Source organism: Carex rostrata, chromosome 18 (genome assembly GCF_964058835.1).
Source record: "Carex rostrata chromosome 18, lpCarRost1.2, whole genome shotgun sequence".
Taxonomy (NCBI): Eukaryota; Viridiplantae; Streptophyta; class Magnoliopsida; order Poales; family Cyperaceae; genus Carex; species Carex rostrata.
The window spans coordinates 3296432-3368520 of record NC_135935.1 but is presented as its reverse complement, the minus strand read 5'-3'; the positions used below and the strand labels follow the sequence as shown (position 1 = coordinate 3368520).

The window sequence follows — 72089 nt, the reverse complement described above, 5'->3', positions numbered from 1 at the left end:
CCTTGTTTCCAAATCATAGTTGGAATGCAGACCGAGCGAGTAGAGCTACATCACGGGAATGATTCTCCTCGGAGCACCAAACGTATGGTGCCTCTATAGGTTATCCACCAGGACTAACCAGAGAGCAGTTTATTTCTTTTGCCAGAAATACTATAAACCTCGGAATTATGCAAAAACACTATTCACGGAGAAAAATATGAAAACCCGTAAACACGAATTTTCGATTACTCAGTTTCACAAATAAGCAAAACTGACATACCGTGAAATTTGGGAAAACACTATTCATCGATCCCGTAAATATACTTCACAAGAACCCGCAAGATTATACGTCAACTACGTATAACTTTCTTTTCTCAACCGAAACACTATTTGGGAGAGAAACCGAGAAAGAGAGAAAATACTGATTCGTTTCGACACGAAACGATACGAGTGAATTAGTATTTTATTCTCTCCATGCACCCCTCTATTTATAACCTCTAAAATGGTGTGAAAAGACCAAAATACCCCTATGACAAGGCATGCCACCTAGGGGGTGAGGTGTTATGTGGATAGGATTGATGACGTGTCATCTGGATAGGATTGATGACATGTCATGCGGATAAGGACGAATCTGAAAAGACCCGAATGCCCTTGGCCCGAATACAATTAATATCCGTATAATTATTCTGAACAATTATATTTCTTGCGGTTATTGTTTCGGTAACTTTTATACAACGTAACGCGTACGTTTATAAATTAACCGTTGTTTCTGCTTGTCATTTTTATATGACATTTATAATTTAATTATATCACGTATAATTAATTATAACCATCTTACTATTGATCATAACCAATTTATAATCAATCACAATAAGATTCTCCGATTAACTCCTATATGGTGTGACCCAATAGGATCTGTGTTATGTTGGTAAATAGAATTAAAACTGTTTTAACTTCTATAATCATGAAAGGCATCTGGCAAAATGCATCATGACCATCCAATTACACAGATGATGCTGTACAGTACAATATCACGATCCAGTAAACAATTTACTTGTGTCAGTTCTTTTGTCACATAGATATCAGATCAGTTTCAAGGTAGGTGTGTGTCATCCTTGCTAACTTAATCTTTTCTTGATCTTGAGCAGATTATCAAATATAATCACTCTTGTAATTATACCACATGCAGATAATCTAACTCTACCAAGGGGCCCAGTGATGCTATAGCTCGTACAAAATACGAGGGACAATAATACTTTTGGTAAACCATCACTACCTCAGCTAAGCCATGTATACCGAAGAGCTACCGTTATAACTGCATTTTACCGACAATGTTTGATAACAATCACACATATACATTTCTTAGTAGGAAAGATGAATACCTCATACTTTAGAACTTAACACTGAATGAAAACATTAATGACACGAACACAGTTCTATTTAATGTTTCATTCGGGGTCTGTCAAATACCATGTTCCTAGAACATGTATCTATGTGATTAAAATGACATCTCGTGTCAGGTGGTTTGTAAAACTTAACCATCTTTTAATCCACATACTAATCTTATCGCGGTAATTAGTGTTCCTGCTAATTACCTTGGTCAGTGACTTTTTAAGAGTATATATCATCTATATTATAGAGTTTCACAATTTCAGTCATGAACTCGAAATGATCCATAAATTCAATAATACTCAAGGCAACAAAATGATATTATCATCCAATTCATGAACAAAGCTTTATGATAAATTATCGTATTATTGACTTCTAGATTATTACACTAACAGATGCAACCTTAATACAACATTCCAATTGAAGGTCTTTACAGCACTCTAGTAGTCTCTCCAGAGAAGAGGTTAGTTGCAACCCTATTACAACACTCCAATTGAAGGCCTTTGCATCACTCTAGTAGTGTCTCCAGATGGCAAGAGAAGAGGGTAGATGCAACCCTAATACTACACATGAATAGAAGGTCTTTGTAGCACTCTAGTAGTGTCTCCCTATGGAAACAAAAGAAGGCAGTTGTAACCCTTATACAATACTCCAATTGAAGATAATTGCAGCAAACTAGCAATGTCCCCAGATGGCAAAAAAAAAGGTGGTTACAACCTTAATACAACACTACAATTGAAGGACTTTGCAGCACTCTATTAGTCTCTCTAAATGGAAATGGAAGAGGGTAGTTTCAAACCCTGTTATAACACTCCAATTGAAGGTTCTTGCAGCACTATAGTAGTGTCTCCAGATGTTTAGGGAAGAGAGTAGTGGCAAACCTAATACAACACTTCGATTGAAGGTCTTTGTAGCACACTGGTAGTGTATTCCCAGTTGGGAAGAGAAGAGGGTGGTTGCAACCCTAATACAACACTCCAATTGAAAGTCTTTGTAGTGTTTCCAGATGGTAACAAAAGAGGGTAGTTGCAACCCTAATACAACACTCCAATTGAAGGTTTTTGTAGCACTCTAGTAATGTCTCTCGATGACAAAAGAAGAGGGTAGTTGCAACCCTAATACAACACACCAATTGAAGGTCTTTGTAGTACTTTAGTAGTGTCTCCATATGGTAATAGAAGAGGGTCGTTGTAACCCCAATACAACACTGCAATAGAAGGTCTTCGCAGCACACTAGTAGTGTCTCCGGTAGCAAGAGAAGAGGATGGTCGTAACCCTAATACAACACTCCAATTGAAGGTATTTGCAGCACTCTAGTAGTGTCTCTATACGTAAGAGAAGAGAGTAGTTGCAACCCTAATAAAACACTCCAATTGAAGGTCTTTGAAGCATTCTACTAACATCTCCAAATGGCAATGGAAGAGAGGGTAGTTGCGACCCTAATACAACACTCCAAATGAAGGTTTTTGCAGCACTCTACTAGTATCTCCAGATGACAAAGGAATAAGCTAGTTGCAACCATAATACAACACTCAAATTGAAGGTCTTTCCAGCACACTAGTAGTGTGTTCCCTGATAGCAAGAGAAGAGGTTGGTTGAAACCCCAATACAACACTCTAATTGAAGGTCTTTGCAGCACACTAGTAGTGTCTCCAGATGGATAGAGAATAAGGTCATTACAACCCTATTACAACACTCCAATTGAAGGTTCTTTGCAGCACAATAGTAGTGTCTTCAGTTGGAAAGAGAAGAGGGTAGTTGTGACCCTATACAACACTCCAATTGAAGGTCATTACAGCACACTAGTAGTGTCTCCAGATAGCAAGAGAAGAGGGTGGTTGCAACCCTTATATAACACGCCAATTGAAGGTCTTTGTAACACTCAAGTAGTATCTCAAGATATCAAGAGAAGAGGGTGGTTGCAACCATAATGCAACACTCGGATTGAAAGTCTTTGCAGCACACTACTAACGTCTCCAGATAGCAAGAGAAGAGGGTGGTTGAAACTCGTATACAACACTCCAATTGAAGGCCTTCCCAGTACACTAGTAGTGTCTTCATATGGCAAAAGAAGATGGTAGTTGTAAACCTAATACAACACTCAAGGTCTTTGAAGCACACTAATAGAGTCTCTAGATTGCAAGAAAAGAAGGTGGTTGCAACATACAACACTCTAATTGAAGGTAATTGTAGCACTCTACTAGTGTCTTTGGATGGCAAGAGAAGTTCGTAGTTGCAATCCTATTACAACATTTCAATTGAAGGTCTTTGTAGCACTATAATAGTCTCCAGTAGCAAGAGAAGAGGGTTGTTCCAACCATAATACAATACTCTAATTGAAGGTCTTTGCAGCACTAGTAGTGTCTCATGATAGCAAAAGAAGAGGGTGGTTACAACCTTCATACAACACTCCAATTGAAGGCCTTTGCATCACACCATTAATGTCTCCAGATGACAAGAGAAGAGGGTAGTTGTAAACCTAATACAACACTCCAATCGAAGGTCTTTAAAGCACACTAGTAGTGTCCCCTTATAGCAAGGAAAGTGGGTGTTGGCAACTCTAATACAACACTCAAATTAAAGGTCTTTGCAGCACACTACTAGTGTCTCCAAATAACAAGAGAAGACGGTGGTTGCAATCCCAATATAACACTCCAATTGAAATTTTTTGCACCACTCTAGTAGAGTCTCCAGATGACAACAGAAGAGGGTAGTTGCAACTTTAATACAACACCCAATTTGAAGGTCCTTGGAGCACACTTATAGTGTCATCATATAGTTAGAAAAGATGGTGGTTGCAACCCTAATACAACAGTCCAATTGAAGGTCTTTGTAGCACTCTAGTAGTGCCTCCATATGGTAAGAGAAGATAGTAGTTACAACTCCAATGCAACACTCCAATTGAAGGTCTATGCAGCACTCTAACAGTGTCTCCAGATGACAACATAAGAGGGTAGTTGTAACCCTAATACAACACTCCAATTGAAGTTCTTTGCAGCACACTATATTGTCACCATATGGCAAGAAAAGAGGGTGGTTGTTAACTTAATACAACACTACAATTGAAGGCATTTGCAACACATGAGTAGTTTCTCCTGATGGCAAATGAAGTGGGTAGTTGCAACCCTATTACAACACTCCGATTGAAGGTCTTTGCAGCACTCTAGTAGGGTCTCCAGATGGAAAGAGAACAGGGTAGTTGTAACTCTTATACAACATTCCAATCGAAGGTCTTTGTAGTAATCTAATAGTGTCTCTAGATGGCAACAGAAGAGGGTAGTTGTAATCCTAATACAACACTCCAATTTTTCGCAGCACACTATAGTATCCCCATATAGCAAGAAAAGAGGATGGTTGCAAGCCTAATGCAACATTACAATTCAAGGTCATTGTTGCATTCTAGTACTGTCTCCAAATGACAAGAGATGAGGATAGTTGCAACCCCAATACAACACTCCAATTAAAGGTCTTAGCAGCACTCTAGTTGTGTCTCTAGATTGCAAGAGAAGAGGGTAGTTGTAACCTTAATACAACACTCCAATCGAAGGTCTTTTCAGCACACTAGTAGTGTCCCCATGTGTCAAGAAAAGAGGATGGTTGCAACCCTATTGCAACATTCCAATTCAAGGTCATTGTTTTATTCTAGTACTGTCTCCATATGGCAAGAAAAGATGGTGGTTGCAACCCTAATACAACACTCCAATTGAGGACCTTTGCGGCACTCTACTAGTGTCTCGTGATGGCAAGAGAAGTTGGTAGTTGCAACCGTATTACAACACTCCAATTGTCTTTACAGCACTCTAGTAGTGTCTCTAGAAGCAAGGGAAGAGGATGATTGCAACCCTAATACAACATTCCAATGGAAGGTCTTAGCAGCACACTAGTAGTACACAAGTAAAGAAGAGGGTGGTTACAAACCTTATACAACACTCCAATTGAAGGTCTTTGCAGCACACTAGTGGTGTCTCTAGTTGATAAGAGAAGAGAGTACTTGCAAACCTAATACAATACTCCATTTGAAGGTCTTTGAGGCACAATTATAGTGTCTTCGGATAGCAAAAGAAGAGGGTGGTTGCTACCCCAATATAACACTCTAATTGAAGGTCTTCGTAGGACACTAGTAGTGTCTACAGTAGCAAGAGAAAGAAGGTGGTTGCAACCCTAAGACAATACTCCAATTGAAGGTATTTGCAACACTCTAGTAGTGTCCCCATATGGTATGTCAAGAGGGTAGTTGCAACCCTAATACAACACGCAAATTGAAGGTCTTTGATGCACTCTCCAAGTGTTTCCAAATGGCAAGGGAAGAGGGTAGTTGCAACCCTAATACAACACTCCAATTGAAGGTTTTTGCAGCACTCTAGTAGTGTCTCTATATGGCAAGATAATAGGGCATTTACAACCGTAATACAACACTCCAATTGATAGTGTTTGGAGCACTCTAGTTGTGTCTCCAGATTGCAAGATAATAGGGCATTTACAACCCAAATACAACACTCCAATTGAAGGTGTTTGGAGAACTCTAGTAGTGTTTAGGGTTTAGGGTTACAACCCAAATACAACACTCCAATTGAAGGTGTTTGGAGCACTCTAGTAACGTCTCCAGTTGGTAAGATAATAGGGCTAATACGACAGTCCAATTGAAGGTATTTGGAGCAATCTAGCAGTGTCTCAATATGGCAAGATAACAAAGCATTTACAACACAACACTCAAATTGAAGGTGTTTGGAGCACTCTAGAAGTATCTCTTTATGGCAAGATAATAAGGTATTTACAACTCTAATACAACACTCCAATTGAAAGTGTTTGAAACACTCTAGTAGTGTTATGGCAAGATAATAGGGTATTTACAACCCTAATACAACACTCCAACTGAAACTGTTTGGACCACTCTAGTAGTTACTCTATATAGCAAGATAATATGTTATTTACAACCCAAATACAACACTCCAATTGAAGGTGTTTTGAGAACTCTAGTAGTGTCTTCAGATAGCAAGATAATAGGGTATTTACAACCCTAATACAACACTCCAATTGAAGGTGTTTGGAGCACTCTAGTTGTGTCTCCAGATTGCAAGATAATAAGGCATTTACAACCCAAATACAACACTCCAATTGAAGGTGCTTGGAGAACCCTAGTAGTGTCTCCAGATATCAAGATAATAAAGCATTTACAACCCTAATACAACACTCCAATTGATGGTATTTGAAGCACTCTAGTAATGTCTCTAGATGGTAAGATAATAGGGCATTTAGAAGTCTAATACGACACTCCAATTGAAGGTATTTGGAGCAATCCAGCAGTGTCTCAATATGGCAAGATAACAAAGCATTTACAACTCTAACACAACACTCAAATTGAAGGTGTTTGGGGCACTCTAGTAGTATCACTTTATGGCAATATAATAGGGTATTTACAACCCTAATACAACACTCCAATTGAAGGTGTCTGAAACACTCTAGTAGTGTCTCTATATGACAAGAAAATAGGGCATTTGCAACCCTAATACAACACTCCAATTGAAGGTGTTTGGAGCACTATAGTAGTTACTCTATATAACAAGATAATATGGCATGTACAACCCAAATACAACACTCCAATTGAAGGTGTTTTGAGAACTCTAGTAGTGTCTCTAGATAGCAAGATAATAGGGCATTTACAACCCAAATACAACACTCCAATTAAAGGTGTTTGGAGCACTCTAGTAGTGTCTCGAGATGGCAAGATAATAGGGCATTTATAACTCTAATACAACACTCCAATTGAAGTTATTTGGAGCACTCTAGTAGTGTCTCAATATGGCAAGTTAATAGGGCATTTACAACCTTCCAATTAAAGGTGCTTGGAGCACTCTAGTAATGTCTCCAGTTGGCAAGAAAAGAAGGCAGTTGCAACCTTAATACAGCACTCCAATTGAAGGTATTTAGAGCACTCTAGTAGTGTCTCCAAATGACGAGATAATAGAGCATTTACAACCCTAATTCAACACTCCAACTGAAAGTGTTTGGAGCACTCCAGTAGTGTCTCTATATGGCAAGATAACAAGGCATTTACAACCCTAATAAAACACTCAAACTGAAGGTGTTTGGAGCAGTCAAGTAGTGACTCTATATGGCAAGATTATAGGTCATTTACAACCCTAATTAAACACTCCAATTGATGGTGTTTGGAGCACTCTAGTAGTCTCTCTTTATGGCAAGATAATAGAGCATTTACGACTCTAATACAACACTCCAATTGAAGGTGTTTGAGCACTCCAGTAGTGTCTCTATATGGCAAGATAACAAGGCATTTAGAACCATAATACAACACTCAAATTAATGATGCTTGGAGCACTCTAGTAGTGACTCTATATGGCAAGATAATAGGTCATTTACAACCCTAATAAAACACTCCAATTGATGGTGTTTGGAGCACTCTAATAGTGTCTCTTTATGGCAAAGATAATAGGGCATTTACAACCCTAATACAACACTCCAATTGAAGGTGTTTGAAGCACTCTAGTAGTGTTTTTATATGGCAAGAAAATAGGCATTTACAACCCTAATACAACCTTCCAATTGAAAGTGTTTGGAGCACTCTCGTAGTGTGTCATGTTGGCAAGGGAATAGAGCATTTACAACCCTAATACAACACTCTAATTGAAGGTGTTTGGAACACTCTAGTAGTGTCTCTATATGACAAGATAATAGGGTATTTACAACCCTAATACAACACTCCAATGGATGGTGTTTGGAGTGCGCTAGTAGTGTCTCCATTTGACTAGATAATATGGCATTTACAACCATAATGCAACTCTCCAATTGAAGGTGTTTGGAGCACTCTAGTAGTGTCTCGAGATGGAAAGATAATAAGGCATTTACAACCCTAATACAACACTCCAATTGAAGGTGTTTGGAGCACTCTAGTAGTGTCCCAATTTGGCAAGATAATAGGGCATTTACAACCATAATACAACACTCCAATAGAAGGTGTTTGGAGCACTCTAGTAATGTCTCCAGATGACAAGAGGAGGGTAGTTGCAACCCTAATACAACACTCCAGTTGACGGTGTTTGGAGCACTCTAGTAGTGTATCAATATGACAAGATAATAGGGCATTTACAACCCAAATACAACACTCCAATTAAGTGTACGGAGCTCTTGAGTAGTGTCTATATATGGCAAGATAATAGGGCATTTACAAGCCTAATACAAGACTCCAATGGAAGGTGTTTGGAGCACTTTGTTAGTGTCTACAACGGACAAGATAATAGGGCATTTACAATCCTAATACAACACTCCAATTGGAGGTGTTTGGAGTACTCTAATAGTGACTCTATATAGCAACATAATAGGGCATTTACAACCATAATACAACACTCCAATTGAAGGTGTTTGAAGCACTCTAGTAATGTCTCTATATGACAAGATAATAGGGCATTTACTACCTTAATACAACACTCTGATTGAAGGAGTTTGGTGCACTCAAGTTGTGAATCTATATAAAAATATAATTGGGCATTAACAACCCTAATAAAACACTCCAATTGAAGGTGTTTGTCGCACTCGAGCAGTGACTCTATATAGCAAGATAATAAGACATTTACAACCCTAATACAAAACTCCAATTGAAGGTGTTTGGAGCACTCTAGTAGTGTCCCCAGTTGGCAAGACAATAGGGCATTTGCAACCATAACACAACACTCCAATTGAAGGTGTTTGGAGCACTCTAGTAATGTCTCCGGATGGCAAGAGAAGAGGGCAATTGCAACCCTAATACAACACTCCAGTTGAAGGTGTTTGGAGCACTCTAGTAGTGTATACATATGACAAGATAATAGGGCATTTACAACCCAAATACAACACTCCAATTAAAAGTGTTTGGAGCACTCTAGTAGTATCTCCAACTGGCAAGATAATAGGACATTTACAATCCTAATACAACACTCAAACTGAAGGTGTTTGGAGCACTCTCGTAATGTCTCCAGTTGGCAAGAGAAGATGGCAGTTCCAACCCTATTACAACACTCCAACTGAAGGTACTTAGAGCACTCTAGTTGTGTCTCCAAGTGACAAGATAATAGAGCATGTACAACCCTCATACAACACTCCAACTGAAGGTGTTTGGAGCACTCCAGCACTCAAAATTGAAGGTGTTTGGAGCACTATAGTAGTGACTCTATATGGCAAGATAATAGGTCATTTACAACCCTAATAGACACTCCAATTGAATGTATTTAGAGCACTCTAGTAGTATCTCGGTATGGCAAGATAACAAGGCATTTACAACCCTAATACAACACTCCAATTGAAGGTGTTTGAAGCACTCTAGTAGTGTCTCTATACGACAAGATAATAGTGCATTTACAACCCTAATACAACACTCCAATTGAACATGTTTGGAGTACTCTATAGCCAGATAATAGGGCATTTACAACCCAAATACAACACTCCAATTGAAGGTGTTTGGAGCACTCTAGTAGTGTCTCTATATGACAAGATAATAGGGTATTTACAACCCTAATACAACACTCCAATGGATGGTGTTTGGAGTGCGCTAGTAGTGTCTCCATTTGACTAGATAATATGGCATTTACAACGCCAATAAAACCTTTCAATTGAAGGCGTTTGTAGCACTCTAGTAATGTCTCCAGTTGGCAAGAGAAGAGGGCAGTTACAACCCTAATACAACACTCCAATTGAAGGTATTTAGACCCTAATACAACACTCCAACACTCTAGTAGTGTATCAAAATGACAAGATAACAGAACATTTACACCCCTAATACAACACTCCAATTGAAGGTGTTTGGAGCACTCCAGTAGTGTCTCTAAATGGTATGATAACAAAGCATTTACAACCCAAATACAACACTCAAATTGAAGGTGTTTGTAGCACTCAAGTAGTGACTCTATGTGGCAAGATAATAGGTCATTTACAACCCTAATAAAACACTCCAATTGATGGTGTTTGGAGCCCGTTAGTAGTGTCTCTTTATGGCAAGATAATAGAGCATTTACGACCCTAATACAACACTCTAATTGAAGGTGTTTGGAGCACTCCAGTAGTGTCTCTAAATGTCAAGATAAAAACGCATTTACAACCCCAATACAACACTCAAATTGAAGGTGTTTCGAGCACTCTAGTAGTGTCTCTATATGGCAAGATAATAGGGCGTTTACAACCCTAATACAACACTCCAATTGAAGATAATTGGAGCACTCTAGTAGTGTCTCTATATGGCAAGATAACAAGGCATTTACAACCCTAATACAACACTCAAATTGAAGGTGTTTGGTGCACTCTTGTAGTGACTCGATATCGCAAGATAATAGGTCATTTACAACCCTAATAAAACACTCCAATTGATGGTGTTTGGAGAACTCTAATAGAGTCCCTTTATGGCAAGATAATAGGGCATTTACAACCCGAATACAACACTCCAATTGAAGGTGTTTGAAGCAATCTACTAGTGTCTCTATATGGCAAGATAATAGGACATTTACAAGCCAAATACAACACTCCAATTTAAGGGGTTTGGAGCATTCTAGTAATGTCTCCAGTTGGCAAGCTAATAGGGCATTTACAACCCTAATACAACACTCCAATTAGCATTGTTTGGAGTACTCTAATAGTGCAAGATAATAGGGCATTTACAACCCTAATTCAACACTCCAATTGAAGGTGTTTTGAGCACTCGAATCGTGTCTTTATATGGAAAGATATTAGGGCATTTACTACCTTAATACAACCCTCCGTTTGTAGGAGTTTCGTGCACTCTAGTAGTGACTATATGGCAAGATAATAGGTCCATTTACAACCCTAATAAAACACTCCAATTGATGGTGTTAGGAGCATTCTAATAGAGTCTCTATATAGGAAGATAATAGGGAATTTACAACCCTAATACAACACTCCAATTGAAGGTGTTTGAAGTACTCTAATATTGACTCTATATAGCAAGAAGGGCATTTACAACCCTAATACAACACTCCAATTGAAGTTATTTGGAGCACTCTAGCAGTGTCTCAATATGGCAAGATAATAGAGCATTTACAACCCTAATACAACACTCCAATTGAAGGTATTTGGAACACTCTAGTAGTGTCTTTATATGGCAAGATAATAGGGCATTCACATCCTAATACAACACTCGAATTGAAGGTGTTTGGAGCACTCTAGTAGTGTCTCCATATGTCAAGATAATATGGCATTTACTACCCTAATACAATATTAGAATTGAAGATGTTTGGAGCACTCGAGTAGTGGCGTTATATAGAAAGTTAATAGGGCATTTACAACGCTAATACAACACTCCAATTGAAGTTATTTGGAGCACTCTAGCAGTGTCTCAATATGGCAAGATAATAGGGCATTTACAACCCTAATACAACATTCAAATTGAAGGTGTATGTAGCACTCTAGTTGTGTCTTTATATGGCAAGATAATAGGGCATTCACATCCTAATACAACACTCCAATTGAAGGTGTTTGGAGCACTCTAGTAGTGTCTCCATATGACAAGATAATATGGCATTTACTACCCTAATACAATATTAGAATTGAAGATGTTTGGAGCACTCGAGTAGTGGCGTTATATAGAAAGTTAATAGGGCATTTACAACGCTAATACAACACTCCAATTAAAGGTGTTTGGAGCACTCTAGTAGTGTCTCTATATGTCAAGATAATAGGGCGTTTACAACCCAAATACAACACTCCAATTGATGGTGTTTGGAGTATTCTAGTTTTGTCTCCAGATTGCAAGATAATAGCGCATTTACAACCCTAATACAGCACTCCAATTGAAGGTGTTTGGAGCACTCTTGTAGTGTCTATATATGGCAAGACAACAAGGCAATTTCAAGCCTAATACAACACTCAAATTAAATGTGTTTGGAGCACTCTAGTAGTAGTGTCTCTATATGGCAAGATAATATGGCACTTACGAGCCAAATACAACACTCCCATTGAAGGTGTTTCGAGTACTCTAATAGTGACTCTATATAGCAAGATAATAGGGCATTTACAACCCTAATACAACACTCCAATTGAAATTGTTTGGCGCACTCTAGTCATGTCTCTATATCACAAGATAATAGGGAATTTACTACCTTAAAACAAAACTAAAATTGAAAGAGTTTGGAGCACTATAGTAGTGATTCTATATAGTAAGATAATAGGGCATTTACAACCCTAATACAACACTCCAATTGAAGGTGCTTGGAGCACTCGAGGAATGACTCTATATAGCAAGATAATAGGGCATTTACAACCCAAATACAACACTCCAATTGAAGGTGTTTGGAGCACTCTAGTAGTGTCTCCAGTTGGCAAGATAATAGGGCATTTACAACCCTAATACAACACTCCAATTGGAGTTGTTTGGAGTACTCTAATAGTGACTCTATATAGCAAGATAATAGAGCATTTACAACCCTAATACAACACTCCAATTAGAGTTGTTTGGAGTACTCTAATAGTGACTCTATATAGCAACATAATAGGGCGTTTACAACCCTAATACAACACTCCAATTGAAGATAATTGGAGCACTCTAGTAGTGTCTCTATATGGCAAGATAACAAGGCATTTACAACCCTAATACAACACTCAAATTGAAGGTGTTTGGTGCACTCTTGTAGTGACTCGATATCGCAAGATAATAGGTCATTTACAACCCTAATAAAACACTCCAATTGATGGTGTTTGGAGAACTCTAATAGAGTCCCTTTATGGCAAGATAATAGGGCATTTACAACCCGAATACAACACTCCAATTGAAGGTGTTTGAAGCAATCTACTAGTGTCTCTATATGGCAAGATAATAGGACATTTACAAGCCAAATACAACACTCCAATTTAAGGGGTTTGGAGCATTCTAGTAATGTCTCCAGTTGGCAAGCTAATAGGGCATTTACAACCCTAATACAACACTCCAATTAGCATTGTTTGGAGTACTCTAATAGTGCAAGATAATAGGGCATTTACAACCCTAATTCAACACTCCAATTGAAGGTGTTTTGAGCACTCGAATCGTGTCTTTATATGGAAATATATTAGGGCATTTACTACCTTAATACAACCCTCCGTTTGTAGGAGTTTGGTGCACTCTAGTAGTGACTATATGGCAAGATAATAGGTCCATTTACAACCCTAATAAAACACTCCAATTGATGGTGTTAGGAGCATTCTAATAGAGTCTCTATATAGGAAGATAATAGGGAATTTACAACCCTAATACAACACTCCAATTGAAGGTGTTTGAAGTACTCTAATATTGACTCTATATAGCAAGAAGGGCATTTACAACCCTAATACAACACTCCAATTGAAGTTATTTGGAGCACTCTAGCAGTGTCTCAATATGGCAAGATAATAGAGCATTTACAACCCTAATACAACACTCCAATTGAAGGTATTTGGAACACTCTAGTAGTGTCTTTATATGGCAAGATAATAGGGCATTCACATCCTAATACAACAGTCCAATTGAAGGTGTTTGGAGCACTCTAGTAGTGTCTCCATATGTCAAGATAATATGGCATTTACTACCCTAATACAATATTAGAATTGAAGATGTTTGGAGCACTCGAGTAGTGGCGTTATATAGAAAGTTAATAGGGCATTTACAACGCTAATACAACACTCCAATTGAAGTTATTTGGAGCACTCTAGCAGTGTCTCAATATGGCAAGATAATAGGGCATTTACAACCCTAATACAACATTCAAATTGAAGGTGTGTGGAGCACTCTAGTTGTGTTTTTATATGGCAAGATAATAGGGCATTCACATCCTAATACAACACTCCAATTGAAGGTGTTTGGAGCACTCTAGTAGTGTCTCCATATGACAAGATAATATGGCATTTACTACCCTAATACAATATTAGAATTGAAGATGTTTGGAGCACTCGAGTAGTGGCGTTATATAGAAAGTTAATAGGGCATTTACAACGCTAATACAACACTCCAATTAAAGGTGTTTGGAGCACTCTAGTAGTGTCTCTATATGTCAAGATAATAGGGCGTTTACAACCCAAATACAACACTCCAATTGATGGTGTTTGGAGTATTCTAGTTTTGTCTCCAGATTGCAAGATAATAGCGCATTTACAACCCTAATACAGCACTCTAATTGAAGGTGTTTGGAGCACTCTTGTAGTGTCTATATATGGCAAGACAACAAGGCAATTTCAAGCCTAATACAACACTCAAATTAAATGTGTTTGGAGAACTCTAGTAGTAGTGTCTCTATATGGCAAGATAATATGGCACTTACGAGCCAAATACAACACTCCCATTGAAGGTGTTTCGAGTACTCTAATAGTGACTCTATATAGCAAGATAATAGGGCATTTACAACCCTAATACAACACTCCAATTGAAATTGTTTGGCGCACTCTAGTCATGTCTCTATATCACAAGATAATAGGGAATTTACTACCTTAAAACAAAACTAAAATTGAAAGAGTTTGGAGCACTATAGTAGTGATTCTATATAGTAAGATAATAGGGCATTTACAACCCTAATACAACACTCCAATTGAAGGTGCTTGGAGCACTCGAGGAATGACTCTATATAGCAAGATAATAGGGCATTTACAACCCAAATACAACACTCCAATTGAAGGTGTTTGGAGCACTCTAGTAGTGTCTCCAGTTGGCAAGATAATAGGGCATTTACAACCCTAATACAACACTCCAATTGGAGTTGTTTGGAGTACTCTAATAGTGACTCTATATAGCAAGATAATAGAGCATTTACAACCCTAATACAACACTCCAATTAGAGTTGTTTGGAGTACTCTAATAGTGACTCTCTATATAGCAACATAATAGGGCATTTACAACTCTAATACAACACTCAAGTTGAAGGTGTTTGGTGCACTCTAGTCGTGTCTTTATATCGCAAGATAATAGGGCATTTACAACCCTAATACAACATTCGAATTGATGGTGTTTAGAGCACTCAAGTAGTGACTCTATATGGCAAGATAATAGGTCATTTACAACCCTAATAAAACAATCCAATTGATGGTGTTTGGAGCACTCTAATAGAGTCTCTATATAGGAAGATAATAGGGAATTTACAACCATAATACAACACTCCAATTGAAGGTGTTTGAAGCAATTTAGTAGCGACTCTATATAGCAAGATAATAGGCCATTTACAACCCAAATACAACACTCCAATTGAAGGTGTTTGGAGAACCCTAGTTGTGTCTGCAGATAGCAAGATAATATGGCATTTACAACCCTAATAAAACACTCCAATTGATGGCGTTTGGAGCAATCTAATAGAGTCTCCTTATGGCAAGATAATAGGGCATTTACAACCCTAATACAACACTCCAATTGAAGGTGAATGGAGCACTCTAGTAGTGTTTCCATATAACAAGATAATATGACATTTACTACCCAAATACAACACTCCAATTGATGGTGTTTGGAGTATTCTAGTTGCGTCTCCAGATTGCAAGATAATAGCGCATTTACAACCCTAATACAGCACTCCAATTGAAGGTGTTTGGAGCACTCTTGTAGTGTCTATATATGGCAAGATTACAAGGCAATTTCAAGCCTAATACAACACTCAAATTAAATGTGTTTGGAGCACTCTAGTAGTAGTGTCTCTATATGGCAAGATAATATGGCACATACGAGCCAAATACAACACTCCCATTGAAGGTGTTTCGAGTACTCTAATAGTGACTCTATATAGCAAGATAATAGGGCATTTACAACCCTAATACAACACTCTAATTGAAATTGTTTAGCGCACTCTAGTCGTGTCTCTATATCACAAGATAATAGGGAATTTACTACCTTAAAACAAAACTAAAATTGAAAGAGTTTGGAGCACTATAGTAGTGATTCTATATAGTAAGATAATATGGCATTTACATCCCTAATACAACACTCCAATTGAAGGTGCTTGGAGCACTCGAGGACTGACTCTATATAGCAAGATAATAGGGCATTTACAACCCAAATACAACACTCCAATTGAAGGTGTTTGGAGAACTCTAGTTGTGTCTCCAGATAGCAAGATAATAGGGCTTACATCCCTAACACAACACTCCAATTGAAGGTGTTTGGAGCACTGTACTAGTGTCTCCGGATGGCAAGATAATAGGGCATTTACAACTCTAATACAACACTCCAATTGAAGATATTTAGAGCAGTCTAGCAGTGTCTCAATATGGCAAGATAATAGAGCATTTACAACCCTAATACAACACTGAAATTGAAGGTATTTGGAGCACTCTAGTAGTGTCTATGTATGGAAAGATAATAAGACATTTACAACTCTAATACAACACTCCAATGGAAGGTGTTTGGAGCACTCTAGTAGTGTCTCCAGATGGCAAGATAATAGGACATTAACAACCCTCATACAACACTCTAATTGATGGTGTTTGGAGCACTCTAGTAGTGTCACCAGATAGCAAGATAATAGGACATTTACAACCCTAATACAACACTCCTATTGAATGTGTTTGGAGCACCCTAGTAGTGTCTCCATATGACAAGATCATATGATATTTACTACCCTAATACAATATTCGACTTGAAGGTGTTTGGAGCACTCGAGCAGTGGCTTTATATAGCAAGTTAATAGGACATTTACAACGCTAATACAACACTTCAATTGAAGGTGTTTGGAGCACTCTAGTAGTGTCTCTATATGGCAAGATAATACTGCGTTTACAACCCTAATACAACACTCCAATTGAATGTATTTGGAACACTCTACTAGTGTCTCTATATGGCAAGATAACAAGACATTTACAACCCTAATACCGCATTCAAATTGAAGGTGTTTGGAGCACTCTAGTAGTGACTCTATATGACAAGATAATAGATCATTTACAACCCTAATAAAAAACTCCAATTGATGGTGTTTGGATCACTCTAATAGAGTCTCTTTATGGCAAGATAATAGGTCATTTACAATCCTAATACAACACTCCAATTGAAGGTGTTTCAAGCAGTCTAGAAGTGTCTCTATATGGCAAGATAATATGGCATTTACAAGCCAAATACAACACTCCAATTGAAGGTGTTTGGAGCACTCTAGTAGTGTCTCTAGTTGGCAAGATAATATGGCATTTACAACCCTAATACAACACTCTAATTAGAGTTGTTTGTAGTACTCTTAGTGACTCTATATAGCAAGATAATAGGGCATTTACAACCCCAATACAACAATCCAATTCAATGTGTTTTGAGAACTCTAGTAGTGTCTCGATATGGCAAGATAATAGGACATTTACTACCCTAATACAACACTCCAATTAAAGGTATTTGGAGCACTCTAGTAGTGTCTCCATATGGCAAGATAATAAGGCATTTACAACCCTAATACAATACTCCAATGGAATGTGTTTGGTGCACTCTAGTAGTGTCTCCAGATGGCAAGATAATAGGGCATTAACAACCCTCATACAACGCTCTAATTGATGGTGTTTGGAGCACTCTAGTAGTGTCACCAGATGGCAAGATAATAGGGCATAGAGTGCTCCAATTGAAGGTGTTTGGAGAACTCTAGTCGTGTCTCTATATGGCAAGATAACAAGGCATTTACAACCCTAATACAACACTCGAATTGAAGGTGTTTGGAGCACTCGAGTAGTAGCTTTATATAGCAAGTTAATATGGCATTTACAATGCTAATACAACACTCTAATTGAAGGTGTTTGGACTACTCTAGTAGTGTATCTATATGGCAAAATAATAGGGCGTCTACAACCCTAATACAACACTCCAATTGAAGGTATTTGGAGCACTCTAGTAGTGTCTCTATATGGCAAGATAACAAGGCATTTACAGCCCTAATACAACACTCGAATTGAAGGTGTTTGGAGTACTACAGTAGTGACTCTATATGGCAAGATAATAGGTCATTTACAACCCTAATAAAACACTCCAATTGATGGTGTTTGGAGCACTCTAATAGAGTCTCTTTATAGCAATATAATAGAGCATTTACAACCCAAATACAACACTCCAATTGAAGGTGTTTGGAGAACTCTAGTTGTGTCTCCAGATATCAAGATAATAGGGCATTTACAACCCTAATACAATACTCTAATTAGAGTTGTTTGGAGTACTCTAATAGTGACTCTATTTAGCAAGATAATAGGGCATTTACAACCCTAATACAACACTCCAATTGAAGGTGTTTGGAGCCCACGAGTAGTAACTTTTCACTTGTTTGTGGATTATTGGGTCCGGTTCGGATACGGGGCGGTTCTGAATCCAGAGCGGGTATAGGTCACAACTCCAAAGCATTTGAGAAATTATTTACATTTAAATATAATTATAATTTCTTAAACATCTCATATAATAAATCATTACAATATAAATTAAAAACTGCTGCAAATTAAAAATTACACTATTGATCTTGTTCATAAATAATAAAATATATCATGCTACATAGCAAAATAAAAATAATAACTCTAAATTATTAGTTATCTATCTAAATTAAAAAAATACTATCCTATTGATTCGACATTTGCAAGTACATTATCTCAATTACTATTTTACCAATCGCTGTAACAAATGAGAGCTTCAATTGTTGATGCCTCCAAACTTCCTCGTTTGTCATCAATTACTCTGTTACCTGTGCTAAAAGCAGATTCTAAAGCTCATGTGTGTATAAACATAACAAATTGAATTGGAAGTATCATATATTATATTAGTCATATGAGCAGAATTTTTTTATTAGTAAAATAGCACAGAAGAACCGAGCTTGTTAAGATCGTAATTAAAAAGCTAGTGTAAAACAGCAGCATAAACCTGGTTAAGTTTTAACAAGCTATAGCACAACGGAAATATATTATCTAACACAAAAACTTGATGCAGATTTATTAATATATATTTTATCGGGTATTTATACGGGTATTGGGTCGGGTTCGGTTATGGGTCGGATAACTAAATGATACCCATATCCTACCCATTACAGTATCGGTTCCGGTTTGGATCCGGGTCGGATATTAAATTATTAATTTTGTAATTGTACCCATTATTTAACCGGTTATATTTTTTAAACCATACCCTATCCAAATTAATCGGCTAAAAGTAGCACCTCTAGTAACTCTATATAGCAAGATAATAGGGCATTTACAACCCAAATACAACACTCCAATTGACGGTATTTGGAGCACTCTAGCAGTATCTTAATATGGAAAGATAATAGGGCTTTTACAACCCTAACACAACACTCCAATTAAAGGTATTTGGAGTACTCTAGTAGTGTCTCTATATGGCAAGATAATAGGGCATTTATGACCTAATATAACACTCCAATTGAAGGTATTTGGAGCACTCTAGTCGTGTCTCTATATGGTAAGATAATAGGGCATTTACAACCCAAATACAACATTCCAACTGAAAGTGTTTGGAGAATTCTAGCAGTGTCTCTATATGGCAAGATAATAAGGCATTTACAACCCAAATACAACACTCCAATTGAAGGTGTTTGGAGCACTCTAGTAGTGTCTCCAGATGGCAAGATAATAGGGCATTTACAACTCTAATACAACACTCCAATTAAAGGTATTTAGAGCACTCTAGTAGTGTGTCCAAATGACAAAATAATAGAGCATTTACAACCCTAATACAACACTCCAATTGACGGTGTTTGGAGCAATCCAGTATTGTCTCTATATGACAAGATAACCAGGCACTTACAACCCTAATACAACACTCAAATTGAATGTGTTTGGAGCACTCTAGTATTGACTCTATATGGCAAGATAATAGGTCATTTACAAACCTAATATAACACTCCAATTGATGGTCACTCTAGTAGTGACTCTTTATTGCAAAATAATAGGGCATTTACAACCCTAATACAACACTCCAATTGAAGGTGCTTGAAGCACTCTAGTAGTGTCTCTATATGGCAAGATAATAGGGCATTTACAACCCTAACACAACACTCCAATGGAAGGTGTTTGGAGCACTCTAGTAGTGTCTCTATATGACAAGATAATAGGGCATTTACAACTCTAATAAACATTCCAATTGAAGGTGTTTGGAGAACTCGAGTAGTGGCTTTATATAGCAAGTTAATAGGGCATTTACAACACTAATACAACACTCCAATTGAAGGTGTTTGGAGCACTCAGGTCGTGTCTATTTATGTTATGATAATAGGGCATATACAACTCTAATACAACACTCAAATTGAAGATTTTTGGAGCACTCGAGTAGTGTCCCCATATGACAAGATAGTAGGGCATTTACAACCCTAATACAACACTCCAATTAGAGGTGTTTGGAGCACTAAAGTAGTGGCTTTATATAGCAAGATAATAGCTCATTTACAATCCTAATACAACACTCCAATTGAAGGTGTTTGGAGCACTCTAGTACTGTCTCCAGTTGGCAAGATAATAGGTCGTTTACAACCCTAATACAACACTCGAATTGAAGGTTTTTAGAGCACTCTAGTAGTGTCTCTATATGGCAAGATAATAAGGCATTTACAACGCTAATACAAAACTCCAATTGAAGGTGTTTGGAGCACTCAAGTAGTGTTTCCATATGACAAGATAATAGGGCATTTACAACCCTAATACAACACTCCAATTGAAGATATTTGGAGCAATCTAGTAGTGTCTCTATATGGCAAGATAATAGGACATTTACAACGCTAGTACAACACTCCAATTGAAGGTGTTTGGAGCACTATAGTAATGTCTCCAGTTGACAAGTGAAGAGGGCAGTTGCAACCCTAATACAACACTCCAATTGAAGGTGTTTGAAGCACTCTTGTAGCACTCTAGTAGTATCTCCAATTGATTTACTCAAATATGAGTTTGTATGACCAAACGGTGGCCAAAATATGAAAGGTGCGCAGGCTGGCGGAATGCAACCGTTGCAACGGTCCAGGTAGAGTTGCAACGGTCCAGGCTCTGGAATGATTAGCGTTCTGTGACAGTAAATCCAATTTGATGCATCACAGACTTTATTTTTACCGTTATAACGGTCCCTGGACCGTTATAATGGTAATCAACTGTTCTGGAACTTCAGCACTCTTCAAACAGGTCTATCTTGGTGCTCGAGTGTCTGATTTTGGCATATGACCGCTTTTCAAAAAGCTTGTGAAGAGTAGATCTTGATTCTGAAGTCTTAGCCTTCATTGTTGCATTTCTACATCTTGTGAACCTGCACATATCTCAACTCAAGGAAATTATTAAATGCAATTTATGTATGTTTTGCAAATCTTTGGAGCACTTTAGTAATGTCCCTGTTAGAAAGAGAAGAGGGTGGTTGCAACCCTAATACAACACTCCAATTGAAGGTCTTTGCAACACACTTGTAGCGTGTCCAGGTAGCAAGAGAAGAGGGTGGTTGCAATCCTTATACAACACTCCAATTAAAGGCCTTTGCAGCACATTAGTAGTGTCTCTAGATGGCAAGAGAAGAGAGTAGTTATAAACTTAATACAACACTACAATTGAAGGTCTTTGAAGCACACTAATAGTATCTCTAGATAGTAAGAGAAGATGATGGTTGCAACTCCAATACAACACTACAATTGAAGGTCTTTGCAGCACTCTACTTTGTCTCCAAATGGCAAGAGAAGGTGGTAGTTGCAACCCTATTACAACACTTCAATTGAAGGTCTTTGTATCACACTATAAGTATCCCCACATGGCAAGAAAAGAGGGTGGATATAACTCAAATATAACACTCTAATTGAAGGTCTTAGCATTACGCAAGTAATCTCTCCAGAAGGCAAGCAAAGAGAGTCATTGCAACCCTATTACAACACTCTAATTAAAGGTCTTTGCAGCACACTCGAAGTGTCTTTAGATAGCAACATAAGAGGTTAGTTGCACTCCAATTGAAGGTATTTACAGCACACTAGTAGTGTCTCCAGATGGAAAGAGAAGAGCGTAGTTGCAACCCTATTACAACACTCCAAGTGAAGGTCTTTGCAGTACTCTAGTAGTGTCTCCAGATGGCAAGAGAAGAGGGTAGTTGCAACCCTAATACAACACTCCAATTGAAGGTATTTGCAGCACACTAGTCGTGTCTCAAGATATCAAAAGAAGAGAGTGGTTGCAACCTTAATACAATACTTCAAGTGAAGGCTTTTGCGTCACACTAGTAGTGTCTCCAGATAATAAAAGAAGAGGGTGGTTGTGACCCTTATACAACACTCTAATTGATGACCATTATAGCACACTAGTAGTGTCTTCAGATGGCAAGAGAAGATGATAGTTGTAACCCTATTACAACACTCCAATTGAGGGCATTTGTAGCACACTAATAGTATCACCAGATGGCAAGAGAAGGGGGTAGTTGTAAACCTAATACAACACTAATAGTGTCTCTATATAGCAAGAGAAGAGGGTGGTTGCAACCCAATACAATACTCCAATTGAAGGTCTTTGTAGCACTATACTAGTGTCTCTAGATGGCAAGAGAAGTTGGTAGTTGCAACCCTATATAACACTTAAATTGAATGTCTTTGCAGCACTCTAGTAGTGTCCCTAGATAGCAAGAGAAGAAGATAGTTGCAACCCTAATACAACACCAATTGAAGGTCTTTGTAGCACTATAGTAGTGTCTCCAAATAGCAAGGGAAGGGTAGTTGCAACCCTGATACAACACTCCAATTGAAGGTGTTTGCAGGACTCTAGTAGTGTCTCCAAATGACAAGTAAATGTGGTAGTTGCAACCTTAATACAACACTTTAATTGAATGTATTTGCAGCACTCTAATAGTGTCTCCATATGGCAAGAGAAGAAGGTTGTTTCAACCCTAATACAACACTACAATTGAAGGTCTTTGTCGCACTCTATTAGTCTCTCTAAATGGCATGGGAAGAGGGTAGTTGAAACTCTGGTACAACACTCCAATTGAAGATTTTTGTAGCACTCTAGAAGTGTCTCCAGATGTTAAAGGAAGAGGGTTGTTCAACCCTAATACAATACTTTGATTGAAGGTCTTTGCAGCACATTAGTAGTGTATTATTAGTTGGCAAGAGAAGATGGTGGTTGCAACCCTAAAATAACACTCTAATTGAAGGTGTTTACATCACTCTAGTAGTGTATATGGCAAGAGAAGACAGTAGTTGCAACCCTAATGCAACACTCCAATTAAAGGTCTTTGTAGCACACTAGTATTGGTTCCGGATGGCAACAAAAGAGGATCATTGCAACCCTAATACAACACTTCAATTAAAGGTCTTGGTAGCACTCTAGTAATGTCTCTCAATGGCAAGAGAAGAGGGTAGTTGCGACGCTAATACAACACACCAATTGAAGGTCTTTGTAGTGCTCTAGTAGTGTCTCCATATGGCAACAAAAGAGGGTCGTTATAACCTCAATACAACACTCCAATTGAAGGTCTTTGCAGCACACTTATAGTGTCTCCGATAGCTAGAGAAGTGTGTGGTCGCAACCCTAATACAGCACTCCAATTGAAGGTATTTGCAACACTCTAGTAGTGTCTCCAAATGGCAAGGTAAGAGGGTAGTTGTTGTTAGTGTTGGTGTCCTAGACCCAGATCATATTTATGATATGTTTAGTTTATTAGTGAATGATTTTATCATTTTGTACCTTGAGTATTCATATTAGTGGATCATTTGAGTTGATGAGTTAAATTGTAGAACTCCACAATTAATAAATTTGGTTACTCTTAAATGTCCATTATCTTGGCAATCAGCAAGATACACTGGTTGGCCATATAAGATAAGTGTGGTGATTAGATGATGGCCATGTTCTACAGGTTATACGATAAGGAGTTATCGATCTAATCACACATGTGCATATATGGAGATGTATGGCACTGGACAGACCCAAGAATGAAATATCATATGGATTGTGTTATGTGTCATTGATATTTCATTATGTCTATAATTCTTTGGTTGAGATATTTATTTTTCTTACATAAGGGATGTGTATTGTTGGTACTGTCCAACACTCTCTTTAACCAGGAGTTATATAGGCAGTTACTGCAGTGCATATAACTTATGCGGAAGAATGATACGTATCAAGAAACCATTGTCCCTTATATGTTAATATAAGCGATGATATCTCTGGGCCCCTTGATAAAGTTTATATTATGTGCATGCAATATTATTATATGATAATCATATCATAATTAAACTTTAGGAAATCAAGAAAGAATAATTGGTAAGGATGACACATTCCTACTTTACGATTATTTGGATATCATGTGACAAGGAATTGACACAACAACATTTTAATGTTACAGAGATCATGATTTTGCATTGTGCTTTTTCATCCACATCATTTGGGTAATCAATATACCATGGCTAGTTGTATCATTGATTTATGGAATTAAAATGTTTAATTTCATTGCCATAATGATGGGATCTCATAGGGTCACACCATATGAAAGATTAAAATAAAATATATTAATAAAGCATATGTGATATGTATATAATATGTGCTATGTTAATTATAAGAAGTTATAATTAATTTGTACAAATTATATGTTATAAAATAATTAATTTGTACAAATAATTTTATGACATGGAGATGTTATAAAATAATCCTAGTAATATTTAAAGTATATGTGGCATATTTTAAATGGCTTTTGACACATGAGAGATGCATATAAATTAATATAGAATATTAATTTATATGTTGGCCTTTTAATGTATGAGATTGTGGACTTAATTAAATATTAATATGATTAATATGTTTAAACCCAAAGCCCAAATATATACTAGGGAGAATTGATTAGTGATGGCATGATTTAAGGAATATTTAAATATGTCATTAAATTTAATCAATCTCATTAAAGAGGAAAGAAATTTCTAAACATATTTTTTTTTAAGTAACTTTGAACTGGAATTTGAAAGGGCAAATACTAACCATTCTGGACGTATGACCTAAGTAATCTGTAGCCCTTGGAGTCTAGAATCCAATGGTGAAGGTTTCACATCATTTTGACTTACCTAGAAAAGATATAAGAGTTTTAGTACCGGAAGGTCAGAAAATTCTGTGAATTATATCTTGGTCGAAATTTGCTCTTTTCTCCTCTCTCCCATTTTCTCTCATGTGTTGAGATCTAGAAATTATCTAATAAGTTTTTCAGAAATTAAGAAGAGGGTTAAACTAGGATTAAGGTTCTACTTGTTAATCTCTTACTAGCCTTAGAGATACAATACAAGTATTTAATCTTTCGGTGGATACCTAAGGAGGCTCATCATTTGAAGGGCTAAAGCACAACCACCGTTGAAAGAGAAGGAGAATAGGAAGTTGCTAAGCAAGATAACCCTTCTTGATTTGATTTGGAGATCAAATACAAGGTATTATGTTAGTCCCTTCTTGATTAGGCTAATTAAGATTGTTTCTTGCACTTACAATAACTAGATCGTTTGTTTTGAGTCGAATAAAATTTTTGTTTTATTCCTTGCTATCTAAGCATCAAAACTTTCATTTGCAACCCTAATACAACAATTGAAGGTATTTGCAGCACTCTAGTAGTGTCTTCATATGGAAAGAGAAGATGGTAGTTACAATCCTAATACAACACTCCAATTTAAAATCTTTCCAACACTCTACTAGTGTCTCCAAATGGCAAGGGAAGAGTGTGGTTGTAACCCTAATACAACACTCTAATTAAAGGTCTTTGCAACACTCTAGCAGTGTCTCCATATGAGAAGAGAAGACGGTCGTTGCAACTCTCATACAACACTCCAATTGAAGGTAGTTGCAACCCAACAACACTCCAACTGAAGGTCTTTGTAGTACTCTAGTAGTGTCTCCAAATAGAAACAAAAAGGGTAGTTACAACCCTAATACAACACTCCAATTGAAGGTGTTTGTTGCACTCTAGTGGTGTCTCTAAATGGCAGGGTAGAGGGTAGTTGCAACTCAAATACTATACTTTAATTGAAGGTACTTACAGCACTCTAGTAGTGTCTCCATATGGAAAGAGAAGATGGTAGTTACAACCCTAAAATAATACTCCAATTGAAGGTCTTTGCAGCACTCTATTAGTGACTTAAAATGACAAATGAAGAGGGTAGTTGCAATCCTGGTACAACACTTCAATTGAATGTTTTTGCAATACTCTAGTAGTGTCTCCAAATTGCAAGGGAAGAGGGTAGTTGCAGCCCTAATACAACACTCCAATTTAAGGTCTTTGGAGCATACTATGTTCCCAGATGGTAAGATAAGAGGGTGGTTGCAACCCTAATACAACACTCAAATTGAAAGTGTGATGATCTCTTATAGTGTCTCTATATAGCAAGTGAAGATGATAGTTGTAACACCAATACAACAGTATAATTGAAGGTCTTTGTAGAACTCTATTAGTGTCTCCATATGGCCACAAAAGTGGGTAGTTGCAACCCTAATGCTGCACTCCAATTGATGGTCTTTGCAGCACACATGTAGTGTGTTCCAAATAGCAAGGTAAGAGGTTAGTTGCAACTGTAGTACAACACTCCAATTGAAGGTATTTGCAGCACTCTAGTAGTGTCTCCATATGGCAAGAGAAGATGGTAGTTGCAACCCTAATAAAACACTCCAATTGAAGGTCTTTGCAGCACTCTACTAGTGTTTCCTAATGGCAAGTTAAAAGGGTAGTTGCAAACCTGATACAACACTCCAATTGAAGGCCTTTGCAGCACTACAGTAGTGTCTCCGGTAGCAAGAGAAGAGGTTGGTCGCAACCCTAATATAACACTCTAATTGAAGATCTTTGCAGCACTCTAGTAGTGTCTCCATATAGCAAGAGAAGATGGTGGTTGAAGCCCTAATGCAACACTCCATTTGAAAGTGTTTGCGTCACTCTTATGGTGTCTTTATATGACAAGTGAAAAGTGTAGTTGCAACCCTAATACAACACTACAATTGAAGGTCTTTGTAGCATTCTATTAGTGTCTCTAGATGGCAACAAAAGAGGGTAGTTGCTACCCTAAACAACACTTCAATTGAAGGTGTTTGTAGCACTCCAGTAGTGTCTCCAAATGACAAGGTAAGAGGTTAGTTGCAACTCTAATACAATACTCCAATTGAAGGTATTTGCAACATTCTAGGGTAAGTGCAACCCTAATACAACACTCCAATTGAAGGTCTTTGCAGCACTCAACTAGTATCTCCTAATGTTAAGGGAAGAGAGTAGTTGCAACCCAGATACAATACTCCAATTGAAGGCCTTTGCTGCACTCTAGTAGTGTCTCATATGACAAGAGAAGATGGTAGTTGCAACTCACATACAACACTCTAATTGAAGGTATTGGTAGTACTCTAGTAGTGTCTCCATATGGCAAGAGAAAAGAGTAGTTTAACCCTAATACAACACTTCGATTGAAGGTGTTTGTAGTACCCTAGTAGTGTGTTCCTAGATGACAAGAGAAGAGGTGAATGCAACCCGAATACAACTCTAATTGAAGTAATTTGCAGGACTCTAGTAGTGTCTCCGTATGGCAAGATAAGAAGGTAGTTTCAACCCTAATACAACACTTCAGTTGAAGGTTTTTGCAGCACTCTATTAGTCTCTCTAAATGGCAATTGAAGACGGTAGTTTCAACCCTAATACAACACTCAAATTGAAGCTTTTTGCAGCACTCTAGTAGTGTCTCCAAATGGCAAGGAAAGATGGTAGTTGGAACCCTAATACAGCACTCCAATTGAAGATATTTAGGGTTTAGGGTTTAAACAGCCAAAGTTATGGAGGCTTAAACTTAAACAAAATACCGATCATGATGTATGGAAAGTGTATGACATACAACGATCAAAAATTCAGTTTATGTTTTCTATCAACAGTAGACATACAACGATCGTTATTTTGTTTAGTCAAAAGCCTAAGAGATTATTCAAGAATTATCCATATAATTATTTTACAATGCATTTACTATTTATTGTGTGTGTTTGCTTATTCAAGCAAATGGTATATGTTGACAATAATTAAATAATGCAATTATTCTCTCTCGCTCTCTAATTATTCTCTAAAAAAAAGATAGAAGTTGACATCATTGAGGCAATCTAACCATATTTCCTTGTGTATATTTGAATAAAATAAATTATTAAGAATCAAGACCAAGTTCTTAATTATTGTTATATTTAAACTAGTGATATCCAACTGACAAATCAAGTCAAAGTTATAAAAAGTTACGACATCACTCATCAATATATCAAATGTCTTATTTTTTTTGGCATACACCATAAACAAGAAAACTAAAACTCCACAAAATTATTTAAATAAAAAATATAAAAAATTGACAAATCAATTATTTAAAGGGGTGGACCACCACTGGGGAAACTCCACAAAATTATTTAAATGAAAAACCTAAAAAACTGATAAATCAATTATTTAAAGGGGTGGACCGCCACTGGGGAGCGGTCAGGTCCCCAGTGGACCGCTCAACTGGGGGGGGCGGGGGGGGGAGGGGGGAGGGCGGTCAGATAGAATAGTGGACCACCTATGGGTCGGGCGGTTGAGGCAATTTTGAAAAAAAAAAAAGTTAATTCGATAGTAGATTTGTAAAAACTTTTTTTTTGGTATTAATAAAAATCTCCGTGAATATTTGCAGTTTACGTGTTTGTACTTTCTCAAGGGGGGCAAAGAATGAACTAGTCATTGAATTTCCGTTTGCATCAAATGATACTTTAAAAAAAAAAAAAAAAAGTTAGTTCTTGAGCTTTTATTTGTAACAAATCAGTCAGTAAACTTTAAAGAAAAATCTAATAACTTAATCTTCTTTCAAAACATCAAATATGTTCTTCTATTAGTACATTTCAAAAAACTAAATTAATTATTTTTTTATATTTTTTTAGGATTAATTCTCCATGTATTCTGTTCGAGCACTGACCAACACTCTCTGATTTCCATCCGAATTTTCTGATTAGATCTACTATAACGGCAATGCTAAATTATTTACGTTGGAAGTTTTCAGATAGCTGAAAATTATTTTTCTTTTTTGTTTGTTTGAAGTTTGTAGCATAGAAAAATATACCTTTTGTTTTAAATTATCCATATAACAAATATTAATATTTTATTATAATCAATTTATGACAAGATAATGCCAGGGAGACTTTATTCTTAGATTTATGATTTCTAAGGTGAACCAACATATAAATTTATCAATTCTTGAATCGAAGAAATATTAATTTTCTGTCTAATTCGATTCATATGAATATATGATTAAACAAATTTGAACAATTTTTGCTAAAAATCTTACGACAGAAAAATGAAAACGTTATATATCGTTTTCTTTAATCCAATGGTTAACCAAAGCATAATGTTTATGTACTTTTTTGTATATCCAACTGGTAGAAGGCCATCAACTAACGATTAAATAAACTTTGTGAAAGATTGTAATTCATAATTTGTTCTTTTCTTTTAAGCAAATTGTTTTCTCAGCGTAGGCCTTTTCATTTACAACAAAATTTATAAATACGTTTTGACTCGTGAGTTCTCTAATAAAAAATAAAAAAATCTTATATATTGACAAATTACACGAGTTGAAGCAATGCGAGGCGTCATGACCTAGTAAAGATCTATTTTAAGACTGTTTTATTGCAAATGAATATTTATGAATTTATATGGTTCTTTAAATAATTTGAGGGCCCATAAGAGCATCTACATTCCTAAAATTCAAAAGAATTTCTAAATAACTGTTAACTATTTTTTAGAAAGTATGGTCTTTAAAGTTTCTAACTCTCACATCTCTGAAACTCATTTTAGAGTTTCTATTAAGCCACGTCAGCAACAAATTAAAAAAGAGAAACAATTTGAGCCAATCATTTGACCAACATAGAGTTTATAAACAGTTTCTTAATAAGAAACTTTCCTATATAGTTTCTAAATAAGAAACTCTCCCACATACCTGAAACTGTATTAGAAACTGTCACGTCATATTAGAAACTCTAATAATTTCAGGGATGTAGATGCTCTAAGAACATTTTGTTAAAAATTTTAGAAGAGTATTTTGTTTTAAGATTTTTGAAAGAGGGATATTTTATAAAAATTTCTGCCAATTTGGTTCATTTCAATAACTAATTCAGCGCGAAAATTTATGACCTACTTGGGTCCTTTTTATGGAACTTCATGAATGACATTTCTTTAAAAAAATGATATTTCTGCGTGGGCAGAACCACATGGGCTGAGGGCAATGCCCTAGGCTTCTCCTGGCTCAAAAAAAAAAGGGAGATGATATGAGTACCCGCACTCTCATTCCCTCATTGTACCCCCAATTTTATTTGTTCAATCTTGTCCACATTTCTCATGATCTATAAGAGATTTTGCGAATCTAAAACCACGAACGTTTTCTACACAATTTTATCTTTCAAATGAGATCCATGATGACATACTTTCGGATTCGTCATCATACAAGTATTTATACCTCGTCATTTAAGTATTTATACCTAGTATTTTTCACATATGACACTGCTGACATTTAAAAGTATTAATATCAAGTATTACAAGTATTTATATCTATGCACTGAAGTATTTATACCTATGTGGTCAACTATTTTTGTTAGAGAAAAGTTAATGCAGGGACGATTAGGGAAATGTGATGCGGAGATGCGGGGCCCACGATTGGGGATAAATACTTACAAGTATAGGTATAAATACTTGTATGATGCAGTATAAATACTTGCACAGTGAGGTATAAATACTTGTGTGACGATGAATCCGAAAGTACGTCATCATGGATCTCATTTGAAAGATAAAATTGCGTAGAATATATTCGTGGTTTTAGATTCGCAAAATTCCTCATAGAACGTGAGAAATGTGGAAGATATTGAAAAAAAGAAAAAAAAAACTCACCTCTAAAAATGTGTATGATTCTTCTCCCCATGTAGTTTGAGTGGTCCCTCCATATAGTTATATCAAGTTAGACATGCAAGTATTAATATCTTAATTTGCAAGTATTAATTTATTATCTTCCAAGTATTTATACTAGTGTTTTGAATAAATTAGTTAGTTAAGTTAGTTTATGGGAAGTTAAAATCTGTTTAAGAGATGGGGGTACAATGGGGGTACTGGAGTGTGGGGATTGAAATAATTATTCAAAAAAAAAATCAGAGATCTGCCTCCGTTATTATACTTCTTCAGAAAAAAAAAAAAAAAATTTAAAAATGTTTGCTTAAAATTTTGCCCCCCTCCGAATTCCTGACCGGTACTCAAAATTTTAATATGTTTGAACATTTTGGAGTGCATAAAATTGAAAAATCGTTGGTCTATCACTTCGGCCTTGCTGTGGTCTCAGTTTTAAATGCTTGAGACTGTTAGCTTTCTGAATCATGGTGCTTTTGGTTAAGTTTGCAATTAGCATTTTTTTTCCTTATAAGTAAACTGTAATAATTTTTCATAATAATATTTAAAAAATGAAGTGGACGTTGTAGTGTTTAATAATTAACTTGAGTTATAAAACAATCAAATTTAAGTATTTAACCTCCCGAAACACTCTTATTTTAAACCCAGCATGCATTATGGTTGCCACACCAGAAATTCAGCAAATGCGATGGTGGCAATCTAGCCTATTGTGTCAAAACATTATGCATTACTATCAGCTTTTGTCAAGCTCAACTGCCAAAGTAAACCGTAATAGTAGTACTTAGACCGTGGTTTAGTAGTACACGGAATGCACTTTTCCTCTCGCTTCACAGAATTAATATCGTACTGAAACTGAAAACTAATTCAGAAAAACTCATCTAGAAAATGTTTTCTTTTTGTTGCTCTCCTTCAAGCACTGTCGAATTCAGAAACAAGTAACTTCCTCTTGAGGGACTCGTTCTCCTTCCTCAATTTCATTACCTTTTGCTTCAATGCATCCACATGATGTAAGGAAAGTGATTCCCTCTGTAGCTCTGCTTGTTTGTTTCTCATGATTTTCACTGCACAGGGATATAAAAAGCTTTATAATTTCTCCGGTAATGTACATAATAATATACAAGTCTTGATAGGATGTTAAGAATATTCAAAAAAAAAAAAGTGTGAGCTGTTGATGCAGAGTTATGACTGGCAGCATAACAATGTTTGAGCATATCATGGCAAGTATTCTGTGATTAGAGGTTCAATTTTGGCTTTTGGAAGATGATATATGAATCTTTACAACAAAAAAATAGAATAATATTAAGATAATTGGAGGTGCATATAAAAACAGTAGCCACCAAAAACTCACGCTCATTTTCTGCACTTTGGAGCTTCTTTTCGAGATCCTTTTTTTCTTCCTGCTCAATCATAACCAAACCCCTTAGCTCTTCCATCTGGTTTTGATCTGATGAATATTACAACACAGGATAAAATAATTAATAAGAAATAGATCGAACTGTAGTAAGTATACTATCTCTTGTGGTTGGGTTCACATCAGCAATCTGACCAAAGTAAATTCTTTTAGGTTTTATTTAATCTCCATAGCTTTTATTTTAGGGTGCTTAAATTGCGAAACTGGGACTAAATTGGATTAAACTGGAGGACAATAAGGATTAATTGAAGCTTTACAGCATTTGCAAATTGCAGTGCTGGCACAGTGCCAAACGACCATACTTGGTACCCCTTACTATATTACCATCTGAATTCTGAAAAATAAACCATAAAATTTTGTTAAAGTGGACATGAGAAGCTTACATTGTGCATCCACCTCAGCAGTGACCTGAACCAACTTGCTATTTAGGATCCCGATATGAGCCCCATGGGAGACCAATTCCAGCTGAAGTTGCTTTATAATACCTTCATTCGAAGCTCTTTCACAATGGAAGGAACTTGTCCCATAAAAGAAATTGAAAACAAGAAATTATAACAATGATGTTCAAGATAACAATAAAGTCTGTCCCTACAAAATTTAATGTATACCTACAAGCGTAGAATAAACACCCTGCATACTGCATACTGCATACAGCATACTTCTACAACAAATGAAATGTACAGGTATATGTACAAAGACAAAAGTGTTCAGTAGAACCCTTTAATCGATAATTTGGTTGGCTTTTGAAAAATCAGGGGAGGATGGACGGCCGTAATATTACCATGATTTAAACAGAAACATAAGATATTTCTCCATTTGGACATAAAACGATCATTTGTCAAGTTACTCCAGGTCATCAGTTGTAAACTCTGTAAAGTAGATACAGTTACCTTAGTTGCTTGTCTAATTCAACTAGCTTAGAATCATTCTCTTGTTGTAGCGCCTCTATTTTTCTTTTGTGCTCCTGCTCTATACAAATAATGTAATCAGCTATGATTTGTTTTTTATATGTCAGATATTTCAATGAAGAAATTTCACCTCTTCTAAGGCAAGAAAGTTGTTATTTGCCTTCTCCAGTTCTTCCTTCATCCTACGGTACTCAGTATAATATTTCATCTGCAAATTCAGAAATAATATTTACATGTTTCGAATATTAAGCTTACCATAGCTCAAAATTCACATAATTTGGATAAATTTTTCTATGAATGAGCTAAAATAGTTACCTGATTAGTAAATTTAAACAAGGTCTCAGTGTATGCCCTTTTCAATCGGTCATTTTCTGCAAAATAAAATATATAGTTAACCCCAACTTGCTGTTTACAATATTGAAACCAATTGAAAAAACTCTAATCATTTAATTTTGTAAATATTACATTTTGCTACCTAGTTTAAGGTCATTACAGGCGGTATTGAGTGCCTCTGATCTCATCCTTTCAGAACTACACTTCAACTTTAATGTTTGTATTTCTACAAGTGCATCTTTGTATCCCTGATACAGCATGGTAACTCTAGTTAGAATATTTGAAACAAATGCTTCGCAATTCATCATTTGTCATACAGAGATAATTAGGCTTCCATGATATGTTATGGAAAAAAATTATCGGAAGGAGCTCGGCTTAAGAGAAGCATTATACTAATGATGTTGGTAGTTTACTCCTTTTTTCTCTCTCTTTTTAAAAAAAATAATCTAGATCTGATTACAAAATATCCTCCGAAAGCTATCATCCTTTCCCAACTGGAAAATTACGAAATATAAAAGGTCTTTTAAAATAATAAGCCATAACTCTCTCTAATTAGAAAGCAATGACTCAGCTGTTTAACTCGAAACTAAAAAAAAAAAAAAGTTCACATATCCTCGCGCACCAGAACACGCACACGCATACACAGAGCACACTTGAAAAGAAACACAAACTTGATAGATCTGATCGAAGTTCCTGAGTAGAGATTCCATTTCTTGATCGTTTATCGCAGTTACCCCTTCGTTCATCTCCATCTCACAACTCACTCTCTCTCTCTCTCTCTCTCTCTCTCTGTGTTCTTTTTTTTTTTTGAACGCTCTCTCTCTTTCTCTCTCTCTTCTGTGTTTTGAAAAATGTTCGACCGATTCTTTGATTATCGCCGCGAACAAAATGCAATAAACATCTCAGAAATTTTCAAATTTACCCTTATATAGAAATTTGTTATTCAAAACAGGGTTTCTTACTTGTTGGAAAAGAAAAGGATACCCGGGCTTCTTGAATAATGATGTACAACCAGAAGGCCCAACATAATATTAAGTATTAACAATTGAAATCAGAAAATAAGGAAATGGGCTTACGATATTTTACTATTTTTTATTTATTAGATAAATAAAATATACAAAATAACTGTTTTTCTATAAGATTTTGAACCATTAAAAAAAAGTGACTTTGTACCTATCTAAAAAAAATAGTAAATTTCTTAAAAAATATATAAAGTTTGATCTTCATGCACATTTTAATATGCCAATTAAGAAATGATGAATTGCATATTAATTTGCATATTAATTTTTAATATGCAAATTAAGAAATGATGAATTGCATTTTAATAAAGTTTGATCAGATGACTGTTTTGAAGATCGATATTTTGAAAATAGCGATATTTTTGTGTTCCAGTTATGTCTCACATTTTTGTATTTAGTGCTTGAAGATGACGGTTAAAATGACTGTTTTACTAATTGTGTTTGTTGCAAATTAAGAATTAGGTTAATCCACTTAGTTCATTGAATTGGTTGATTTATTAATTAATTGAATATGCAAGAAAATAAATTAATTTTCTATTAAGTTGTATTCGTCTTTGGATGATGACAGTGATGGAGATTTAGGAGTATTTATGTGTGGTGCAATCTTTAAATATAGATTATTATAGAGGTTTAAACAACACTTGGTTTCAACTATTAATCATAGCCAGTTTTTGAAACTGTGCAGCGTTGTGCACAGATGTAGTATGATGACGAGACATACATGAAACAATTATCAGGATACGGCAATGGTCGGAGCATCTGTGAAGGGAACGACAAAGGTCGCATGTGACAATGGATTTTGTCCCTCAGTGTATTCATTGCAGTGTTGTTTTCATTGTAATTGTAATTGTAATTAACCAATTATAAGTACTGTGTTAGATTTTCATAATTTTTTCAAAGTTCTGATACTGGTAAGGTAAAACTTACAGTGTGGCGTTGTACAGGCTTGTATATTTTTTAATACAAAGTTAGTGATCTATTTGCTCACTTTCGAAAAATTGAATACGGTCATCACAAAGAAGACATATGCAGTTTATAGAAATAGTTTTATTTTTCAATCATTAGGTTTTAAGGCTTTACTTTGTCTATTTTTTCTAGCTCAATTTGATTTTTACTTCCTCAAAATGTTGTGTCAGGCTATGCTTGCTGGTATTATTGACACCAACTTCATTTGGTTTTTTTGTTATCTTAGATAGCCTTAATTCTATTTTCATGAAATCAAGAACTAAGATTTAATTCTCCATTGTATTCGATCTGTACGGACATGTACCAACTCTAAAAGTACACAATTTTCATTGTGTGTTCACATAACTATTGTATTTGTTGCAGGGGTTAATGGTAAACATGATAAACCTGTCATAAAAATAGATCAGTAATATTTGAGCCGAAATTTTTAAATATACCATAATTTCAAAAATAATAAACCAAAATGCCACGGTTTTGTCAAAATTCAAAAAATGTCACATCTAGGCAAAGCAGGCCGCTTCTAGGGGATGCGGCCCGTTTGTTTTTTTTTTTTTTGTTGTTTTTGTTTCAGTGTTAGCAGATTTTATATTTTTGTTGTTTTGATTTTTTTGTTTTGAAAATAGTTGTAGTTATAGTTGTGTATGGTATTTAATTTGAAAAATATTTTACGCTTGTCAAAAGGAATATTATGTTGGCAATGTCGTTCGTTAACTGCATATGTACGAAGAAGTAGTTTGATTTTGTTTTGATTTAGAAATATTAAATTAAGATACACCTAACAAACATGAAATAAATATTCAATACAATAAAAGTACTCCTAAATAATATTCTTCAAAATATTACAACAAAAAACCCATAACATAAAATTGACTACTAGATAAAAATACATTGCTTGCCTCTCTCTCAACCTGAAAATTGACAAACAAAAATGTATTGTTATTATTAATTTTTTTTAAAGTTGGAATTTAATTTAAAAATATGAGTTAATTACCTCTTGCATCTCGAGCAGCTCTATTTTGTTGTTCCTGTGTATCTCGGCCAGCCTGATGTCCTCTCCTTCTATTATGCAGTAAATCAAGCCACATCGGAATCCTATTGACTCGCTTTCGACCCAAAGTAATATTTTTGTCATTTGGAACAAGGGTTGGGCCTTCGTTTTCCGGCCAATCAGACTAATTGTCATACACATGCCATTCACCCATCCATGTGTTGATCAGTGTCTAGATGTGGTAGTAGTAATGTACGAACCTACCAGGGTCAATGCCTCGGAGACGACACACTGCCAGAACATGAGAACACGGTATTCTGTTTAATTGCGGCTTCTGGCATTTGCATGTAACCGTGTTATCATTCGTGATTACCACCGTGTATTTATAATTGGCATTGGTAAACCGGTCATAAGCGTCAGACATGTATGCATTAACTTTTTCTTGTGTAGATGTTACCTCAAACTCGTTCTAGTTGCCAAATCCACCGAGCATTGTCATAGATTGTGACCTCCCGCACCGTTTGTTAATCAACTAAGAAAAATTGATGATAATTGAATGAAAATAGAATAATTTAAATTTTAAAAAATAAAATAATTTAATGAAAATAAAATACCTTGTGCACACGACATGAGAACTATTGACCCTGGCTTGCTTCAAATTCCACTTTTGCCCTCCTTTGAGCAAACCATTGCTGACATTTATAAATTTCGCAAGGGGGTTGGGACCCTGGACTCGGTTAATCTCCACAAAGAGTTCAATTACCTTGTATCCACCCCCCAGGACAACTAATGGTCTGGTTGTACAATACATGCCAGACTTCATCATTCTGAACAGGAAATAGTTGGAACCAGGTTTGTCCTGAACCAGTGGGCATGTTAATTTTGGCCTGAATATCAAGATCATATCGATCCTAATTCAATCCCAGGTTCTGAGAAATAATCGATTTCAAAACCAAAAAATCAGTACCCGGCATTACCGGTATCACAGAAACATGTCCGATACTGTAATAAACCCCATTATGGCCTGTTAGAATCTCACCACCAGTGTAAACCGATATCATAACAACAATTTTGGTATGAGTATATAAGGAAACCTAAAATTACAAATACTGAAAAAAAATGAAAAAGAGAGGTTTAGCTGAGAAAAAGAGGATCGGTGAAAATGACTTGTGAAATGAATCTCTCCATAAATGGGTTTTATGGAAATTTGCGATAGTGGCCGCATTCTTTAGAAGCGGCCATGGCAATTTTTGAATTTTGACAAAATCGTGGCGTTTTAGTTTATTATTTTTGAGATTACGGTATATTTAAAAATTTCGGATTTTTGAATTTAGAAAAATCACATAGAAAGACGGTTATTGTATATGTTTACTAAAAAATAATGAGGATAAAAGTATCATTTTCTCTTAAAGTGAAATCATTTCTTTTGATTTTACACACTTCCAAAAAAAAATTGTCTCTATTAAATTCTATTCAATTGAACTATACAGGAGGGCCTTGAATTTTAGGCGAAAAAGCAGCTATACCGATTTGTAATCGAAAAGAAAAAAAAAATTCAAAAACTTCTTCCATTTCCTTTTTCGAGTAAAGTGCGTACAAAGAAAGGCTGTACAATTTTTTTTAATATCTAACCCTAGTTTACAAAGAACAACCCTCGTGTTTGTTTGTGGTCTAAAGTTAAGAAGGTCTAAATTGGTTATTCCAACTTAGACCGGTCTAAATTATTTATATTTGGTTAAGGCCTAAAGTTAAATCATAGCTTAACTATTCCTTATTTGGTTAGAGTTGGTGGAGGACTAAAGTTTTGAAAGTCTAAATTGATTAATTATTTATAATAAGATAATAATTATATAATATTAATATATTAATAAGAACTGTAATATATTATATGTTATTATAAAATTTATTTAATATATTAATAATATAAAATATTAATTATATATTAATAATAAAATACTAATTATATAATTATTAATTAATAATAATTAATAAAAAGATACTAATTATATAATCTTATTAAAATAATTATTTAATATATTAACAATATAAAATATTAATTATTTAATTATATATTAATAATAATTAATAATAATAAGATACTAATTATATAATATTAACATATCAATAACAACTATAATATATTATAATATTATTATAATAATGATTTACTATATTAACAATATAACATAATAATTCTATAATTATTTATTAATAATAATTATTAATAAAAGGATATTAATTATATAATATTATTATAATAATTATTTAATATATTAACAATATAAGATATTAATTATATAATTATTAATAATAATATACTAATTATATACAAATAAAATATTATTATAATCATTCAAGTTAGGCCACGAGGTGGAATAAAAATTAAATCACCATGTGATGTGGTTTAATTTAAGCCGGTCTAAAAATAGGCTTATGCCATCTTAGTCCGGGTCAATTAAGGCACGTTTGGTGGAATAACGAGGCCTAAGCCACAACCAAACATGGTGAACATGAATAGTGAAGAAATCACAAAATCAAACGTGAAATCTAAATATACACATCCAGAATTATTGCGTCAACTTATGCTCGGAATTTTGGAGACGGGTGTTAAATTTTATGTTTTTGAAAATTTAACACAACACCTGGGATTTTGGACATACAATATTACTCGGTAACCAAAAATGTTGTTGCTATTCTTTGTAAAATGCAGATTTAGACAGACAAAAACGCCCCATCAAGCAAAAGTCAGTCGTACACTCAACGAAACATCTGACTATTTCTTTAAGCAACGACAGTTGCTCTGTCGCTCATCTTACAAGATGAGTTGGCCATGGTTGCTCCTACACATTTATGCAGCAATAATAATTTTGCTTCAGAGAAACATGTTTCACGTCGAATCTTGTCTTGGGACCAAAGGGGTACCACATCTACTTACTGAGATGGATGAGTCATTGCACTGAAACAATTAAAAGTAAATCTCAAAAACACCACTAATTATCAAACGCCAAACGAGGAAAATATAAACACCGAGTATACAAAGAACTCATAACTGACAACAGTACTCAAGTTGTCCAACCAAATGTCATCAAAAGGTAAAAGTTAGTTTCACTCTCTGCAGCAACAAAGTCCTGCCCCATAGATGTTGCTTAGTAAGAAATTACATAACATAGAAATTCTCTCCATCAAATCATATGATATAATGTCATTAAGATGAATCATGTCCGTTCGCTGTAACCAGAGTTGAGTTCTGCTCTGCAACAGCTGCAACAGTCACATTCTGAAATATCCAATAGAAAGAAATTATTAGCTGTGGCTCCTTGGAACAAAACAGAGTGTGACCTTTGATTTGACAATTTATATAGAAGGGGCGGGCTTACAGAATCCTTAGGATCAGGTTGCAAGGCTTGTCGTACAGATTGAATAGGCATAACTGTTGATGGAGATTTTGAGAGGTCCCTCATTGTACCCTGCAATAAAAAAGCAATTACTATATATTACTTTGCCTCCAACTGGATGAATAATTTGGTCTATATGATATTAGGACCAGATGAATTCTACACAACTTGAAATTCAAAAAGACATCCATAATATTCACACAAAAAAGTTGCAAACTGATTCTAAAATAGAACCAAAATAAAGAGCAACAAGATACAAGAATAAAGTTTGGTTTATTTAAAAGAGGGTCTCTCATTGTACCCTGCAATAAAAAAAGCAATTACTATATATTACTTTGCCTCCAACTGGATGAATAATTTGGTCTATAAGATATTAGGACCAGATGAATTGTACACAACTTGAAATTCACCAAGACATCCATAATATTCACACAAAAAAGTTGCAAACCAATTCTAAAATAGAACCAAAATAAACAGCAACAAGATACAAGAATAAAGTTTGGTCTATTTAAAAGAGGGTCTAATAAAAGAAACCTTATTGGCCCACATCAATCCACAAGCATTGCACAGGGTCCTGGGTCCGTCGGGCCCACGCCTCATCATAGGTGTTGACTTAGCATTTATTCCACAATGATGGCATCTGAGAAGAAAAATAATTATACAAACAAATAATAAAACCTAAAAAAATAATAGGGAGGATGGTTTCACTATTTCCATCACACCCGAATTCAAACATTATTTTAATTTACTCAAAAAAAAGGAAAACAAAACAAAAGAAAACTACTAAGCTGGTCGCAGATAATACTATTATACGCTAATTGAACCTACACAATTATTTTTATTAGCAAATAAAACAGAAGTGAGATGGAGTCATACTCGGCAGCAGAAGGAGGGCGGCCTTCCACAGAGCCCCAGTTGTTAGGGGAGGTTTCAGGGCAGGTAACACCTGAAACTGCATCTTCACCCTTTGATTTAGACGAAGTGAACTGTCCTCTGTTTCTCTGCATCCTACACATAGAGAAAAATACAACTCAGACAACATGATAAGTATGATAATATTAAAAACTCAGAACTATAAACTAAAGTATACCTTTCTCTTAAGTGCGACCAAATAATACAAAAATCCAAATGTAATTCAGGCATTGGCTCCAACAAATCATCAGCTTAAATTTTGATATTTACATAAATGAAGTTTGCAACTTGAAGGTTTAGGTAACATAGAACCAGTCTCCGCTATTTGTTCAGAACCTTTTGCGTACCAAAATCTCCTTTAAATCGAAGTTATAAATAGATAATACCTTAGAGCTACTTCCTTTCGAACAGTGTATCTGATCTTCTTGTCAAAGTTTCTATCTTTCCTTTTCTCCCTAAACCTCATCAGCGATGCAACTCTATGTGGGTAATTCAATCTCTACATTACATGTTAGATTAAAATAAGCTTATGAATTACAATGACCCTTAGTTTAATAAAAATAATCATAATCATAATAATAATAATAGTAATAATAATAATAATAATAATAATAATAATAATAAGCTATTACCTTATTATATGGATTAGAAGATGATGGCAGTGCCCCAACCCCAGTATTAATCTCCCTTCCACCAAGTAACAAGAGAACAGCTTGAACCTGGAAATAACAAAAATACTAGACTATTGCATCTCTCTCTAGTGCTTTTTTATTCTTTACTTTAGTGTGTGCACAATCCAAGTTTAGAAAAAAGAATATTGAAATGTATTACAATTTACAAGTATTATGCAAATATACAAACTTCATAACAGAAATAAATTATTTGCATTAAGGTAGCTCGAAATACTTGATAATATAGTTAACAATTCATGAAAACCCTAAAGCTACCAACATATAGCTCTTGAAAACGATAGTCCTAGACACATATCATATGCTAGAAACAGGCATTACCCTAAAGCTACCATCATATAGTTCTCGAAAACGATAATCCTAGATGCAGATCATATGCAAGAAACAAGCGTGCTTTCAAACATCTGCACAAGTATCTGACTTAACTATAAACATACTGATTTGACAGAACCGTGCAAACAGAGTTATCAATCTATGATTGAATAATCTGATCCGAAATGAATTTAATATTGAACTTTGGTTTCTGTAAATATTGCATAATTAACACAATATTGTCTCTGTCTCTCTTTGGTTTCTGTAAGAGTACCCTAAATTAAGACAACCTAAACGGAATACCATTTGCAAAGAAAAAGATTTAAAAGATAAAGAAAAAAAAACCGAATATGAGGAGAAATTGAGAAAAACATGAACCTTCTCGGGAGAAACAGAATCAAATACGTAGACCTCGTTCTGGAAAGACAAGGTAAGTTGATTCCCACTGATCGGCTGCGCCGCCGTGACCATTAGGTGTGGATCCGCCGCCACGTCAGCATCCATCCCGACCACAACGTCGTCGTGTCCCTCGTGCTCCTCGTCCATGGATACCGCGCCACCAACGCCAGCGACGATTGGCTCAGCTTCGGGCGCCGAGTCATCCTGAGATTGCTGCGGCGAAGGTTCCGGGGCTCGACGCGGCTGGTAGGGCTTCCCATCATGGCTAGGGTTTGGATTTGCGCTCATTGTTTTTGTAGAAAAAGGATGGTTATTGAGACCGGAGGGGGATCGATCCGATCTGATCTGATTTGATCGGGAATGATTTGGATGGTGAGAGATGGGAGAAAGAGAAACCCTAGGATTTAGATCTAGATTTCAATTTTCAAGGGATGAGAACTAAGCAGCCAGATCTGACTGGATGGGCAACCCGATGAGCGACGGGAAATGAATGAAGGCCTTTGCTATGGGTACGCTAAAATATTCCCCAATTGCATACCAAAATCCATTTTTAGGTGATTTTATTTGTGTGCAATTCAAGTGGAGTCCAATTCATTTATTCAAGTAAAGCATTAATATAGATATGCTTATTTTGTCGTTATATTAACATTTAATTAGTTGGTTCCAAATAGAAATTCATCTAATTTTGAAGGATAATAGTACTACAATTTTAAGATATTATGATTATTTATTGTCAAAAAGTAATAAGTATTGTTTAGTGAATTAAAAATTTTAGAGTACTTGCCATTGAGCAGAACTTTACAAGTAATTCATGAAAATTAATGTTTATAGAAGTATTTATCAAAAAGAGTTATATTATTGAAATAAAATAATGATGAATAGATTTAAATGTCAATCAAACAATTTGTAATACCCCAAACTCTGTAACATGTGCTAAATACTCGAGCAATTAAACAAATAGATACAATTATATTTGATGATCATTCCGAATAAGGGGACATTTTCTGGATGTTTTAACATTTTTTTTCCTGTTGAGTCCAAAAACAGAACGTGCGGTAAGAAATGAAGTGAACAGAGTATGGACCGTACGATCCAACTCATCGTGGGTCGACTCGTGCACTTCATAACAACAAGTGCTGGATTTTCTAAACTCAATCTGTAGTTTTAATATAAATTTTTTTACAAACTTCCTTCTTTTCAAATCTATAAAAAAAAAAGTTGCTCTTCTTTCAAAATTATTGATAAAATGCTCTTGTAAATCTCATTTTCTCCTCTCTTCCTCTTCCCTCTCAATTATTCATTTCTCCTTTCTATTCAATTATACTTTATGTTGTTCAATAGTAATTTTTTTTTATGTCTTAAATTTTTTTGAACTGTGGAATGTTTTTTGGTTCCGGTTTTAATGATAATTATTATATATAAGAAGGGATAAATGATTAACTAAATCAGGTGGCAAGTGTTATCAAATCGGAACAAATTTTATATTTGCAATTCTTTTGGTCAGTGCATTGCATAATAGATTGACACTATTATAGGTGTTGTTATTATGCAACTTAATTTTTTTTATACCATTACATGGTAAAGCTCCACTACAAAATGACTAAACTCTAGATGGTTCTTTGGCACTCGTCTCATTATTTGTACCTTAGACTTCATGAGTTGTGAAAAAAATGAATTAAAACATAAATTAAAAAATAATATGATTTTTATGAACTGAACGATTGCAAATAGTTTATGAGCGCAATCGCGTAAAGAATGTGCTGCATATTATTCACATCAGATTCTTCTTTAAATAAGTTGTTGTAAAGAAATAATTGTCAAAATAATAAAATATTACAATAAGGACTTGAAAGAATGAAAGTACATTATTTGACTTAAATCATTTCTGACCTTCGGAACATTAATTCAAAATACAATCCAACTATTATTTTGTTAAAGGCATTTGGGTGAAATCAAATGAGTAAATTAGTAGGACTTCAAAAAAAAATTGCGTGGACATGTTAATTTTCTCCATTTATTTGATGAAACATGACACAAATTACACATAACATAGTATTTTTCATAATTTTAAAAAATAATGTGGAGATATCAGTTGCTGTCAACGTGTGTTAGTTTGCATATTTTGAAAAGTTTCAGTAATAGTTTAAATTTTAAGATAACGTAGTATTTATGAATTTATATAAAATTTTATGTACATGAAAATAATATTTGAACTATCCGGTAATATTTTTCTTTCTTACAGCGTGTACATCAGACTGTTTTTTATTACAGTAGAAATGATATTTTATTATTATACTTAGAGTATCTTTTATAAAACTAAAAAAAAGCATAGGCTTTTTATATGAAAGATAAAGAGAAAGGAAAAATGAGAAAGAGAGGAAAGGGAATAACTGAGAGGAAAAGAGGAGAGGAGAAAGTGGATCTTACAAGGATATTTTCTCAAAAAATTTAAAAGAGAGGTAATTTTTTATAGTTTTGAAAAAAATAGTAGTTTGTAAAATTTCCCTTTTAATTCCCTTCGTTTGCAAAGAATTAATAATTGGTCAAATACAAATGGCCAAAATTTTTAAATATATCATTTGTTCAAAAAAAAAATTTCTCATTTTTGAAAAATTCCAAACTTATCACGGGCGCACTGGGAATGCGAACTCTTTTACTGAGGACTACACTTTGAGGATGTGGCCCCAGATAGAGTCCGCATTATCATAGTGCGGCCCCTTTACATTTTTTTTTTAATCTTTGAAATTTTGAGATTATATATTATTTGATTTTTTGGTTATTTTTCATCACCGAAGACTCTAAAAATTTAATCGCCGATAGCCCTAAATTATTTTTTATTACAAAGAAATCTAATTAGATATATATTATTTTATTTTATGGTAATTTTTCACCGAAGACCTTAAAAGTTTATTCGTCAATATCTTTAAATTTATTTTTATTACAGAGAAAAATTCTAGGGTCTTTAAATTAATTTGTAATAAAAATTCATTTAGGACTATCAACGATTAAACTTCTAGGGTCTTCGGTGAAAAAAATCACAAAACAAATAAAATAATATATATGTCATTGTACTTCTTTGTAATAAAAATAAATTTAGGAATATTAGCGAATAAACTTCTAAGGTCTTCGGTGAAAAATAACCATACAATAAAATAATATATATCTAATTGAATTTCTTTGTAATAAAAATAAATTTAGAGATATCGGCGATTAAACTTCTAGGATCTCAGAGTTGTGATGAACAGATCAATGCAAAACTCACTCAGTAAAAATAATCATAAAATAATATATATCTAATTGTATTTCTTTGTAATAAAAATTAATTCAGCGATTAAACTTCTAGAATCTTTGATGAAAAATAACCAAAAAATAAAATAATACATAATCATTTCATATGAATTCGATCCTCTAAGATCAATCTCAAAATTCCAATGTTTGAAAAAAAAAATGTAAAGAAGCCGCACTATGATAATGCAGACTTCTATCTGGGGTCGCATCCCCATAGTGCGATCTCCAGTAAAAAAGTCTGTATCTCCATAGTGTGGCTATGGTAAAATTATAATTTTCTATAAACGAGAATTTTTATTTTTTATTTTTCAAGAAATGTTTGTGAACGGTAGAGGTAGAATGAGAGCACTGGAAAGATGTAATATATAAACTAGTGACTTCTGTTGCGGCCTTGCCGCAACTGTTTTGTTGGGCTTTTATATCTTTTCTCGAATGTTTTTGTTGGGAGACATTCTTTCTGAGCAGTGCAAGTGTTTTTCTGAGTACTTATGTGACATGTTCTTCTATTAATTTATCTTGTAATAAACTTTGGCAAGTCCTGAAAAAAATATGTTAAATTTATGGGCGTTTTCTATATTTGAATAATATGGAGTTACATTAAATTTCTTTGCTTTACAAATTTATTTTATTTTTTCTGGAAAGTTGCAAATTTTGTTGTAAGTTCTATTCGAAATCAATTTGTAAACCACTAATTTTAATAAGTAATGATTATTATATAAGTACATAATGCTATTTCATTCCATGAAATCGTTAGATCAATAATATAATGCCCTTGCATCAATCACTAAATTATCTACGTGTAACCAGTGTGCTCTCTGTTGGTATTTTTGTGGTTCTTGGTTCTTGGCTTTTGGTCTCTGAACGTTTCCAGATAGGTTGCAATAGCCCTCTAGATTTTCTGTTGTTACAAAACATCATTGTCAGATAAAGTGTGACCAGTTTGAGATGGAAGAAGTTAAATTTGCTTGCTAAAGTGTTTTACCAGTACAGCATAGTCAGTGAAGGAATGAACAGCTTGCGATGGAAGTTGGATTTAGTTACTAAAAATCTCGTGCTGCCTAGATATGATGGAAAAAAGAAAAATTGTATTCATCAGCTAATGAGGGAAGTGTACACCGTCATGACAAATAAAATGGACTTTCCAAAACAACCTTAGATCTGAAGTACATCTGAAATACTGTACAATATTTGCAACCAGAAATCAATTCTTTATATTTGGAACAGGCAAAATAATTTCCTGGGTTGCTTCAAATCACAACGGGCGGGACAACTACAGTGCTATTAAAATATAAGTAAAAAAATGGCACTGTATTTGTGTGTTAACAACATAGAGTTTATACAATGGTTGAACTGAAAATGTAAATCTGTTTAGCTTCATTACAGTTCATTCTGCATTTAGCAATATAACCTGGACGGATACATAATCCATCCATTTTGCAACAATCAGATGTTTCACTGACAATTTAAATTTTCTGTGAAGGCCAATGGCAACCTAAAAACTTATGTGAGCAGGGAGTTTCCTCACAGGTCCACCGGGAATTTTATCTTTTTTGCGTTCACTGAAAAAATTGAAGCATCATACATCATGGTTGAATGTGCTTTAATAAATAATTGAACAAAGTTTCAGCAGATGTGGTATTGTACAGATACTTGCTGGTATTGTATGGAACTCACTTTCAGCTAAATGCTAAGTTAAATTAGACAGTTGAGAACGAAGCTGACATGATCTCTCCCCCCTTTTTTTTGTTTAACCACGGAAGGAAATTAAACACATAACACCATATTTCTGGGAAAGCCAAGGCCGCCAGAATTAATTTCAATGGTATAGAACCATGTTGACTGTGCAATTATGGAATCACTGGTACTACATGCTGATGATGGTGGTAATTGGAGGGGATTTTTTTTTAAAAATGATTTGTTGGACTGAAGTAAAAGGATAAGAATGCTAACAATTTGTATTTTTTGGGATACTGTGTCCTCTGTAAGAGCCCGTTTAAAATGTACGATTTGTTTTCCTTTCGCCTATTTGTATTGTATTTCATAATCATGAGCAGACAATTTGGAAAGACTCTTTTGTTCTAGGTTCTGAGTAACCCTCTGGCTAGATAGAACTTGTTTTAACTACGTACTAATGTCATGCCCGCAGTAACTACGTGAATATTAACTATTAGATGGGAAAATAAGTAAACCACTTGGCTTAGACAATGTTTATTAAGAAATTACGCGCATTCATTCCTAACTGTTTGTAAAACCAGAGAGTCAACTACGCGGGTTAAAAGCTAGTCATAGAACTCCATGAAGACTTGATAACAACAAACTTCCCAGTAAAGAGTGAAATCAAATGCAATTTGTTTCCCCTAACTATACTCAATTCAATGACAGTAATATTTTCCTAGTAATGGTTTACGAATTTGCTGATACAAGCAATTTTTCACTTGGAACTAACAATTGGGAAGCACACTGGAAAATATTAAATATAGCAAGAGCAATATAAACCTGAATATATACGGAAGAGTGGTGTAATTGGAATATGCGAAGCTGACTCGTGGTGAGCTACACAACTTTGTTTTTCTTCCTTCTGTTCAATAACAGCCAGTAAAATAACAATAGAATTCTAAGATAATTAGTAAATATACGTAGTATGACAACCTGTATGTTAGCAGTGCTATGTGTGTTAACATGTGGGAATATAAGAGACATCATTGTAGAACATACTAGATGGAAAAATTCTTACTAATGTCATATACCCGCAATAACTACGTGAATATTAATTATTAGATGGAAAAATAATTAGACCACTTGGATTAGACAATGTTTATTAAGAAATTACACGCATTCATTCCTAACTGTAAGTAAAACCTGAGAGTCAACTACATGGGTTAAAAGCTGGTGATACAATTCCCTGTAGACTTGATAAAAGGGAACTTCCCAGGAAAGAGTGAAATAAAATGCAATTTGTTTCCCCTAACTATATTCAATTGAATGCAGGTAATATTTTCTCAGTTATGGTTTATGAATTTGCTGGTGCAAGAAATTTTTCACTTGCAACTAACAATTGGGAAGCACAGTAAAAAATATTAAATATAGCAAGAGAAATATATACCTAAATATACGGAAGAGTGGTGTAATTGGAATATGCGAAGCTGACTCGTGATGAGCTGCACAACTTTCTTGTGAATAGGCTACATGGAAATTTAATTTCTTTATATAGAAATGTTTATTTGAGCCTATATTACATGTGTGATTTATCTCATGATTTTAGAAATTTTCTACAGAGGTCTGTTAGAAGGATTAAAACCATATGATATGTGCCAGCAGCAGCAAAAGAAGAAAGAAAAAGAAGAATATCAAGCAAATTGAAAAGTTGAGAATCAGAAATTCATAGAAAATAGTATAAAAAACCTAAATAATACAAAATTTTGGTCTAAACTACTTGGGAAACTTCTTTATCTGTAAACTTGGATTTGACAGAAACATGGCCTATGCCCTCTTATTTGTCTGTTTTCTCGGAGAGGGCATTTCTGGCATTTTTTAGAACAGCAGAGGTAGCAGTTGAGTTTTGCACTGGTCACCAGCACTTGCCTCGTTTATTTCATATCCAGACACTGTCTGAACAGTGTCTAGGTTATATGGAAGCACCGAAACTGGTGCAAACCCCAATGAGTCCCTAGTTACCCTTACTAGTAAAGCATTAAGCATGAACCAGTGGCCTTCCTTGCATTCATTGGTTGTGTATTTATGCAATAAGGTCCCTGGTTCCTATTCATTCCTTTACTTAGCAGGCATACCCCTCCCCTTTTATGTTTTTTGTATAGAAAGCATGTGTTTTATAGGCTTCTTACGCTTCTTAGGTTGGTCGTTCTAATTTCTATATGTGCATTGTTGGTATCAGTACCAAATAATTTTTCTAATATTAACATTACCATAGTATCAAGGAGTACACTACCGAGGTGAAAGCCTATAATTTCCAAATTGTGAAGAAATTCAAATTGAAACTAAGATTTGAGCTTGTGATCCATGATTGTAATATTAATTTTCTTAAATGTTAGATGTGGATTGCTAATTTATATGGCTTAATACATGGTGCAACGGAAATGAAGTACCTCAATAAGAGTGACCAGTAATGCCTTCTTCGGTGGGAAGCTGGAAGAAAGAGGAGGAAGGAGTAGTCATACAATCTGGCTTCCCTGACAGTAAAGTAACCGTAGAATTAAAAGATAATTAGTAAATATACTCATGACAACTTGTATCTTAGCAGTGCTATGTGTGAGAACATGTGGAAAAATTAAGAAACAACATTGTATAACATACTAGACGGAAAAAATCCAATTATAACATACTATATGTGGAAGTTAGTTCAGACGTCAAGATGTGTATATTCCAATTAATTTTCAATTTGCTGAGCAAACTGTTGGTACGAATTATGAAAAATATGGGAAAAAATTGAAAATTTGCTGAGAAAACCTCTCCCATATTGTTACTTCTGTTGAGCAATTTTATTTTTCTTGTAGGAATAGAAACATTATGAAACATAACTATGTAAATTGAAGTCAATGAAATGAAATGCGAAATGAATTTGATGCAGTTTTAATATTGGTATGATACCAACAAATGACACTCATTAGACTTGACGAGTGCTATGACATCACGAATGATTAAATCTCCGACTCACCATGTGGCTGGATTGTTTTAATCATTTCATGACACATTAATTCGTTCTTAAAAGAATTCAAACTCCGTGTAAAATACTCATTGAATAAGGAAGGAAGTAAAAGTCCTTGATTTTGTGCTTATGAAAAAGAATTGAACTATAGTCATAAGACAACTACCCCAACTTGTTTGGGACTAGAGGCTTGGTTGTTGTTGTTGTTAAAGTAGTCATAAGACAACTACTTTATAGAGCAAATCTCCAAAATTAAAAGAGGGTGTTGGTGAAGCCATATTTGGTTGGGGACTAAAGTTTGAATATGACCATTCGTGAACAAATTTTTTTGGTTAGTGACAGTAATTCTCTGTCTCTCGAAGATATACAGGCTGATGGTACTGCGCGTAACTCATATCACTTGAAGACATTTGTATTGTTAAGTATTGAACAGTAAAGGTAATTTCAAATGTAAAAATATAAAAATGGTGTATGATATACTCAGGGTAAATGCAAAAATTGGCAGAAGGCCTTATGTAGAAAGTATAACTTGACTGAAATGAGCACAACCTCACTTGCTTTGATTGTGGCGAGATGCTGGTAAGAAAGATATCCAGTGAGTCCTTCAACAATGGAAGTAAATAATAAAAAAAAGGTCAGTAATTGCACACCGATTAATTGTAAAATAATAACACCTACATGAAGGAAGAATGCAACAGTTTTAACCCAGGAAAAAATAGTTATAATTAATAACATAATTAGCAAAATTGTTGCCGAGCTGTTGAAATTGAGATGGCAATTGAAGTAAAAATTCATGGCATATAATAGAAATTAGTAGAGCATTTGTCATTGTGGAACAAATCTATGAGATACAGAGTGAAGAACTTTGAGATTTTGCAATTGGGAGCGCTGTAGTTAATGGGAGAGAATGTGAGTTCCATCTGTACTCCCATCCGAGCATAAACCACTTTGCAGTCTATTTGAAATTTTGTTTGTTTGGGGGGGGGGGGTCCACTTTGACATTAATGGCAGATAGAAATGGATGATTTAGATGTCATACGAAATAATCAAATATTGCACTGGATCTGAATTGAAGGATGTGAAACCCCCAAATTAAAAAAATGGTTGCACATGACAAACCGTAGATATATTTTTATAAACCATACTTCAACAATTGAAATCAAGCTCTAGTAAATGACGAAAACAATGTATGAAATTTATCATATAGATTGAAATCAAAATCCCAACTTTGAGCACATGGAGTACACCTCCATCAATTTAGACCTAAAAAATGGAGTATAAATTCAAAGGGAAAAAAACAAAACAATAGGAGAACTTCCCTTTGAGAGTTTAAAATGTACGAATGACTTGTCACGTGAAAAAGTTTTGTCAATCGCAACTTCATATTCTTACCATGAGGGTGGCATTGTACATGAATACTGTGCAACCCAAGACTACTCTGTCAGTATATTTAACCCATTGATATGATTGATTTATGAGGTTTATACATGTAATTACCTCTAAACTTAGGGGCACATCTAGAGAACTGGTATGCCACATATGGAATACTGATATGAATTTCTTTCCAATCGAACCTCTGCATCAGTATAGTGAAGAGTAACTTACTTATTAATGAAGAGGAAGACTGACAAGGCAGGAAGAACGACAGCAAGCGAAACAGTCAGGTAGAAGATTGCCGAAGTTGGAAGTACACTGTTAGTTGTAAAATATAATCACTGATGGGAGGAAATTTTGATTATTCTTGAAAGTATAAATATCTTATTACAAGCTAGGGTGCATGCGGAGTGATTTTACAGTTTAATGAAACATAGTTAACTGACAAAATCATGACATATTATCATATGGTAGGAGAACAAATTTTGTATTTGAGTAATATTTGCATTCCACCAGGACAAATGCAATCATATTCCATTTCACGTATCAACTCAGAATTTGAGCTATCTCAGGGGATGTGAATTCCAGATGTACTCCCATCCGAGCAGAAATCACTTTGAAGTCTATTTGAAATTTGGGGGGGGGGGGGGGGTCCGTTTTTAAATTAAGGGCAGATAGAAATGGATGATTTAGATGTCATACTAAATAATCAAATATTGCACTGGATCTGAACTGAAGGATGTCAAACCCCCAAATTAAAAAAATGATTGCACATGACAAACCGGGCGTTTATTTTTGTAAACCATACTTCAACAATTGAAATCAAGCTCCAATAAATGACGAAAATAATGTATGAAATTAATTTATCAGATAGATTGAAATCAAAATCCCAACTCTGTGCACATTGAAATCAATGTAAACCTAAAAGGTGGAGTATAAATTCAAAGGGGGAAAAACAGAAGAATATGATAACTTCCCTTTGAGACTAAGTCATAAACTGTGCATCGATATAGTAGAGAATAACTTACTCATTGAAGAAGAGAGGGAACGACGAGGGAAGGAGATTGAGAGCGAGCGTAGCAGTCAGGTAGAAGATTGCCGACGGCGGAGGACTGAATGGAGAAAAGGAAACCAGTCGGAGGTGTTGGGATTAGGGAGGCTGCTGTGTTGGATTGCGGCAATGGAAGGGGTTCGCATAGCGGTGACAGGCGGTACTCAAATGGGAGGGAGACACGCGGCATCAAGCTGAGGGACACGCGCCGAAGAGGTGAGTAAGGAAGTTAAGGTCGGGAATCGACGATGGGATGGAAATTGAGATCCGAGCAGATTGAGGGATTTCTTATGGTGACGGTAGGTGACATCAGCGATACAATTGTAAACCATAGGATAAGAATCGGATGGAATGGAGACGGGGTGGCACTGTTGCTCGCTACAGTAACCCCCATTGCCCTTTAATAATATATAATATCTGTTGATTTATTCTAGTTTCTCATTTAAAATCAGATTTATGTGCAAAATTATAAATGTAGTTCTTAGACACGAACTTTTATTGAAAAATTATACTAGAATATAATATACTTATAATATTTTTTACTGTTTTCCGACATATAACAAATATTTACCATAATTTAACATAATTTTTAGATACCTTAAACAAAAATTGAGTAATTTCAAATGATAAATGATACAAAACTTCTTTTCCTCTCTCTCCGTTCCATACATCTTACATGCAAAACTTCAATGGATATTAATTTTCAAAAAAGGAGTCGTTCACTATTTCTTGGCTTAAATTATAAGTGCACATATATGCTACATCTTGTCATCAAAATCATATGCTCAAAACCCATCGTATTGGATAATTTTTTTTTTCAAAATACTTTACTTTCGTGCTTAAAAAGAAAAATATACAGAATATAAGTTTTTGAAAATTATGTCCAGACAAAACATTTCATTCTAGAAAGGGCTAGTTTAATAAAAAAAAATGCAAGCAAAAAAAAAGTATTTTTTTTTATAGAATGGCCGTAAATTTCAAAGACAAATTAAAATAAAACATTGAATATATATTTTTTTAATTTTGATCTAGACTTCTAGAGTACCCATGATATACTTTTATCATAAACTAGATCATAATATAGCAAGCCGTAGCATATATTTTTATATTTAGGGTCACACCAATGTAGATTAAAAAAAAAAAAAAAATCGAAGTACCAAACCCTGATGAATAGCGGAAATTTGGCCATGTTCGTTATGCATTAAAGCAATTCGTTCGTGCAACATCAAACATGGTGCATGGTTGAATTTTTTTCCTGTCAAATCTTGCAAGAATCTGGTATTTTGTCTCAATTACTTTATGTTTTTAATTTTTTTTTGTAAATAATTAACAAAAAGAATAGAGTAAAATAAGCAACAAGTTCAAAAATATTAAAACTAAATAAAAGAGAAAAAGAAATATTATACACTTGTATCTACTCTTAAAAACACACCCATATAAACTAACACCAGTTAATTCGTTATCTCATAGCCCAATAAATAAATATAAAAAATAAAGAAGTAATAGCTGGTAGTACGAAAATTCAAATTTGATGCCCAGAAAATTGGAATTCGTATCCTCTGTATTAACTCAAAAGAGAATCTTCTGAGTTTATACATCTCGACCATTTGATCTGTTTTAAAAGTCGTACAAACTAGATCTGCACTAATATTAAAGGGCCTCCTATGTTATAGACAGGCATCGGATTAGCTCCTTTTAAAATCGGAGGGTTGAGAGATTTGAGTTAATGCAGAGAATACGCCTTAGGAAAATTGTGGTTCTTCAGCTGCCTACTTATTGACTATCGGGCCCCACCCGGCAGACCCATTTCTCTTTCTCTTGACTAACGAATACTTAACGCTACCCCCAAATCCATCTTCCGATCATCAATCCCATCCCCCGTTGCCTTTTGAAGAATTGGTTAAAAAAAAAAAAAAAAGAATCAAATCAAATCTGAAGAATTTGGCACTCAGAAGCAAACTAAAAGAAAGATTCGCCGCAACTCGGACGGTGAGTCGGAGGAATCAGCCAGCCGGTGGTTCACCCCTGCCCCGATTCAAGCGTTTTTTTCGCCAATAACGCGCCAGTCGGTTTGGAAAATCGCCCAATATAAACCGAGAGATCTTCCAAACCATGGTAGTAACAATGAACTATTGCTTACTATGGTAGAAGGTCCTGATTTTTAAGGTAAGGTACTTCACAAACAATCTAGAGTGGGGGCCTGGGCCCCCGCTGGTCACCCCCTCGCCCCGTCTTCGAATTAGGGATAATTGGATCCGAGCCTAATATGGATAAAGGCAAGAACCGCAGTGATCTCTTGGCTGCTGGCCGCAAAAAGGTTTTTCTTCTTATCTTTAAATCTATTTTATGTTGGATAATTCTTTCTGCTCAATTCTGATTCATTTTGCATTGTCTGGTTGTCATACATCAGCTTCAGCAATACAGAAAGAAGAAGGATAACAAAGGAAGCAATAGTAACAGTGGCAACAGTAAAGGAAAATCATCTGGCAAGAGCACTGCACTTGAGGCAGCATCTACTGCAAATTCAGACCAATTAGATGCCAATTTGGCATCTAATAATGAAGTTGGTGAAGATTTGAGGGAAGATCCAGAAGAGGTATCAGTGAACCATGCTACCAATCAGCAGGTGCAATTGGGATTTACCATACTTGCAGATTAGTACCTTAATTGCGGATAAATCTTCTATGCTTGAATTTATATACCATATCTCGATGTACTTGCTTAAACAATCAATATATGTTGAAGAGGGTTCCAAAAATGCCTCCACCATATCTTCATTATTGAAACTTTAATAACTGAAATCTCAACAATAAATCCATTAGATGCGATCTATATCACTTTTCTATTCACACATAAGAAATTAGGACATTCTCATATTGTTTTGTTTGGCATCAAGAGTTGTAGAACTCCCCTGATGTGCATTTATAATTGTAATTCAATTGGCAATTTCATTTTGTATTTCTCATATATATCTTGGTAGGGACAATGCAGGAAATATCATATTCCGGTCCTGAAAACCCAATCCATGAAGAGGAGAGAGAAAGCCGGTTTACTGCACCTGCTGAAGATAAAGAAGATGCAGATGGAGAGAGAACAGGGGAAGATTGCTCAGAGAATGAAACAAATGCTACAGAAATACTGCAACATGACCTGAATCCTGATAATGTGACTTCCGTAATTTACACAGAAGATCCAACCTCTCTCAAAGAGGAGTCTGGTGTTTGTACCAACCCTGAAACTGAAATCTTAGCGAAAAGTAAACATGTTGAGGAATCAATGCAGGAAATATCATATTCTGGTCCTGAAAACCCAATCCATGAAGAGGAGAGAGAAAGCCGGTTTACTGCACCTGCTGAAGATAAAAAAGATGCAGATGGAGAGAGAACAGGGGAAGATTGCTCAGAGAATGAAACAAATGCTACAGAAATACTGCAACATGACCTGAATCCTGATAATGTGACTTCCGAAATTTACACAGAAGATCCAACCTCTCTCAAAGAGGAGTCTGGTGTTTGTACCAACCCTGAAACTGAAATCTTAGCAAAAAGTAAACATGTTGAGGAGTCATTGGAGAGTATTAAAAGAGAACTTTACCTCATGGGGCTCTCAAGGGATCTTCTCCAGACCAAACTGGATGAAGAAACAGCCTCGAGCACAGAAATATCATCAGAACTGATGCATTGCAAGTCTGAATTGCAAGATGTCATCAGTGCAAAGGAGAAAGTAGACCTACAACTAGCTCGTGCAATGGAGGGTATTGATTTGTGCAACACGAGATGCAAGAAGTTGGAAACTGAATTGGAGTTGTCAAAAGATAAGCTGGAAATTGCTGTGTCCCAATTGGGGGCTTTAGAGAGTGAGAATGCTTCTATCAAACAGGAAAGCGAGAAACTGGGGAGTGAGAGGGCGATCCTCTCCAGGGAGAATAATGAACTTTCTACTGAGTTGTTGGCACAAAAGGAGAGATTGGTACGACTTGAGTCAAGTATAAAGGAAGCAGGGACCTGTGTAGAGCGGCTTGTTGAAGAAAACATATTTTTATCATCTAGCTTCAACTTGAACAGATCCATCCTTATCGAGGCCGACGAGAGTTCGACAACTTCACTAAATTTTCCTTTAACTTCTCGAAATTACAGCTCATTGAATGTGCGCATTGAGGAGTCGAAGGATATTTTGGGAAACTTGAGAAGTTCAATTGAGAGTATGCGGGATAAATCTGTTCCCTTTAACAAGAGAGGTGGTATATCAAATCTGATCAAGGCATATGAATCACAAGCGACTCAGGCTGAGACTGTTGTGTCTAATGAAGTGGTATCGGCTGAAATTGCTGAAGATCCTTATGTCATTACTGTGGAGTTTGTGGGAAGTCTTGAAAAAGCCTTGAATCAGATGAAGCTAGATCTGATGATTGCAAATGACCAATGTGAGGGTGAACAAGTGGGAGAAAACCCAAAGGAGGACTATGCTGCAATTAAGGAGAAAATTGATGGCCTCTCTGTAATTTTTAACACTTATCAGGATAAAATTGACAATTTACAGGCGCAGCTTGCATGTGTACAAAAATATGCTGATGATGAGGCAGTGGGATTCTTAGGCCAGCTGGAAAATTTGCAAAAAGAAACAAATGAAAGGCTTCAGAAGCTTTGGGAAGAAAGAGATGGCATGGTTAGTGCGGTTTCTGAGGCGATTCTGAGATTCAACTCCTCTACGGGGCTCTCAGTCCCAGATGTGTTGCCCCCTGACGGCAGTGATGTGAGTCCTAACCTCTTGACTCTGGTTGATTTTGCTGTTCAATCTATTGAGAGCCTTCGAGTGGAGAATAGCATGCTCCAAAATAGGAATGAGATCTCTTGTGGGCTTATTTGGAAAATGCATGATAAGCTTAAAAATGTCATTAATTACTCAGAACATGCTGCAGGAGAAATAATCTTTAGTGATGAGGAGCCAGAGCTGATTTCCAATGGCTATGACAGGCTACTGGAACATGTACAGAAGTTGGTGGAAGAGGGTGCTGGCCTTTTGACTAAGAAAATGGAACTGGAGTTGGCACTGACACATAAATCTAAACAAGCGGAGGAGTTCTCAGTAAAATGTAAATCGCTGTCTGAGAATTTGAATGATTTCTGTTTGATCAAGGGAGATCTTGAATCGATTTTGATGGGCAAAAATTTGGTCTTGGAGGAGTTGTATGTGAGATGCCTTGCTCTGGCAAATAAAATGGGGGAAAGTGAGCTTGTTGATGTAGCATCAGGAGATAGAGAAAATGAGTTGCTCATTTCCATTTTACCACAGCTGGAGTCATCAGTTGCTTTACATCTTGAGAGACATGACCAAGAACTTGCCCAGATTGATTTATCGAAGAAGTACTTGTACGAAGCTAATGCTATGCCTGACATCTCCCCAGACAAGTGGGACCTACCTTTACATTTGTTACTCAGCAGTCACCTGTTACCCAAATTAAGCGAGGTGAGAGAAAGGATGGACCTCTTGAGTGGCTCTAATATTGAACTGCAAACTGAAATTGAAGTGCTCAGAAACTCGTTGAAGGACATGGAGGTGTCCATTCGGGAATCTCAACTGGAGCTGAACCAGAAAACAACCGAACTAGAACAGTCAGAGCAGAGGCTCTCTTCAGTGAAGGAAAAACTTAGCATTGCTGTCTCAAAAGGAAAAGGGCTAATAGTTCAAAGGGACAGCCTCAAGCAGTCTTTACAGGAGAAATCCAGTGAACTGGAAAGGTGCATGCAACAGCTCACGGAAGCTGATGATAAGCTCAAATCGTATGCGGAGGCCGACCGAATTGAAGCCTTGGAATCAGAGCTTTCATATATAAGGAACTCATATAATGTACTGAGAGATTCTTTTCTTATAAAGGATTCAGTGATTCAGAGAATCGAGGAGGTGCTGGAGGATTTGGATTTTCCTGAGGAATTCCATGCAAGAGATATTGCAGAGAAGGTGGAGGTTCTATCTAGAATGGCTATGCAGAGTGGGAACTCAAGTTCCATGCAGGTTGAGAATTCTTTGCAAGTTGAGCTGCCACAGGATTATTTAGATGCTGGAAGTGATGAGATGAAGAACAGGTACTGCATTTTTTGATAATGTACTAAGATTTCAGAACCTCGAAAATTCGGGCCATATCTGGTACTGTAAAGCGTATCATGTGTTAATTTCAGATGTGGTATAAATCTTCTTATTGGTCTGTTTGATATGTGTTTCTTTGGCCTTTTCTTTTGTAGTGAATAGGTCTCTGACTGGTACATGTAAGGACACAAATGTTTAACATTTTAAGCAAGAAGCACATGATTTCATGTATAATACAATTGATTAATGCCTTAATGGCCATGCTAAGTTTAAGAACACTGATGTAAACAACAAGTATAAACAGATTGCAGGTTGCTATGGGGTATAAATCTTTGGCCCTTTCTTTTTACTGAATAGGTCTCTGACTGGTACAGGTAAGGACACAAATGTTTAGCATTTTAAGCAAGAAGCACATGATTTCATGTAATAATACAATTGATTAAAGCCTTAAAGGCCATGCTAAGTTTAAGAACACTTAGTAGATGTAAACAACAAGTAAAAACAGATTGCAGGTTGCTATGGGGCCATGAACTGGTGGTGATTTGTATTGCCACTTATGCATTATGAAACATACAGCCATGCATTTTTTAAAATATGTAATGTCACACTCATTCTTCAGGTATGCTTCAATGGAGAGGAAATTTTATGAGCTAGCGGAGCACAACAACATGCTGGAACAGTCTCTACTGGAGAGAAATAGCATTATTCAAAAATGGGAAGAAGTTCTTGGACATATCAGCATAATTCCACCTCAGATCAGAGATTCAGATCCTGAGGAGAGGATCGACTGGATAGTAAACACGCTTTTTGATACACATAGGGAGAGAGATACTCTCCAGTTAAAAATTGAGTCCCTGGAAGAGTCATCAGAGATGTTGATAGTTGACCTGGAGGGATCCCGCAAGCGGATCTCTGAACTGAATGCTGAGCTGGCGGCTGTCAGATCAGAGAAGGAATTCTTTGTTGACAGCCTTGATAAGCTTCGGTTTGATTATGAGGTGGAGAGAGAAAACATGAGGAAACAACTCTCTGGCTTGCAGGAGAAGATTTCGGAGAAGATTTCTGTTGAAAATGAAATTTTCAGGCTAGTTGATTTAGTCCGAAAAGCCCTTCCTGACGGTGACAGCTGCGAGGAATTATCGGGGGGTGGTTCTGTCCAGATTTTGGAAAAGTTGGTAAACAATCTCCTGGAAGAAAGAAATGTTGGAAGTTCTACGTCAAGGGATATTGTTGATTTGGAGGCTTCAGAAAAGAACAAATCTCTGATTGAGGAGGTTCAGAAGTTAAAAGGGGACATGACCCACATATCAGAAAAATATCAAGAGTTGGTAGGTGCGAATGAGTCAGCAGTGAAGCAGAGAGATTCCCTTTTGCAGCAGTTGCAAGGATTGGATGAGTTAAACAGAAGGATAAGTCTGTTGGAGGAGGAGAGGGCCCACTCTTCAAATAAGCATCAAGAGCTTGTGGCTGAGATGGAGTTTGTGGTGGAAGAGAGAAATACCTTGCAAGTTGAGTTGCAACAGCTGCAAGAAAAGCAGTTACAAGAGGTAGAGACATTGAATGGGAGGATAAGTTTATTGGAAAGTGAGCTGGAGTTGACTGGGGGACAGAGAAATACCTTGCAAGAACAGTTAAATGACTTGCAGCTATTACAGGACAAACATGTACAGGAAGTAGAGTTGCTGTATGGGAAACTAAATCTTTTGGAGGAGGAGAGGGCCCGTGAGCCAGAAAAACACCAGCAGCTAGTTTCTGAGCTCGAGAGTATAGCAAAAGAGAGAAATGTTCTGCAAGAGCAGTTAAACCAAGTGAGAGAGAAATTAAACATGGCTGTTCGTAAAGGGAAGGGGCTGGTGCAACAAAGGGATGGCCTGAAGCAACAGATTGAAACTCTAGAAGCAGAGAAGTCTTCTCTACTGACTCAGATGGAGGAGAACATCCAGTTGCTAAATGGAATTTTGGCTGTATTACAGACTGTGGATGCTGGCTCAGTTGATCCAATTCAAAAGGTAGAAGGAATTTTAAAATTGAATGCCGATTTGGAAGTGGCAGTGGTCAGTGCGGAAGCTGAGGCAAACAAGTCGAGGCGTGCCACTGAGCTTCTCCTGGAAGAGCTGAATGAGTCGCAAGAGAGAAATGACATGTTACAGGATGAACTGGAGAGGATGAGGAAGAAGCAAATGGAGGGGTTGAGGGAGATGAGCCTGGTGGTTGGAAAACTGAGAGATATCTCTTTCGAGATTTTGGAAAGTATAGTGGGTAAATTGCATAAAGATGTGGGAACTATGTCATACATGGAGGAGTTTGTGAGTTTGATGGACAGTGGGATCCCCAGTCTAGGTGATTCTTCAGGCTATACCTCATCTGTGAGCTTATTAGAGGAGGATATCTCAGTCAGAAAGGTATTTCAGTTGCCATTTTTGTTTTTCCGAGGTGCTTTATTTGTTATAATATTGTATCTTGGTTATAATTAGGTGAACTTTCCTGTTACGATACCACTTAGTACCATACAAAGAGTGATTATGTGGTCTTACTAATGTTTAACATCACATTAAGCTTAGTACTGACAGAGAGATCAGTCGCTGTATGTCTAGTATACAGTACCTTTATAGTGCTGGAGTCCGGTAGCGTATCAGAGACCAACATGCTAGTCCTAAGATATTCATGGGAAATGCATTTTTATGTTGTTTCATATGATTCTGTTTCCGTGAAATAATAATCTGTCAATTTATGGATTATTATTGCTACAGAGAAACCATGCCAATCACTATATTTTTGGACCGAAGCCAGATGAATGGGATGAAAATATAATTGCTTATATACATGCCTGTGTACAAGAGCTCTGTGATTTGAAGAGAAGCGTAGACAAGGAAGCATCTTTAGTTGACCAAAAAGGGACACATGTGCTAAGATCCTTAAGCTTTGCTCGAAAGGAGCTTGACTCTTTAAAATCAGATGTAAACAAATTGCGCAAAGAAATGGGAGAGAAGGAAGAAGAGAATTCATTGCTAAGCCATAACCTGTCTTTGCTGTATGAATCCTGTTCCAGTTCAATTGACGAGGCAGAAGCAGATTACACTAACAGGTATGACCGTGATTTGCATGCAACTCCCCTTATAAATGAAGCTTGTATCCGATCATTAGCGGAGAGGCTTGTTGGTGTAATACGGAGTGAAGGAAGAATGACGGAACTCAAATCAACTATTATGGAGTTGCAAAGGGAGGTTCAAGAAAAGGACTTGCGAGTAAGTCAGATAAGCTCCGAGCTCTCTTCTCAGATCAGGGATGGTGAGGAGAAAATTCGTGAACTGGAGAAGCATGTGAAAGCACTAGGAAATGAGAAGGCAACACTTCAGTTGCGTGTGAGCCAGTTGCAAGACGTTGAGTTCTCGTCAAATCAGTTGCATGAGAGGGTCGGTTATTATACTGATATGCTAGCTAAGAAGGAACAAGGTACTTGGACTAAACATATATATTTTTTTTTTGCCTCTGATAGTACTTAACTGGATGCCTCCATTGGTTATTGAGATTAAAGGAACAAAATTTTCCTTAAAAATAAAGAATCAACAAGTTCTTATCGGACTGAGTTGAAACAGCATAAGCATTTTGTGCTTTTTAAGTTTTAATGATTGTAGAAATTTACCAAATGACCCTTAATCTTTTCTTGATTTTACTTCTGTAGAAATTGAGTCCCTAATGCAAGCACTTGATGAGGAGGAAAAGGAGATGGAGGAAATGGAGAGAAAGAACCAACAACTGCAGAGTCTAATTCAAGAGAAAGAAATTTCTCTTAAAAGCCTAGAAGCATCTAACTCCAAGGTCTTGAAGAAGCTCTCCACTACCACAGCCAAGTTCGATGAGTTGCACCACCTCTCAGAAAATTTAATTGTAGAAGTCGAAAACCTGCAATTGCAACTTGAAGGTCGTGACTCAGAAATCTCTTTTCTGCGCCAAGAAGTGACCCGAGTTACGAACGAACTCCTCTCCTCTGATGAGACCTACAAGAGGCACACAGCCCACTTGCAAGACTTTGCGAAATGGGTCCAAACCTTGGTTCTGAGATTCGGGTTGAGTTGTAATGAATCTGATGAGTTGGATTATGGTAAGATAAAAGAATACACAGAGGCATTGGATAACAAATTAGGATTTGTAGTTGCAGAGCTGGACGAGTTACGTGTAGGCATGCAAAGTAGAGACTCATTGTTGCAGATTGAGAGAAGTAAAGTTGCAGATTTGGTGCGAAAATGTGAGGGGCTTGAATCTTCTTTGAGGGAGAGGAGTATTGGTGCGAGTACGTCAGGTGTTTTGGAGATTGAGCAAGCGGTTAGTGCTTTTCTCAAGCTTTTCATTCAGTATTATGTTTTTTCCTGTGTAAAACCCTTATGTACAACTTCTTGTTACTTGTTTATCATCGGTGATTATTAATACACTGACAGAGAGAAACAGTGATGAATGTAAGAGGTGGGAGAAAAGGAAACAATGCCAATAATAGTAATAATAGTGATCAAGTTGCCATTGCTATTGATCAAGATGCGCACGACCATCCTTTGGATGAAGACGATGATAAAGGTAACAACATGTATTTTCACTTTTTTTACAATTACAAATAATCAGGCAAGGGGGGAGAGGTAAAATATAGCAAGATTAATTGTAAAAATAAAATAAAAATAAGAAAAATATGATAGAAGGATTTATCTCTATTTAAATTCTTTTAGAGGCAGCCTCTTTGGTGCTTTTCAGAATATCACGACACATGTTGCTGGAGCAAAATTTTATATCTATAAATGATTTAAAACCCTAAAGTCCATGAGAATCAACTTCTTATCTTTATTATTGGCAGCACATGGATTCAAGCCGCTTACTATGTCGCGCTTTGTCCCAAGATTTACTCGGCGCTTAGCAGACAGAGTCGATGGGATGTGGTATGTGGTCATTCCTGGTTCTGTTGTCTAAATTTAATGCACCCAGCAATTTTTTTTTTTGTAATATTTTAAAATGTGTTTCCTTTGTGTTTGTGGCTATAACCTATATCAGGGTTTCTGGCGACCGTCTGCTCATGAGACAACCAACACTTCGTATAGGCGTGTTGATATATTGGATTGTTTTGCATGCTATGCTTGCTAGTTCTATTTGATGTCCCTATACAATAGGTGAGTCACAAAAGGCATTTTACTTTTGTTTGGACCCTGTTGATAATTTAGTTTTGGAAAATTTTCATGCATGCACTACAAACTTTGAAGTACCACATATATATCCAAGAGAAATGATAAATTTGTCGTGTGACCTTTAAATTGTGAAAAAAATATATATTAAATTTTCCCTAATTATTTAAGAAAGCCATGATTAACCAGTATGTCCTTGTCTAGAAAGAGGGAGAAAAAGCAGGATAGGGAAAAATGTGATGTTTCCTATTGGTTGAAGGGTTTGTGCATGACATTTTTTATTTGGATAGGTTTTATGCCAAATTGCCATGCAGTTTTTGAATTTTATCCAATAACACGCATACCTCGTACTCTTACACTGTTCTTCTTCTCTCTGTGCAGTTACAGAGGAATATAGGCTTTTCTCTTTTGTATTTTGATGGAACAGATTGTTGCACAGTAGCCAGCAACATAATAGGCAGCTCAAGATTTCTTATCTGTTGTTCTTTATTCCTTTCTTTTTTCGCAAATTTGTCAAAGATAGATCAGGATAAATCTCGGGTATTCTTATCATGTACATTATTATAATTTTTTTGTTCTTTAAGGTTTTTCTAAGAAAATGGCTGCATTCTGATCAGATTATTCTGTTTTATGTCGAATAAGAAACTTAATGCATATCATTGTTCTTAATATAGATAGATTGAGGTGGTCTAAACTTGTATCTATGCCATGTTTTCAGTAAGAAGGGGAAAAGCCCTTGTGTAGTTATGTGCACGCACTGTAATATCAATATAGTTTTACTATAGATATATCTCAGTTACTTTTACTGTTTTTTTTGGGTTGATGATTCTTGGAGTAATCTATCCAATGTTGATACGGTCGAGCCCAACAAAGATCAGGCTTACTCTGGTTTGCCATGCCCAATGGGCTATTAAGTAGGGTATTAGGGTATAGTTTTCTTCAGTCTCTATTCGTTACAGTTACACCTAATCTTTTAAAATTCGAAGCATTTGACTTTATATTTAGGGATTCTACCTGATCTCGTTTGTCTAAATTTTATTGCATAATGCAAATTGGTAGTATCACATAATGCATTGAAACATTTGTATAGAGATTTCATACATTACAACTATTAGTTTAAGGTGTGCTTCTGCTAGAATCATAATTTCCAGGGCTTCATTTTCCACAATTTTAATGACGGCAGTTATCATTTTAGGGATAATATCGGTGCTAAACACTTCTTTCCCATCCGATCTACTCGCGCCATACTTATCATTCATAATGTAGAAAATCATGATTTGTAATTTTTTTTTTTCTTGAATGGAGATTTGTCAAAGATCAATGCAGTTTGCACTTTCATAAGAGTGATAACTCAAATGCAAGTAAAAAGGATAACTATTTTACTTTGTTCAACCAAAACAACAACTAAAAGTTAATTACCGAACAAAAGTAAAATTGAAGTAGCCTAAAGTACATACCTCTAGGGGTTATTGGTATATTATAACATTACATCGTCGACCAATACCAGTTGAAAAGTAAAACAGAATAAACAAAAGGAAATACAAACGTGCATAAATATTATAAATTAAACACATCTATCGAGCTCATCATTGAAATGAAGAATCAATTCAACCTACATAAGGAAAAGAGTGAATTTAACCAAAATAATCCTAATTGGCCATCGTGCAAAAGTGCCAGATCAAGTAATCAGAGACAAATCCGTTAAAAAGGAAAAAGAAGAAAGAGCTGTCAAGAAAAGTGAGTGCCCAACGGGTGATTCCTGCCGCAACTGCTACTTTGTTCACAAGTTTAGAGTCAGAAGCTCCCGCACAGATACTTCAGCTCTGCAATAGGCGATGGCTATTATGCGGTGAAAGAGTTACATAGATAATAGATGGAAGAGGAAGGAAGGACATGGGATTTTTAAGGTTTCATAGAGCTTCAATCAATTTAGCTTAAAAAATGAGCGAAATTCACAAACTCCTGGAGGAAGTACAATAATATGGGTTCCTCTTATATATTCTTAATTTAGAAAGTATATAATCAACTTCTTGTTTTCTTCCCTACTTGGAGAAACTTTGAATCAGGTCAGGTTGATCTTAGTCTGAACTTGGGTTGGCTACTAGTCTTGGGTAAGAGTAATGCTTAGAGACTAAAATTAATTATGCTTATGATTTCATAAGCTTTATCTTATCTACTTGAAAGAAAACCTAACGATTTTGAAACTCTTCGACACAGATCTTGAAGCTGTGTGTTGTTAAACTATTTCAAAGAATATCAAACATAAAAAGAAAATATAGAAATTGAAAAAGCTGAAGCAAACATGCTGAGCATCACATTTATCTCCTGCATTAGCACTAACATCATTAATAATAGAAGAAGAAAAAATAAACAAACAAAAATCTGGAATGATGCTCTCAGCTTGCACAGCGTCAAGGCAACTCAGTGCCTTCTTAGTCTATTAATCATTGAAATGCCGCTCTCGATCTTTTCTCTTAGCTGTGAGCTAGTCAATTCTTCAGCCTGTGGATCAGAATCATATGTTTTGTTTACTTTATTGTGAGCAATTAATACACAGTACAATTTGCTAGTCTTTCCAAACTCATATCAATATCCACAATAATAAAACAATTATGACAACTATGAACGAGAGGGTAGCATACCTGTACAGTAAGAGTGAACATGATACTTCCTGATACAGTTGTTACATTACTTGTTATAATTTTAAGATCAATATAATCAATAACTTCACATATGCTACTCATTGCGCCATTCTTCTTATTGCATGTCATGCTTATGATGTAATTTCCCTCACCTATTTCTTGCACGTTAAACTGCATTAATTGAAAGCCAGAACAAGAGTAATTTTAATTTCATATGGACCACATCAATAACCTGCATTTCTATTCAAATACAGTTTTAATTTCAATGTTGGTACCTCGAAAAGTTCGATGGGTGGCAAATTACAAGTTTCAGGTTCAAGAGAAGGATAACTTAAGCAGTTAGTGCAGTCAACGCGGCTAGAACTCTCCGGTGCCCTTTTAGATTGAATCTCGGCAATTTCTGCTTTGAGTTGTTTTTCCTGTTCTTGCAACTCTTGAACATATTCTATGGCATCTTTAATTGTCGATGCCTTGTCCATCTGTGATGTACACAAATCTTAAATTCTTTTTTTTTTAAATGTTTATATTTGAACGGCTTTGTAACGTATGTGCAATAATTTAATAGCATTTTGTATTATCCATTTAGAAAATTAATCAGCACAAAATTGTACTACATAAGAACCGGCATAACTAATTGGCATATACCTATATCTACAAGATCTCTAATATTTTCTAGGTTATTCTTTCTGTATTTTCCATTTAGAAAATTAATCAGCACAAAATTGCACTACATAAGAACCAGCAGAACTAATTGGCATATACCTATATCTACAAGATCTCTAATATTTTCTAGGTTATTCTTTCTGTATTTTCCATTTAGAAAATTAATCTGCACTACATAAGAACCAGCAGAACTAATTGGCATATACCTATATCTACAAGATCTCTAATATTTTATAGGTTATTCTTTCTATCCATCAACACCCCCCACAACCAAAAGAAAGTATGCTTTATGCAGAAATTGAATTTTTATTTTATTTATTTAATGTTGATACTTACATTGATCACATTAGAAGAAATATTATTCCCTGTATTCTATATGCATTATCCAAGTAAGATACGATTTATACCAAAAAGGAAAAGAAGAGGAGCATATATTAGAATGAACCATACTTTACTAATGCGGGGGACGATGCTACGAAGCCTGCAGATACTATCATTCAATTTCTTTCGCCTGTTCCTCTCATTTGTGACGGATTTATCAACAGCTGCACCTGATGATTGGGCACCGTCAGGTGAGGTCAAGTTGCTGAAGCCAAGGTACGGCTCATCAATCCCCCAGCTACATCCAATTTAGATCTCATTAGCTTGGTAAGAAAGGGCTGGTCAGATGGGGAAAAAAGCCGAAGCTGGAATGAAGAGAGGAAGAAGAAATGGAAGGGGGTTGGAATTGAACTTGGTTGAAACGAGAATCAATTAAGTACCTCTGATTGAGCTCCTCATTGTCTATGAACCTCTTGAATTCCCAATAAGAGTTGTACTCATAGGCCTCCATCTCATCCTCCATCGTTTCAACTTTCAAGTCAATAATCCTTCTCTTTTGAATTTGAAGCAGCTATCTCATCATGCATTCTCACCTTTATTTATATATAGATATTTAATTAGGGAACATAAGTAGGGACACACAAGCTAGCGAGCCAGGATTTAGATAGGTAGATAGATTGCTGGACAGAGAGAGAGATTAGAATATATGGTTAGTTTCCCAAATAATTAATAGCTTATAGCACAGAGGTTATGTTATTTTAGAAGAGAAGCACATGCTCGGGTTTGCTCTTGGCACGTCTTTCAAAGGATCTCTATTTGACCACACCTAAAACTGATTTCAAATTTCAAAATTTCGCCATTAACAAGTCAAACCAATCTTTCTTCAAAAAGAAAAGTCCCCCAAAAAAGCTGATCTTTCAAAAAGAATAGTCCCCAAAAAAAGCTGATCTTTCTTCATGAAACTGATCGATTCACACTTCAGAGTCATCAATTATATATCCTCAAGATATGTACTAAATGTTGCCAGTTGATCTGCCATCAACATTTTTCTTCTAAAAGAACTTTATTTTTCATTATACTAGGCTTTACTGAGATTGAATCATCTTCAATTCATGCAAAAGCCTTCTCTCTAGATACTATAACAACCACATTTCAGATGTGTGTATGAAAATATATATACTGGAACCAATTTTATTGAAGCTTATTATATGATTGCACACTAATTAAATTAATATGCTCGATTCGAGCGTTTATCGGGGGCGCTTATGCTTATCATCACGTGAACTATTGAAGCAAATTGTCTATAAAGCATGTGCTGAAAACATGTTATATTTTATACAGGAAGTACGTATTTAAAAAATGTGGCAGATCAGCTTAGCAACTGTTAAGGAATCTGTATCACGCATCTCTATATAAATCAAACTTATTTTATTCAATTATAAATCTTTTAAAGCTGGCAGGTCAGGAAAGCATTCCACCAAGTCTGCATACTATCTGGCGCTTGTTTAATTAAGGCTCGAAATACAAAATACAAAAAATCATATTTACTGTGACTTTTTTCTTGCAAATGAATTCATCCTAACTAAATATTCTAAAATAAAAAAGAAAATAAAAGACCGGAGTTCAATATAATTCTTGGAACAAAATAATTAAAGCACTACTTCTTTCCATTCCTTTTCCTTCTCTCCATTCAGTTTGCTCGTTATGATCTGAATAAAATATCGTTGAATCATAAACTGATAATCATTGTCCATGCATTTTCTTATTTCAGATAAAATTGTAAAAAAGATGGAAAATGATTAATGAACTATATATCTGTTCCTTTATTTTTTGCCTTCTCATTTCAGTGCCCCAAGATCTCGAATTATATTTTTCGTGCTTGCCTAAAGGAGAATATCGATGCATATGGAAGGTACCATGTTGGCATGTTATACCTTCCCATTTTTCAACTGCTTCTGTTTATTAATTCTTTTAATTGCGGCCAGGCTCGCCAAGTTCCACTTTGCGTTGTTCGTATGGACCAAAGTTCTGGGCCCACTCTGAATTTTAAATTAAACGGATCAGAGATTCGGGCACAGTCTAATGCACATGCGCAACAGCCCAAGGCACCGGCTTATCTGCCCTTCTGTTTGCAATTTGTCTTTATAAAAAACAGAGAAACCAATAAGCAGCCACCAATTGTCGGGAATTCAGATCCTTGCAATAGGGAATATTTTACATTTATTGGATCTGGACCGTTCTTTTTAGCTTTGCACAAATTTCAAAGCCCAGTAATACTGCCCCTGCGCTAGCCTGAATTCCAAAACGGCTGGGAGTTAATCTAAAACCGTAAAGTGAACGGATACTTGTCCCAATTGTCGGTCCATCCCATTCGAGTCGAGACGAGTCTGTATAGGCGTGGTATGTATATATCATGAGTAGGTGAACCGTGGAAAGGGACTTGTGCTTGTGGGGACCATATCTGGAGCACAGATGGTTTACACGAATTGTAGTGGCCCAGAAAATATGGTTGGACACTTGGATACAGAGCAGCATGCTCCAATTGGGGGGTCCCTATTAGTTCCAAAACTTACTAGTTTTATAATAAGAAAAGATGCTTCAGATCGATAAATTACCCGATAAATTACCCTCACTATAGTGGATTAACAATATCCGGGTCGGGTATACCCGACCATACCCGCCCGTGCCTGCCGCCCGGGGTACCCGTGCCTGAGCCCGGGTATGGGTCGGGTACTCGGGTACGGGCATAAACCGGACCGGACCCGTTTTTTTAGACCAATACCCGACCATACCCTACCCGAGTTTACCCGTACCCGACTATACCCGTACCCTAGTACCCGAGTACTGTTCATCCGAATTCAAAATTCAAAAATTCTGTTTTTCCTCCCAGAAAAAAATAGAAAAAACAAAAAAAAAACCAACAAAAAACTGCAAAAAAAAAAACTGCAAAAAAAAAAAAAATACAGACAAAAAAACAGAAACAAAAAAACCAGAAAAAAAAAAAAAATACCCGTACCCGCCCTACTCGTCAAGGGTACACGGGTACGGGTATAGGACGGGTAGGGTATGGTTTTTGAAAAATATACCCGAGATACCCGTACCCGTATACCCGTCCTACCCGACCTACCCGTACCCGAGACGTATCCGTACCCTACCCGGGTATACCCGGGGTACCCGTACCCGCCCCAGTATTAATACTCTGCCTCACTATCAACTATCAAGCTCTAGGTTCGAAATATGAAAGATTATTTCATTTGTTTTCTTTTGAGCTTTTCAAGAGAAACATATTTAACTGAGCAACTTAAACTTATTATGCCTTGTGATGTAAATGACCTATTAAGTACTACACTGGCCATTTTCACGAGGTATATGCTAATGAACTTGTATTTCTTTATAAAAAAAAAAAGAAAAAAGAAAGAAAAAGAAATTATGATATATTTCTCCGATTGAGTACTATTAGCAATTAAAGACTCTTATAAATTGCTAATGGTCCGTTTTGAAATTTATGCCAGATTGAAACTGACGATTCATGTCTCATTCTACTCCGTCAGGTATTGGCGTATTGCACTGGATTTGAATTATTTTTGCAAAAATAGAATGTATACCTTCTTAAATGGAACATTTTTTTAATATATAGAACAGAAAATAAAAGAATTACACTACAAATAGAGAATTATTGTCAAATTAATTTAAGTATTATAAAAAGAATTTGCTTAATTTGAAATCTGTCATTGAAGTATGGCACATTATATTTATATATAGCATGTATATGAAAAGTGATGAAACTTAATGTAAATTATTTTGTTTATCTAACTACTTGAATTTACAATTATATATATTTAACAATCTTTGATGAAATATTAAATACTCAAATTATATGAAATTTGATACACAAATAATTTACAAACTACGTACTACAATGTCTGAAAGATTTTTGTATTCTATTTTATTTTAGCATTTTCAACGGTTTGAATTAGTCGTTTGAAGTATATTCAATAGATTTATAAAGGGATAACACTAGCTTTTTTCTTAAATATATTAACTAATTAATTAATTAATTAATTATTGTTACATCCCAGCCTAACTAATTCATTTCATAAGGAAAACAGGGAAAAGACAAGGCACTACCTCATCCACATTAAGTACGGCGGTTGAGATCTGTGTTGTTTAAATTATTGCTGGAAAGTTGCCAAGATGGCAAGATGGTGTGTCACTTTTTGTAGGCTTTAAAATAGCGCCAAAAATAACAAGTTATAATTAATAAGACAATGTGCCTATATAGTTCACGTGACGAAGTGTCAAAGTATCATAAAAATATGATACGAGTGGAGGCGTGGAGCAGAGCTAGGGTGTCCCCTAAACTCATCA

The 72089-nt window shown here is 35.6% G+C and overlaps 4 protein-coding genes across 11 annotated transcripts; 1 reads left to right on the top strand and 3 right to left on the bottom strand.

The window, feature by feature from the left end:
• Positions 1–31848: 31848 nt before the first annotated feature.
• On the bottom strand, positions 31849–34663 carry LOC144569190 (4/1 protein short form protein). 5 transcript variants are annotated; one of them, XM_078319410.1, is made up of 9 exons: positions 34607–34663; positions 34416–34545; positions 33936–34041; positions 33776–33831; positions 33591–33668; positions 33443–33516; positions 32936–33069; positions 32490–32585; positions 31849–32202 (listed from the first exon to the last, which is right to left on the bottom strand). In XM_078319410.1, exons 2-9 carry the CDS (start codon positions 34431–34433, stop codon positions 32051–32053), a joined length of 714 nt encoding a protein of 237 aa, XP_078175536.1. In that variant the 5' UTR covers positions 34434–34545; positions 34607–34663; the 3' UTR covers positions 31849–32050. The 5 variants fall into 5 exon arrangements, with proteins under 5 accessions (XP_078175536.1, XP_078175535.1, XP_078175534.1 ...); XM_078319409.1 differs by having other exon boundaries at positions 34465–34545; positions 34607–34625; XM_078319408.1 differs by lacking the exon at positions 34607–34663 and having other exon boundaries at positions 34465–34591.
• Positions 34664–39760: 5097 nt separating this feature from the next.
• On the bottom strand, positions 39761–42942 carry LOC144569188 (GATA transcription factor 20-like). Of its 2 annotated transcripts, XM_078319407.1 has the most exons (7): positions 42453–42942; positions 41706–41792; positions 41460–41572; positions 41038–41169; positions 40696–40801; positions 40144–40233; positions 39761–40043 (listed from the first exon to the last, which is right to left on the bottom strand). In XM_078319407.1, exons 1-7 carry the CDS (start codon positions 42759–42761, stop codon positions 39972–39974), a joined length of 909 nt encoding a protein of 302 aa, XP_078175533.1. In that variant the 5' UTR covers positions 42762–42942; the 3' UTR covers positions 39761–39971. The 2 variants fall into 2 exon arrangements, with proteins under 2 accessions (XP_078175533.1, XP_078175532.1); XM_078319406.1 differs by lacking the exons at positions 39761–40043; positions 40144–40233 and adding an exon at positions 40244–40463 and having other exon boundaries at positions 42453–42929.
• An 11660-nt stretch (positions 42943–54602) lies between these two features.
• On the top strand, positions 54603–64764 carry LOC144569117 (nucleoporin). Of its 2 annotated transcripts, XM_078319313.1 has the most exons (10): positions 54603–55166; positions 55260–55475; positions 55841–58932; positions 59553–61335; positions 61684–62386; positions 62616–63256; positions 63370–63502; positions 63774–63855; positions 63968–64083; positions 64477–64764. In XM_078319313.1, exons 1-9 carry the CDS (start codon positions 55116–55118, stop codon positions 64065–64067), a joined length of 6801 nt encoding a protein of 2266 aa, XP_078175439.1. In that variant the 5' UTR covers positions 54603–55115; the 3' UTR covers positions 64068–64083; positions 64477–64764. The 2 variants fall into 2 exon arrangements, with proteins under 2 accessions (XP_078175439.1, XP_078175440.1); XM_078319314.1 differs by lacking the exon at positions 54603–55166 and having other exon boundaries at positions 55338–55475; positions 55830–58932.
• Positions 64765–66429: 1665 nt separating this feature from the next.
• Positions 66430–68370, bottom strand: LOC144569870 (transcription factor bHLH35-like). 2 transcript variants are annotated; one of them, XM_078320347.1, is made up of 5 exons: positions 68162–68370; positions 67851–68019; positions 67013–67216; positions 66738–66908; positions 66430–66597 (listed from the first exon to the last, which is right to left on the bottom strand). In XM_078320347.1, the coding sequence occupies exons 1-5, from the start codon at positions 68242–68244 to the stop codon at positions 66517–66519; spliced, it is 708 nt and encodes a 235-aa protein (XP_078176473.1). In that variant the 5' UTR covers positions 68245–68370; the 3' UTR covers positions 66430–66516. The 2 variants fall into 2 exon arrangements, with proteins under 2 accessions (XP_078176473.1, XP_078176472.1); XM_078320346.1 differs by lacking the exon at positions 66430–66597 and having other exon boundaries at positions 66614–66908.
• Between the last annotated feature and the right edge of the window lie 3719 nt (positions 68371–72089).

What these genes read in the sequence shown, in the direction of transcription:
- LOC144569870 (XM_078320346.1), bottom strand. Translation starts at nt 68,244, where the DNA reads ATGGAGGATGAGATGGAGGCCTATGAGTACAACTCTTATTGGGAATTC. An exon ending in AATGAGGAGCTCAATCAGAG is followed by an intron (nt 68,020 to 68,161) that starts GTACTTAATTGA and finishes AATTGGATGTAG; the next exon opens with CTGGGGGATTGATGAGCCGT. An exon ending in TCGTCCCCCGCATTAGTAAA is followed by an intron (nt 67,217 to 67,850) that starts GTATGGTTCATT and finishes TGTACATCACAG; the next exon opens with ATGGACAAGGCATCGACAAT.
- LOC144569190 (XM_078319409.1), bottom strand. Translation starts at nt 34,545, where the DNA reads ATGGAGATGAACGAAGGGGTAACTGCGATAAACGATCAAGAAATGGAA. An exon ending in ACTTTCTTGCCTTAGAAGAG is followed by an intron (nt 33,517 to 33,590) that starts GTGAAATTTCTT and finishes TGTATAGAGCAG; the next exon opens with GAGCACAAAAGAAAAATAGA. An exon ending in CCAAAGTGCAGAAAATGAGC is followed by an intron (nt 32,203 to 32,489) that starts GTGAGTTTTTGG and finishes ATCCCTGTGCAG; the next exon opens with TGAAAATCATGAGAAACAAA.
- LOC144569117 (XM_078319313.1), top strand. Translation starts at nt 55,116, where the DNA reads ATGGATAAAGGCAAGAACCGCAGTGATCTCTTGGCTGCTGGCCGCAAA. An exon ending in AGTGATGAGATGAAGAACAG is followed by an intron (nt 58,933 to 59,552) that starts GTACTGCATTTT and finishes CTCATTCTTCAG; the next exon opens with GTATGCTTCAATGGAGAGGA. An exon ending in GGATGAAGACGATGATAAAG is followed by an intron (nt 63,503 to 63,773) that starts GTAACAACATGT and finishes TATTATTGGCAG; the next exon opens with CACATGGATTCAAGCCGCTT.
- LOC144569188 (XM_078319406.1), bottom strand. Translation starts at nt 42,761, where the DNA reads ATGAGCGCAAATCCAAACCCTAGCCATGATGGGAAGCCCTACCAGCCG. An exon ending in ATTCTGTTTCTCCCGAGAAG is followed by an intron (nt 41,793 to 42,452) that starts GTTCATGTTTTT and finishes TGTTATTTCCAG; the next exon opens with GTTCAAGCTGTTCTCTTGTT. An exon ending in CTTCTAATCCATATAATAAG is followed by an intron (nt 41,573 to 41,705) that starts GTAATAGCTTAT and finishes CATGTAATGTAG; the next exon opens with AGATTGAATTACCCACATAG.